This window comes from Hemiscyllium ocellatum, chromosome 5 (assembly GCF_020745735.1).
Source record: "Hemiscyllium ocellatum isolate sHemOce1 chromosome 5, sHemOce1.pat.X.cur, whole genome shotgun sequence".
NCBI lineage: Eukaryota > Metazoa > Chordata > Chondrichthyes > Orectolobiformes > Hemiscylliidae > Hemiscyllium > Hemiscyllium ocellatum.
The window spans coordinates 26924012-26996100 of NC_083405.1; the positions used below are offsets into that span (position 1 = coordinate 26924012).

General features: G+C 38.5%; 1 protein-coding gene across 2 annotated transcripts; it reads left to right on the top strand.

The window, feature by feature from the left end:
- The first annotated feature begins 5995 nt into the window (after positions 1 to 5995).
- Positions 5996 to 58541, top strand: snx10b (sorting nexin 10b). Of its 2 annotated transcripts, none has more exons than XM_060824608.1 (7): positions 5996 to 6086; positions 31932 to 31977; positions 37555 to 37641; positions 39535 to 39635; positions 41544 to 41642; positions 54107 to 54316; positions 54703 to 58541. In XM_060824608.1, the coding sequence occupies exons 2-6, from the start codon at positions 31948 to 31950 to the stop codon at positions 54279 to 54281; spliced, it is 492 nt and encodes a 163-aa protein (XP_060680591.1). In that variant the 5' UTR covers positions 5996 to 6086; positions 31932 to 31947; the 3' UTR covers positions 54282 to 54316; positions 54703 to 58541. The 2 variants fall into 2 exon arrangements, with proteins under 2 accessions (XP_060680591.1, XP_060680590.1); XM_060824607.1 differs by lacking the exon at positions 5996 to 6086 and adding an exon at positions 6917 to 7029.
- The last annotated feature ends 13548 nt before the right edge of the window (positions 58542 to 72089 follow it).

Consider the following 72089-nt stretch of genomic DNA (forward strand, 5'->3'; position numbering starts at 1 on the left):
TCTTTATGACGTTCACTTTATTTCACTTTTGCTTTGGACTGTAGAGGGTATAGAAGGTTAACCATGCTTCCCGTATATTCAGATTTCCTCTTCCAAACAAATGATTTGCATAACTCTCTTCTTACGTCTCTTTACAGCCTTATCTCCTTATCAGTGTACAGGTTTGTTTAAAATGGCCTTTTGATCAACAAGATGCTTTTTAGGCTTCACGCTTTGTGTATCAGCACCCATCCTCACCTTGCCTTGCTTTTACTTCGCTATTATTGTTTGGTTAAGGAAACTAACCCTCACATTTGGAGCATGTTTAACCATTAAAATTTAAGGTCAGCAATCTACTGTAAGATCCAGGATCTAGAATTGGTTTATGTACAATCCATGTGGATTAAGGTAAGAAATAACAGGCAGAAAAACACACTGTTAGGAGTAGTGTATAAGACTCCTAAAAGCATCTACTGTGTGGAACAGAGAATAAGCCAGAAGATAAAAAGGGCATGTTAAAAAGGCAGGACATTAATCATGGATGACTTTAATCTTCACATACGTTGGGAAAATCAAATTAGTAGGGTAGCCACAAGGAACCAGGCTATTTTGGATCTAGTAATGTTTAATGTGTCAGAGTCAAAGATCCCTTAAGGATAATGATAGTAATATAGTGGAATTTAGCTTTCAGTTTGTGAATGAAAAACTTGAGTCAGAAACAGGTACACCAGAATTAAATAAGGGTAAGGGTACTTGATGAGGGATGAGGGCAGAGCTGGGTAGAGTGGACTGGGAAAGCGATTTAGCCAAAATAAAAGTTGAGGATATTTAAGGAAATAGTTGATTAGAAGATATATCCCAGTGAGAAACAATACTTAACCAAGAAAGTTAAGGATAGTATCAACTTGATGAAAAGAAAATGAAAATGTTAGTGGTAAACTGGATATTGGGACGTTTAAAAGCCAATAGAAGATGACTGAAGAAAAGCAAGGGAGAAAGTAAAGTGTGAAGACAAACTAGCAAGTAATTTATAAATGGACAGCAAGAGTTCTTTAAATATATGAAAAAGAAAAGAGAAGTCAATGTAAACATAGGCTCATTTAGAGAACCAGACCAGGGAAATAATAATGGGTAAACCAGGAAATGCATCAGTTCTCACAGTAAAGAACACTAATAGCATTCCAAGAATACTAAATAATCAAGGGGCTAAAGGAACAGGATATAAAGCAATAACTAACACTAGAGAAAAATCATTCGAGAAACTAATGGACAAAAGGCCAATATGTCCCTCGGACCTGATGGATTGCATCCTTGGATTTTAAAGGAAATAGCTACAAAGCAAGTGGATGCTATTGGTAGTAATCTTCAAAACATCCTGAGATTATTGAAACATGGAGTCATAGAGATATGTAGCATGGAAACAGACACATGCCAACAGTGTTCCTGAACTAATCTAGTCCCATTTGCCAATATTTGGCCCATATCCCTCTAAACTTTTCCTATACATATATCCATCCAGATGCCTTTTAAATGTTGTAATTATACAAGCCTCCAGCACTTCTTCTGATAGTTCATTCCATACATACACTACCCTGTGTGTGAAAACATTGCTCCTTATATTCTTTTTCAATCTTTTCCCTCTCAACTTAAACCAATGCCCGTTAGTTTTGGACTCCCCTACCCTGAGGAAAAGAACTTGTCTATTTACTGTTTCCATGCTCCTCATGATTTTATAAACCTCAACTTGTGATGCTCCATGGAAAATAGCCCAAGTCTATTCAACCTTTCCCTATACCTCAAACCCTCCAACTCTGGTGACATTCTGGTAAATCTTTTTTGAACCCTTTCAGGTTTCACAACATATTTCCTATAGCAGGGAGACCAGAATTGCATGCAGCATTCCAATAGTGGCTTAACCAATGTCCTGTACAGCCACAAAACAACCTCCCAACTCCTATACCCTTCACACCAAGATCTCTTTCAGCAAAAGCCCCCAGGATCTTACCATTAAGTGTATAAGTACTGCCCTGATCTGCCTTTCAAAATGCAGTACCTCAAAGTTGTCTAAATTAAACTCGATCTGCCACTCCTCAGCCCATTGGCCCATTTGATCAAGATCTTGTTATACTCTGAGGTAACCTTCTTTGCAGTCCACTACACCGCCAAACTTGGTGTCATCTGCAAACTTACTAACTATTCCTCCTTTGTTCACATCCAACTCATTTACATAAATGATGAAAAGCAGTGGACCCAGCACCGATCCTTCTGGCACACCCCTGGTCACAGGCCTCCAGTCTGAAAATCAACCCTCCACCAGCACGCTCTGTCTTCTACCTTTGAGCTAGTTCTGTATCTAAATGGTTAGTTCTCCCTGTATTACATGAGACCTAACCTTGCTGACCAGTCTACCATGAGGAACCTGGCCGAATGTCTTACTGAAGTCCATATACATCCCATCAATCATTCTGCCCTCGTCAATTGTTTTCATTACTTTTTCAAAAAACTTAATCAGGTAAGTGAGACATGATTTCCCACACACAAAGCCATGTTAATTATCCCTAATCAGTCCTGGCCTTTCCAAATGCATGTAAATCCTGTCCCTCAGGATTCCCTCCAACAATTTGCCCGCCATGATGTTGGCTCACCTGTCTATAGTTCTCTGGCTTTTCCTTATCATCTTTCTTCTGTATGGCACCATATTAGCCAACTTCCAGTGTTCCGGCACCTCACCTGTGACTATCGATGATACAAATAGCTCAGAAAGGCCCCAGCAATCGCTTCCTTCGCTTCCCACAGAGTTCTAGGGTACACCTGCTCAGGTCCTAGGATTTATCCATGTTTATACATTTTAAGATGTCCAGGACCTCCTCCTCTGGAATATGGACATTTTTCAAGATGTCACTATTTATTTCTCCACATTCTCTATCTTCCATATCCTTCTCCACAGTAGACACTGATGCAAAATACTCATTCCCTATCTTCTGTGGCTTCATACACAGGTGGCCTTGCTGATCTTTAAGGGACCATATTCTATCCCTACTTACCTTTTTGTCCTTACTGTAGTTGTAGAATCCCTTTGGATTCTCCTTAAACCTATAAGCCAAAGCTATCTCATGTCCACATATTTCTCTCCTGATTTCCCTCTTCAGTCTACTCCTACTACCTTTATACTCTTCTAGGGATTCACTTGATCTCTGCTTTTTATTCTTAACCAGAACCTAAATTTATTTTGTCATCCAGCATTCCCTACACCTACTAGCCTTTCCTTTCACCCTAACAGGAATATACTGGTTATGGACTCTGCTTATCTCATTTTTGAAGACTTCTCATTTTCCAGCTGTACCTTTACCTGTGAACATCTACCCCCAATCAATGTTTGATAGTATTTGCCTAATACTGTCATAATTGGCCTTCCTCCAGTTTAGAACTTGGACTTTTAGATCCAATCTATCTTTTTCCATCACTAATTTAAAATTAATAGAATTATAGTCACCAGCCCCAAAGTGCTCTCCCACACTGACACCTCAGTCACCTGCCCTGCCTTATTTCCCAATGGTAGGTCAAATTTTGCACCTTCTCTAGTACATACATCCACATCAGAATTTTTTTCTTGTACACACTTAACAAATTCCTCTTCATCTAAGCTCTTAACACTATGGCAGTCCCAGTCTATGTTTGGAAAGTTAAAATCCCTGACTATAACCATTATACTATTCTTACAGATAACTGAGATCTCCTTACAAATTTGTTTCTCAATTTTGTAATATCTACTGGGGTGTCTTTAGTACAATCCCAATAAGGTGATCATCATTTTCTTATTTCTCAGATCCACCCAAACAACTTTCCTGGACATAATCCCAGGAATATCCTCCCTAAGTTCAGCCATAACATTATCACTAATCAAAAATACCACTCCCCATCTTCTCTTGCCCCTTTTCTATCCTTCCTATAGCATCTATACCCTGGAACATTAAGTTGCCAGTTCTGTCCATCCCTGATTAATGTTCCAGAGAATGCAAAAACTGCCAATGGGAGGAACACATAAAACAAGCAAGAGGAGGCCAGTTAGTTTAACCTCTGTAAGTAGGAAAATATTAGAACAAAGCTCTGTCAAGGTCATGCTGTTGGGTAAAGTCAAGGGTGAAATAGATAGATTTTTAGTCAGTGAGGGAAGAAAGGATTATGAATATAAGGCAGGAAAGTGGAGTTGAGGATGATCAGATCAGCCATAGTCCCACTGAGAAGCAAACTGTGATGGATTGAATGTTCTCCTTCTACTCTTACATTTTATACTTCTTTGCCTACAGCAGCATTTTGACAAGAGGTGCAGTGTACTCCAAAGTGCAGCAATGCAGCACAGAGCCTTATTGTAAGTGGATCAGATGCAGTAAGGCTGGTACATGTCCTATGCCAACATCCATAGATGGGAAATGTATGCAGCCATTGTCTATTGAGTATGCCTTGAGATGTTGGGACTGGTGTCCAAGTTGGAGGCTTGGAGGAGCAAGTAGCAAGCTGGACCCATCAGGTACCTGCTCTGACTTGCATGTCAGTAATTACTGTCACCTAGTTTCTAACTGGCAGTTTAGGAGACTGTGAAACTGTATTTAACGAGGTGAGATTAACCAATAATGAGATGCTACAAATGGATATAAATAGGCCTCTTGCTGCTCAATTCATGTCTCACTGGTTAATATTTAATTGGAAAATGTTTTGCTGTCATTGTCAGGCATCTCCTTACTGCCAATCTTATCCTATTTTCGCAACTTTCTCACCATGGCCATCCCAGGGATGTATAGACTATGCGGAGTAGCCATGATAAATGTGGAGTTACAGGGACCAGTGGTGTACTCTTTGGAGAGTTGGTGCAGACTCAATGGGCCGAATGGCCTCTATCTACACTGAAGTTATCTTATGATGTTCAGTGGCTGGGAAGTTTCCAGCCGGTGTTGTCAGCTCAACAAACCCACCTATTGTTTCTGATCTGACTTTGAGTTAACTTCTTAAATCAACATGATTCCAACTATTCAAGTGACACATGAACTATGAACTAGATATTTGCAACATTACACGTTATGTATTTTATTACGTCTGCATAAAACGATGGGCAAATTCTCATTTTTATTTTCAAACCTTTCCATGGGCCATCTAATATATCTCCTTAAACCTGTTTTATTTTAAATCATTACTGGAAAAGCACAGCAGGTCAGGCAGCATCCAAGGAGCATGAGCCCTTCTTCAGGAATGAGAAAGAGCTTATGCCCGAAACGTCGACTCTCCTGCTCCTTGGATGCTGCCTGACCTGCTGTGCTTTTCCAGCAACACATTTTCAGCTCTGATCTCCAGCATCTGCAGTCCTCACTTTCTCCTCGATTATTTTAAATCATTCCCCGTCTTATTGTTTCACCGCTGTTGACTCACCTTCAAAGCCCTATACCTTGATGTTGCCTCAATAAACTTTCTCTATCTCCGTCTTTTAAGACACTTTTAAAATCTTAGCACAATGTCTATGCTTTGGTCTAATTTTGCCTCTTCTGGCTCAGTGACAAATCTGTATTGCTCCTTTAAACCACGCTATAGCTGCTATACAAAATGCAAGTTATTGAAGTTGTGCCATAATAAGCAGTTTTCTTTGACGTGGACGTAATTATTTCCCTTTTCCTCAAATCGTAACTGGATTGTTGGTTCGATTATTTTACTCTGCATGTAACTAAATGCTGCTGTTCAAACCAATTAGGAAATTTGGTGTTTTGCGAGAAACGGCAAATAAAGAAGTTTTATTCTTAGTATTTCTGAGAGAAGACTGCCAACTGTGCAGCTAATTGTGCCACCAAACAATTGCACATTGAAGAACCGGGATTTCCATTTCGGGGGAAGGTAACTTTTTAAAAACATCTTGTGCCCCGGTAGTGCCCCTTTAAGTGTTTGGCTCTGTCAGAGTCAGAGGCGGAAGCAGCAGCACTGGGCTGACAAGTTGGTCATTGTCACATGACTGGGATAATCCAGTCCAGGCACGAAATCGAAAGAAGCTAGTGCTGGTTTCAGTCAGTGGCTTGGTGCAGTGGGAAGGGTGTGAGACACTCGGGGGGGTTTGGTGCAGTGGACAGGTGAGTGAAAGCCGGCTGCTGGGAGCCGGGTTGACTGAAATCGATAGCTGACTGTAGTTGTGGCTGTATCAGTTTCGCGCCAGGGACACAAGTTGCAGCATGCGAACCTCACCCCGGACAGTGGTAGAGTCATACAGCGTGGAAACAGACCCTTCGGTCCAACTGACGCGAAACATCCATTTAGTATCTCTTCCATCGCCTGAGGGGAACCCCGCCAACAGTTTGGTGGAGAGAGGGGTGGGGAAGAAGCTGACATGTGAATTTTTAAAAAAAATGCAGCAGCTTCATAGATTTAAAATACACAAGCTATCTGTGCCGCTGCGAGTGATGACCGAGATTGCTAAACTAGCATTACCCTCACTATTGTACCAACCGGAAAGAAATCTGTTTCCTAAGCTAAACTAGTCGCACTTGTCTGCGTTTGGCCCATATCCCTCCAAATCTTTCCTCTTAGTAGATGTTTGTCAAAAACCTTTTGGAGAAGCGGTACTTACCATCAGTTAGATTTGTAGCATTTGACATGTCTGTTTTCTTACCCTTTTTAAAATAATACCTGCACTGTCAAACCGACTGCTTCCTCATTTTCATTTTCCCTTTGATTGTGGCTCTTGGTCTTTTCCTTTCATTTCTAGCTGGCAGCTGTGTATTGATTTTTTTTTTGTAAGTGAAGCTACCCAGCGCTGTACTAAAGCCCTATGGAAAACGGAAAAAAAATGTTAGAAATACTCGGTCATCGAGACATCCAATGGGCAAGTGTTTATGTTAGGGTCGCCAGGTCCTGCCTTTCGGTTTTACCGTTTCCTCAATGAAAAAAGAACAAAACTGAAGTGAATGTAGAAGTTGACTGGAAGTGCCCGGATTCAGAATCACTTGTATATGCGGCAGTTTGGATACAATATTGAGACACAACCATTATGAGAAGAATGTGACTCATGCCAAAAGCGTAAGCAAGGATAATTTGATCATGTTTGTGCAACACGTTCAGGAAATATATTTCTTTTCCGGTTTGTAGAATGGTGAGGATAATACCTGGCAACCTCGGTCATCAGTCAGAGTGGCACAGAGTTATAAAACACAAGCTATGAAGCTGCTGTATATTTAAAAGTCACCTTTTAGGTAACTTTTTTTGAGGTTTATAAAAATTTGAGGGGCATGGATAGGGTAAATAGAATGTCTTTTCCCTGGGGTGTCTTCTAGTTCTAGACTAGAAGACATAGGTTTAAGATGGGAGGGGAAAGATAAAAGGACCTACGGGGCAACTTTTTCACACACCAAGTGGTATGTGTATGGAAGGAGCTGAAAATGTGTTGCTGGTTAAAGCACAGCAGGTTAGGCAGCATCCAAGGAACAGGAAATTCAACGTTTCGGGCCAGAGCCCTTCATCTGGCCCGAAACGTCGAATTTCCTGTTCCTTGGATGCTGCCTAACCTGCTGTGCTTTAACCAGCAACACATTTTCAGCTCTGATCTCCAGCATCTGCAGACCTCACTTTTTACTACTATATGGAAGGAGCTGCCAGAGGAAGTGGTGGAGGCTGTTAAAATTGCAACATTTAAAGGGCATCTGGGTGGGTATATGAATAGGAAGAGTTTGGAGGGATATGGGCCAAACACTGGCAAATTAGGTTTGGATATCTGGTTGGCATGGATGAGTTGGACCAAAGGGTCTCTTTTTGCACTTTACATTCTCTATGACTCTATTTCATATTATTCACCACACTCCCAAATGGCTGGTGAGGTTTTTCCTTCTGCACAGTTCCAATGACACCCAAACAAGTTTTACTCATGGATGATAAGTTTTAATAACAACAACTACTTGTTTTTGTGTAGTGTCATTTCATGTACTTTGAGTCCCCATGAGTGCCAAGTGATGGAGTGACTAAAATCAGGTATGCTTATGATGGCAATATTGTAGTTTGGAAGTTTGGTTGGTTGAAAGGGATTACAAAGATTGGAAATGGCAAGGACATGGAGAGAATTGGAAATAAGGATGATGGTGTTGTTTAACCAGGAGTCAGTGAGGTCCTAGCTGATGAACAAGTGGAGTTTGGTGTATGTTACATTACGGATGCTTCTATTTCGAGGAGCTGAAGTCTGAGGATGGAACATGAGAGTTTGGTCAGGGGGCATAGAATTAATCAAGACTTTGATTATTGCTGCTGTACTAGCTGATTGTAACTTTCCTCTGCAAAATCGATTTAGCCTGCTCAGATGTTGTCACTTATCTCAAGAGGGTTGGAATATAAAAGCACCGTTGTGCTACTGAGACTTTATAAAGCTCTGGTTGGGCCCCATTTGGAGTACTGTGTCCAGTTTTGGTCCCCACACCTCAGGAAGGACATACTGGCACTGGAACGTGTCCAGCGGAGATTCACACGGGTGATCCCTGGAATGGTAGGTCTAACATACGAGGAACGGCTGAGGATCCTGGGATTGTATTCATTGGAGTTTAGAAGATTAAGGGGAGACTTAATAGAAACTTATACGATAATACATGGCTTGGAAAGGGTGGACCCTAGGAAATTGTTTCCGTTAGGCGAGGAGACTAGGACCTGTGGACACAGCCTTAAAATTAGAGGGGGGGGGGGTCAATTCAGAACAGAAATGCGGAGACATTTCTTCAGCCAGAGTGTGGTGGGCCTGTGGAATTCATTGCCGTGGAGTGCAGTGGAGGCCGGGACGCTAAATGTCTTCAAGGCAGAGATTGATAGGTTTTTGATGTCTCAAGGTATTAAGGGCTATGGGGAGAATGCGGGTAAGTGGAGTTGAAATGCCCATCAGCCATGATTGAATGGCAGAGTGGACTCGATGGGCCGAATGGCCTTACTTCCACTCCTATGTCTTATGGTCTTATGGCCAACATACCATAATTTGGTTGAGACTGCATTGTTCAAAAGGGGAAAAAACATGCAGAATGGGTCTGCAGTCTATAGCGAGTGGTTTGCTGTTGAACCAACTCCTTGCTATCTTTGCCATTTCAAGCTCACCATTGGTCTGTTTTGACTTCCCTACTGCCCCATTCAAGAATTTTGGTTTACGTTTCTTTAGGTGTCACACACTTTGAATTTCTCTCTCTGTTGCTCTCTGGCTTTCACCCGGAGCACTGCTAGCCATTTTCCTTGGGTATAAACTTTCTCCCTGGCCCCTGAACCCCAGCATTACACCTTGCTGATGCCCAACCTGTTCATTTACACTCTGAAAGCCATAATGGTGGTCACAGCCAATAACCAACCACCATCTCCCTTCCCAATTTATTCCAAGTTCCAGTCATTCGAACTGAGATTCCCTATTGCCATCCTTGTCCCATATCTATGAATGTCTCTGCTTCCAGCCCCCACTAAAGCTTTGATTCCCCACTCCTTCTAGCATTGATTTCCCCCATTCAACAGATCCAATGCTCTTAAGTCTTTGGAAATCTCGACAGATGGACACCCTTGATCTGTAACTGGCTCTGGCAGTCAGTCCATTGACATGAGTGACCAGACCTTGACTCCCTGACTGACAATATGCAGCTCCCCTGACTGTTTGTTTGTGTTGGGCTGACTGCGGAAAATTCCCTGGACTGCACTGGGGCAGATCCCTGTGCTTTGAGTGTTCCAAATGGACTACTGACTTTGTGATGGAATGTTTGTACTGTGTCTGCTACTTTCCAAGTCTATATTAGGATAATTCAACTTCCTCATTATCACTGCTCTTGCATTTCCGTATAATCAGTCTGCTGCCGTGTGCCCCTACCTCCTGACTATTTGACGAACTTCAAGATACAGCGATTGACAAACTCTTCTATTTTCCTTTAATGCTAACCAAATTATGTATTTGACGACTCAATGACATCATCTGACTTTAGTACTATTGTAGTATCATTTTGTTTTGCTCCTTCCCTCCTTTTCTTGAACACTTTTTTTTGGCTATCTTAAGTTTCCAGTTGCTTCCCTTGAGCGAGGTTTCTGTTGTTGCTTGTAAAATCTAATTCTATGTGATGACCTGCAACTTGCCAACCTTAGTTACTCTGCATGTGGATAAGCACACACTGTACTGAATACTATCTCATTATGCCTTGAATTTCCCCTTATTTGATGCTTTTCTTTCTTTTTATGAACTCTATTTCACTCCGAGAGTGATTTCTCTCTTTTATCCAATGTCTCATTCTGGTTTAACCATCAATTTACCAAATCAATGTAAATCTCCCTAATGTATTAATAACTAACTCTTTAAAGTATTGTGAAGGTTTGGAGCTGGTTGTGTTCGTTGGTCTGTTTGTCAAGTTGATAGGTTTATTGGCAGACATTTTGTCCCTTTCTAAGTGACATCGTAAGTGCTGTGTTGTCTCTTATGAATCTTCTCTTTAATAACAATGAATCCAGTTCTGTTGAAGTATAATCCCCAACTTTAACTAGTTCCTGCTGCCCTAGGAATCTAAAGAACACTGTCCCATACCATTTCCCCATATATGATGGTTTACAGTTTCACTGTATACGTTAACTTAGTTACTTTCCCAAACACGTTGGATCGTACATATTTTTAACTTGCGTGTTCAGTCACGTTATGACATGTTGCTGGGTCCAGTGTGATTTGAACTCTGACCTTCTGGCTCAGGAATAGAGAAGCTATCACTGTGCAACAATGTCCCATTTACCTACACAAAATAGCCTTTTGCAGGAATTACATCACAACCATTGAGAAGATAAACAAAGTCACAAGGAAGTGGAGTCATCAATACACTGCAGGTCATCACATAGAATTAGCAGATAAATCTTATAGTAATCCCATTGCCATGGTGAGAAAAGTTCAAGAAATGTAAAACAGAGCAAAAGGTGAAAAGTGAATGCTTAGTTAATGAAATTCTCAATGAGTGGCAGTTAGTGGTAACTACACAATCATCATTGTATTCGAGGAAGAGGGTAAGTGAATGATACTTTTAAACAACCTGTTAAAACATGTTATGACACACCTTGGGTGCTTGTGGGACATAAACCAAGTCTGACCCAGAGTCAGAGACACAAACAACTGCACCACAAAGGCCCCCAGAGGATTTGAGGAGCATTGGAACAATATATTTCACACAGCTGAGACCGATGCAGGTTGTTATTGTGTTGTCTTTTGTGAGGGAATGAGAGAGTGTGTTCAGGAGTAGAACAAATTCAGTGATGGCGAATGGTTTCTGGGTGTCACTTTGGTTCAGAACTTCCAGTTCTTAATTATTCTGGAGAAAGTGCAAATATGAAGTCATTTATATCAATGGTAAAAGGCGAACTGGAGCCAGGAAATCTTTCATGTGCTTTCATCTGTAGTTACCACCAACAGTTACCACCACAATGTTTACAGTACTAAACATTGCTCCATTCTAAACAGGAGCTTGCAGTATTACTTTTACATTGAGACAATGGTTTTGCTTATGCTTTAATATGAATGTAGCTGAATAAGTGAAGAATTTGAATGTTTGTCAATATGTACACATTCAGGCGATTAGATGTGCAACTACATCCAGTCGCAGAAATCTATCCTGACAAACAGTAATTCCAGCACCTTTTTAATATTGCAGATGTCCAGAAGTATTTCAGAGAATAAAATATATTGCGTATTAACAGGAGAACTTAGGAAGATGACTATGATTTAGGAGACTTTTTCATCTTTGGAGAGAGAAGTAACAAGATATGGTTTAGGAAAGCATTGGAATGCCTTATTGAAAAGGAGGGAGAGGAAGAAGGGCACAGGAGACTAAACTCTTGGCACCAAATCTCTGTTTTGGAACACTGGTTAGAAATGTTTGTAGAGATGAGGTGGGGTGAGCCTATGGAGGAATCTGTGAAAAATGACATTGAATTAAATTAAACATTGAATACAGTTGATGAAAAACTAATTGTTGTGTGTACTTAGAATGTGAAGAGATTTGGGGGAAACATGATTGTCATTCAAGAGAGTATATGGAATAAATTCCACATTTTTCTGACTTTTATACTTAAAACCTGTTTTATGACTATGCTGATTTTAAGATGATGTTGCAATGAGATTGGCAGGGAATTGAGGTGCAAATTGAGACAAATGGTTAAAAATCTCACAACACCAGGTTTAATAGGTTTAATTAGAAGCACACTAGCTTCCACTAGACAAATGGGTGTAATTTCCTGATCCCATTCCCCTTCATACCAGGAAATTCTACTCTGTGGAATGCTTTGATGATATCTAACTTATCTATCCCTGATGTTATAATTGTTTGTTTATTTCCTGAAAATATAATTTTCTGAATAGCAGCTATTCCCTGTGTAATAGCAGGATTTTTCTAGCTTTCCCAAGTTTCCATGAACCTATTATGAACCTTAACAGTAAGGTAGGATTATGTGGGAGCCAGGACTAGAGGGGAATTTCAATATGATTTTTTCTTCACTTGTATTGTTCTTGAAATCTAACTTTTTATGCCAATGCTTCTATTTTCAAAAGGACCGCTGAATAGAGTTGTTTCTATCTGAATATTCAGCATCACTTTATACTGTAAGAGTTGCTCATGCAAATTGCATAACTACAAACCATAACATACATAGTTTAGTTAATAGGCACAATTTAACAATTATGTTGATGACTATGCTGTAACTTTGGAATTATATACAAAATTTGTTTATGCTGAGTAGTTACTATTTTGGTCATTTGTTTGTGTTTTCTAGTTGTATTCTTATAGTTGGAAATATTCCTGGATGCTAAACGCTCTTGCATACATCCATAAAAATCTGTCAGGTCCATCCTTTACAAAGTGACAGTCTAAGTGTCTCTAGTTTTACCTGATAATCCTGAGTAAAAGGACATATTTGCCTACATTCAGCTACATCTTTTTCTGGAGGCATGAATCCAACTGAATATGCAGCAGTGTTTGCTACCAGTCTCAGTCCAGCATTAATTCTCTATTTTATGTAGAGGATATCATTAATGTGTACTAATAACATGCCTTTATGGATCTTAATTTCTGATAATTTCCTGCTGCACCACTGTAAAATGTTTCAAAGTCTGTCCCAGGCAATTTTGTGGTCTGAGTGAAGCAATTAATTTGGTGCTTTTTGAGCTGTGTGCAGAGCCAGCTGACAGTGGAAGTTGTTATCCAACTAATCTGGATTGATTTTTAATTCCAAGAAACTGCCTTGGAAAAGTAATACATTTAATGTGCTTTTACCCAACCTCTCCATTTGTTATGCTTTGGAGATGTTGGCGTTGTACACCCCAGTCCAAAGTTAAAAATCTCACAACACCAAGTTATAGTCCAACACTAGCCTTCGGAGCGCTGCTCCTTCATCAGGTGATTGTGCAGCAGTGTTGTCCCACAATCACCTGATGAAGGAGCAGCGCTCCGAAAGCTAGTGTGCTTCCAGTTAAACCTGTTGGACTATAATCTGGTGTTGTGATTTTTAACTTTCTCCATTTGTTGTAATTCTAAGGACCTTTCAAAACTTTCTAAAATGTTTGTATTTATCACAAAGTCATGCATAGCGGAGTGAATGAACATTGCCTTCAGGTTACAGAATCATAAGTTGGTTACAGCATGGACTGAGACCTTTTTTCTTGGTCTGTCTGTACTCTCTGTCTGACAAGCACAGCATGCCTAGTCCCAATTCGCTGGCTTTTTCCTGTAGTCCTAAAATTTTTTTGAGGTTTCAAAAGGGAACTGAATAATTACCTATCATTGAACTTACTTTCATCACATTGTCAGGAGGCGCATTCTAGATCCGAACCACTTGTTTGGATTTTTTTTTGATGGGTAAAGCTTTTTATTTCATATTGTCTCTGGTTTTTGTGCCAATAAGTTTCAATTGTTCTTCTCTGGTCTTCGATTCTCCTGCCAGCAGAAGGATTCTCCCTTTTCTTTTATTTTGTCTGGTTCCTTCATTATTTCAACCACCTATATCAAATCTCCTCTTATCTCTCCACAAAACTAATGTTCTTCTTGGAATTCTCAATATTTGTGAAGTTATACTTTCTGTAAATGTCTAGACAAAGCTGTTCACTGTGCCTCAGGTCACATGACAATAAATTCAATTCAGTTCAACAAATGTGAGCTGTTCAGTTGACTGGGTTTCTAGGTTTTGGCTTCTGTGTTAATTGTTGGAATTTTTAAAATGCAAGAGGTGGCAACTAAATGCTAACAACAACCCCGTTACTTTCTTCCACTGCTTCCTTTATCCTAATTTCTTTTTCTTCTAATCTACTGAAGATACTGATTCCTACTGAGGTCCAGTTCCATTAATTCAGATAATTCTCTACAAATATTTCTGATCAATCTGTTCAGAGATGTTATGATACACCTATGGAAGAGATGGAACTTTTTTGATTTTAAAGTTGGACCTCCTTCCCAAGAAGTAGGGACACTTGCTGTACCATAGGAATTCCAGGCAGCTCCTTAACTCCTACATAACAGACCTTTCTTCCATGTGCTTTAACTTGGGTGAGAAGCAATCAGATATTTCAGTCAAATAGCCTGCTAGCAGATACATGTCTGGCTGTCCAGTCTTAGACATTTGACATTGCACAAAATTAGATTTATTGGGTAGAAACTGGGACTATTACTCCCCCTTTCACCCCCCCCTTCACACTCCCCCCTCCCTTTCACACCCCCCCCTTTCACCCCCTCTGTCCTCCGTCCTCCTCCTCACTCCTGCCCCCCTCCGGTCCTCCTTGAAATATATGCTTGCACTGAAACTAGTTTGGAGATGGTTACTAGGCTGGTTCAGGGCTGACAGGGTTAGTTTATGAAGAAAGATTGAAGCTATACACATTGAAAGGTCTGAGATTTTGGGAGGATTTGACAGGGTTGGTGGTAACAGGATGGGGACATTGACCAATCAGGAAGTGGTTTAAAAATGAAACCAATATTTTTCAAGTGCTGTTTTTTGAATTTTAATGGTGCTACTTTATTTGGTTTCTGTTTTTCTCATTCATTTCCCTAATTTGGCACATGTACCATGATGGTCCTACTTATGTTTCACCCAGTTTAATGGCTGCATCTTCACTTTGTCACCTTCTTCCTCCATCTGCCATCACCATCAGTTTAGAGGCACCTGGACACTAATTTACACTTTGTTCCACCATAATGGGAGATAATTTGTATTCCTGATTCCATGAGTTGGCAATTCAAAGTATTATGTGCTTTTAAATATCTTTTTAATTTAGCAATAGAAAGTGTTCAAGATTTATAATATCCAATCCTCTCTTTTCTTCCTGTCTTGAAAGAGCTTCACCTTTTTGAAATTATTGCACAGTAATAATTGCACAGTGGGGCCATATTTCAAGCGAATGACCCAGATATGTTGTTTAAAAATGTATTTTGAATGATCAACTGTTCCATTCAGTCTTATACTGAATTGTCAATGCAAATGCAATTAGAGGTATGTTGAACGTGGGATAAGCTATTTTGAAGGATTGCAAACAATGGTTTATCGGTTAGTGACTTCTGGTCATGAAGCGATATCTAGCCTCTTGAAGTTGACAAATTTACTGGACCTTAGCCAAAAAAGGCCAATATTTATACTGTGGGAAACACAGTGGTATGTTGATAAAGGTGGGTGAGGGGGTGTAGTTTGAATCAAATCTGCTTCTATACTGATTTTTTTTAACAACCTGATTTTTAGCTTCCACGTAAATCAATGGTGAGCAATAATGAATGTTTTACCCAATCCCAAAAGGTTCCTAATATGTGGTTACGTTAAAAATGCCCCATAACTTTCTATATTTTCTCTAATTTCCCAGGTGGGAAAGCAGATGCATTACGTCTTACTTTTACAACCGTATGTGATCAGACCTAAATTCTCCCCGATACCTTTTGTAGGATGTTTTATTGACCATAAAATAAAAAAATTGAAACTAAACCAATATCTTGATCAATTTGTTCCAGTAAACTTAAAAGGGTACATAATCTTAGCACATGGTGATATGATCCAGATCAAAGGAGTTTTTAATTGTTGCACTGTGCTTGACTATTGTCCTTTGCCAGCAGTAACATGAAAGTTGTCGACTTTTTTAAATTTAAAAACAAGACTATAAACCACTCGAGTGATTGACCCTTGTGCGTTCTTGTGAAACATGAGTTAATGTTATACACATTGACTTTTCAATGTGTTGCATCGCTTTTTAATATCTTTGGCAATCTTAAAAACTTCCTAATTCTCAATTCCTTTATTACTCACCTACTTCCTCTTCTTTCATTGTGTCTGCATTTTATAATATTTGTAATGTTCATTTAATCAATAATCCCTGGTTATCTTCTGTCTCCCAAATGTGTTTCATACACGTTCATGTTTACTAGCATTAATCTTACACAGCGTATCTTGTATTTCTCCTATTGGGATGGATGCTCAATTGTAATGGTGTTCTTTCTTAACTGGGTACTCTGTGACTTTGTTCATTTGTTCACTTTATTTCGTGTTTGTTTTCATTATTAGGGAACTTCACAGCTGAATCTGATTTTGGTCCATGATAAATCCTGACAAATGAAACTTTCAACTAAGCAGAGGTTTTTGGATAGCTGCTTCAATTTTGTCCACTTGTTGCAACCCTGGCATGGGCAGAATAGGACTGAACAAACAGCTGGTTCAAACTTTGCATGCTTCAACTAGTTTGTAAGACTAGTTATTCATTTGAATGAGCTTGCACAAGTGCAAGTGGAGAATGGTGGCAACTTTAGTTACAACTAGCTTTGGAGTATATTAGCTCTTTGTTTTAATTGCCACTTGTCATGTCCTTGTTGAAAGTTTTTTTTTGTTAGTGGTTTAAATTGTTGGGGTTACTTGAGCTCAAAGTATTGCAGAAGTTGGACTGGATTGTTCCCTATTTGTTTAATAATTCACAGACCACAAATAAGTGTTCAATCTGGGTTTGTTTGAGCTTTTGAAATCATCTGTAATCATCACGTCTGACTGCAAGTGACTCTTGACCTATGGAACTGTTGTGTTATACTATAATGATGGAATAAATTTAAAATATCCTTTGTATATTCTTTCCAATAAAAGTAAAAACTCCTGCAGTGAACATCTCTCAAGACCATCAGATATCCCAAAGGGCTTTACTGTCAGTGAAGTCACTGCTTTCATGTAGGAAGCCCAGCAGCCAATTTGTACAAGGCAAAGTCCAGAAGGATCCACTTCATAACCAGTGAATTTGTTTTTGTGTTGCTGATGAAAGAATAAATGTTGGCCAAGACGCAGGATAGTTTTTCCAATCGGGTAACCTTGGTTTGAATCTCACCTAGTGTTGAGATTGTGGAACTTTTTCCGATGAATTTGATCTGGTTTCTATTTTCTGGATGTGAACATCTTTTTAAATGTATTAAAGTTACAGCCAAAATCAGGAAGTGGAATCGTGAGTTGAAGGAGAGACACAAATTGGCAGCTTGTTTGACATTACATGCACTCTATTCTATTCCATTGACTTCACTTAATGGATGCTTTAATGGTGTTTTTGTTTTACTGAAAATCTGACATTGTCATGATTACTTTATAAAAACTAATACCAGCTTTGTAATTTCAAAAAATAGCTGTAGTCTTTTGGATTATTGGCCTTGAATACATTGGAATGTTTTTATTATGTATTTTAAGGCATGTAAATACTGTAAATGAGTTTTTGAATTTGTTTTAATATCATGAGTATTGCAATAGATAACATGTTGTTTTATAGGACTTATTGCCCCCATGTCTGTATTGGTCCTGAGATCTGTGTTGAGTATGAGCATGGGTTGGCATTAGTTGCACTTGAGTTGGCATAAGGGCTATAAATGGCTGTGGGGACAGCTACAGGGGCATAACCTCTTTTCATGTTTGGTTGGGGCTAAATAAATGTTCAACCCACCAATACGAATAAATTCAAACCCAAGACTAGAGGATAATATTCTAAAACACTGCTCTTATTTTCTGCAGATTTTTAAAATCTAATTTAATATCATTTGAAAAGGGGAACTATATTTATGTTTTAATATTGCTTGGGTTTTGTAAACAACATCTTTAGAGTTATAGAGATGTACAGCATGATATCCCAACCCAATCTAGTCCCACCTGCCAGCACCCGGCCCATATCCCTCCAAAAGTGGACAGCGAAGAGGGTTACCTTGGATTACAACAGTATCTTGACCAGATGAAAAAACGCAGCAGGTCAGGCAGCATCCAAGGAACAGGAAATTCAACGTTTTGGGCATAAGCCCTTCATCAGGAATTACTGATGAAGGGCTTATGCCCGAAACGTCAAATTTCCTGTTCCTTGGATGCTGCCTGACCTGCTGCGCTTTTCCAGCAACACCTTTTCAGCTCTGATCTCCAGCATCTGCAGACCTCACTCTCTCCTCTTGACCAGATGGGCCAATGGGCTGAGAAGTGGCAGACTGAGTTTAAGTCCGATAAATGCGAGGTGCTGCATTTTGGGAAAGCAAATCTCAGCAGGACTCATACACTTAATGGTAAGGTCCTAGAGAGTGTTGCTGAACAAAGAGACCTTGGAGTGCAGGTTCATAGCTCCTTGAAAGTGGAGTCGCAGGTAGATAGAATAGTGAAGATGACGTTGGTATGCTTTCCTTTATTGGTCAGAGTATTGAGTTGGGATGTCATTTGCGGCTGTACAGGACATTGGTTAGGACACTGTTGGAATATTGCATGCAATTCTGGTCTCCTTCCTATCGGAAAGATGTTGTGAAACTTGAAAGGGTTCAGAAAAGATCTATAAAGATGTTGCCAGGGTTGGAGGATTTGAGCTTTAGGGTTAAAAATCACACAACACCAGGTTACTGTTCAACAAGTTTAATTGGAAGCACTAGCTTTCGGAGCACCACTCCTTCATCAGGTGGTTGTGGAGGACACAATTGTAAGACACAGAATTTATAGCAAAAGTTTACAGTGTGATGTAACTGAAATTATACATTGAAAAATACCTTGATTGTCTGTTGAGTCTTTCATCTGTTCGAATACCATGATACTTTCACTACTTTCATGTGTAAATGACAAAACTTTTTTTTAAAAGTTGCATTCTCAGGTTAACTGAAACAATTGGCGTTAGCTAGACAATACGTTGAAAGTGTTAGCCCCCTGTGTTCTGTCTGTGCCATGATGTTTAGATTGATTCTAATCTAAAAAATGAGAAGAGTTTTACATGAATTCATGCAGTTTTTGAGCAAAGTACAATGTAACTCTGCAAGAACAAATTCCCCCCCCCCACAAAATATGTGCTTGTGGGTCCGTCTGGATTGAGGTGGTTATTGGTGTGAGTGTGTATGTGAGTGTAGAGTGTCTTAAGTCTGTGAGGGGTGCATGTGTGGGTGTGTGTCTGGGGTGAGTGGATTGTGAGTGTCTGTGAGAGACCACTCTACATGCACACACACATGCACTCTCTAAGTTTCTGAGAGGATGCGTGTGGGAGTGTCTGTGTATAGTGCAATGGTGGTCACCTTTAGTGTGACATGAACCCAAGGTTCCAGTTGAGGCCCTCCCTAAGGGTATGGAACTTAGCTATCAGCCTCTGCTCGGCCACTTTTCGCTGCTGCCTGTCCCGAAGTCCGCCTTGGAGGTTAGTCACCCGAAGGTCCAAGGTCGAATGTCCTGAACCGCTGAAGTGTTCCCCAACTGGGAGGGAACACTCCTGTCTGTTGTGCGGTGCCCATTCATCTGTTGCTGTAGCCGTTGCTCGGTTTCCCCAATGTACCATGCCTCAGGGCATCCTTGCCTGCAACATACAAGATAGACAACATTGGCTGAGTCACATGAGTACCTGCCACGTACATGGTGGGAGGTGTCTCCCCACTTGTAATGGTGGTGTCCATGTCCACACTCTGACACGTCTTGCAGGGCTCTGCCGTGACAGGGTTTTATGGAGTTGTTCTGAAAGCTGGGCAGCTTGCTACGAATGATTTGCTTGAGACTTGGCGGTTGTTTAAAGGCAAGCAGTGGAGGTGTGGGCAAGGTCTTGGTGAGGTGCTAATCCTCATTGATAATGTGTTGCAGGTCACAAAGAACATGGCGTAGTTTTTCAATTCCTGGGAAGTACTGAACAACGAAGGGTACCCTGTAGGTTGCAGCATGTGTCTGTCTCCTGAGGTCATTACGGTTCCTTTCTGTAGCTCGTCAGAACTGGCAGTCAATGAGTTGAGCATCGTACCCCGTTCTTGTGAGGGCATCCCTGAGTACTTCCAGGTGTCCATCACGTTCCTCAGCTGAGCAGATGAGTAGGGCTTGTCCATAGAGATGGCTGTTTTAATATGTTTTAGGTGGAAGCTGGAGAAGTGCAGCATTGTGAAGTTGTCTGTGGGTTTACGGTAGAGTGTGGTGCTGAGGTATCCATCCTTGATGGAGATGCATGTGTCCAAGACTGAGACAGATAGTCGAGAGTAGTTGAGCTGTAGGGAAAAGCTGAACAGGCTGGGCTGTTTTCACTGGAGCGTCAGAGACTGCGGGGTGACCTTTATTGAGGTTTACAAAATTGAGGGGCATGAATAGGATAAATAGACAAAATCTTTTCCTATGAAGGAGTTCAGAACTAGAGGGCATAGACTTAGGGTGAGAGGGGAAAGATATAAAAGAGACCTATGGGGCAACTTTTTCAGAGGGTGGTACGTTTGTGGAATGAGCTGCCAGAGGAAGAGGTGGAGGCTGGTACAATTACACTATTTAAAAAGGCATTGGATGGGTATATGAATCTTAATATGAAAATGTGCAAAATTGGCTGTGGGTTACAAGGAAACTGATTTTGTACAAATTAATTGAGCATTGAAATTAGTACAATATATTCTGTATCTGGAAGGAACGAATAGGATTGAATATTTTTGCCATTAAAATTTTGAAACAAATGGTAACATTGGCTTTTAGAAAATTCATATTCTCTTCTGTCAAGTAGAAGATACAGAAGCTTTAACACAGTACCAACAGATTTAAAAACAGTTCCTTCCCTGCTGCTGTTAGATTTCTGAATGGATATCAAATTTTAAATTTACCGTTCATCTTTGTGCGCCTTCACTGCAGCTGTAACCATGTATTCCTCATTCAGTGCATTAGGTATTAGAACATTCATATGGTATGATCTGCCTGAACTGCACACACAACCTAACTTTTCACTGTAGTTAGGTACATGTGACAACTTTTGAATTGTTTTATTATGTAAAACCTTAACTGATGTGAAAATCTAATACAAAAGGATTTATTTTTACTCATTCCTGGAATGTAAGCATTTCTGGTGATTAAGAGTTGAACACATGGGGTGTGGAGTCACATATAGGCTGGATCAGATGGCAGATTTCCTTCCCGAAGTGGTGTTAGTGAACCTCGTGTTTTTTTTTAAATGGTAGCATTAGGTCAGCATTTAATTCTAGCTTTTACTTCTAGCATGATTATACTAAATGTTGGAGCAAGCTTAAGGAGCAGAATTGCCTTCTCGTGCTACTCATTCCTACATTACTGAATTCAAACTCCCCCATCTGTCATGGCAGCATTCAAATTCATGTCCCCAGGAGTTTAGCTTGAGGTTTTAGATTAGTAGTACAGTGACAATACTGTCACCACAGTCTTCAGCCATTTGATGATATCTGTTTGCTTCTGAATTTATTCTGTATAAATTTATGCCGGACTGTTTTTAAAAAAAAATCACTTCAGGGATATGGGCATTTCTGGCTATGCCCAGAGGGCAGTTAAGAGTCCGTCACATTGCTATGGATCTGGAGTCACACGTAGGCTAAAACAGGTAAGGATGACAGATTTCCTTCCCCTTAGTGAACCAGCCAGTTTTTTTTCTGACAATAGCCCCTTAATTCCAGCTTTTTTTTCTATTGAATTCAAATTCCACAATCCACCATGGTGTGATTTGAACCCAGGTCCCCAGAACATTAGCTGAATTTCTGGATTAATAGTCTAGTGATAATAGCATTTGGCCACTGCCTCTTCTGGTAAAGGTTATCGTAGTCCTTCCTTCCTTCAGTGTGTTAGTGAATGCAGGCGAACATCAGGTCTCCTTTACATTCATATTACACACTGTCTAACTTTTGTGATCTGATCAGAGGACCTGTATGTTATGTATGTTAGTAAAAGTCAACTTCATGGGCTAGATTTGTAGATGAGTGGTTGTTCATACTTCGGGTGGCTTTATACTGAGAAATATTATTTGAAATATTAAATGAAATGAATGGATTTAGTTTGATTACTGACTTAATAGATGGCTTATTTCAACCAGACTCTGTCTTTGTGTAGCATCCGAAAGTAATTTGTTCAATATGGTGACCCAGGAAGAAATTGAGTGGCAGAAATTCAAATAAATTCAAAGTTTTAGCTTGAATTGATTCCCACCCCTACCTTGTGACCTCTTTGCCTTTGTCTCTGTTCTGTGCATTGTACTGGAGAATGCTAGGAAACTCCCCACATGTTGGAATACAGCATTCCAGGATTTGTAGGCAAACGAGTGAGGCAGCAATTTTCTGAAATTATGACCTAAGACTTCCTGCTGGCTAGAAGACGGAGCTATGCAATCCCAGTGCCAACTAATTAAAATAATGCTTTACAGCCACATAATATCTAGTTGCAAATTCTGGAAATTGGACAGTAAACACACCCATCTCAACCAGGCAGAGCAGGCTAATGCAAAGCAAGAGACGGATATGGAATGTATGCAAATGTGCCTTCTACCAACATAACCAAACTGGTCAGATCACCAACTTGGCATTTGACATCTCATTGGCACTGATAAGACATCAACCCAGGCCTCCTGGCTCAGAAGTGGGAACACTGCCACCACACCACCACTAGACCGATCTGGCCAGTTTTTAAAAATTTAACCTGTTTTTCTACTCCAGCTGTTCAGAGATGTTATTACACATCACTGGAGCAGGTAAGACATAAACCTAGACCTCCCAGCTTGGGGTAGGGACTCTACGACTGTGCCACCAGAGGGCACCCCGATCAACTTGGTTCACTCCACATGTCAATGAGAAGCAGCTGAGTATGTCAGGTACTGATCGCTGAAGATTTTGTGTACCTGAACTCAGTTGTCCTGCTACCAATGTGTTTCCACGATACTGTATCTGTATTTAGTGTGAGAAAATTACCCAGGTACAGTTACTCTAATCAACTGTTCAGACATGTTGTGACCACACATCCAGGACAAGTAAGACTTGAACCTTGGCTTGGTCTGATCCTACCTGCTGCCCTAGGTAGAAGGACAATACTATTGCACCAGAAGAGCCTGTTTTTAAAATTGACTTTGTTCAGAGATATGTATATATCATACATCTGGAGCAAGTGGGATTTCAAGACATGCCTCCTGGCTCAGAGATGGGGACACCACTGCTATATCCCAACAGCCCTTGGCCCCAAGGTAGGGACACCAATCCATTCCATTCTTAAATAGCCTCCTCCCAAACACTTACAAAGTGACAGAAGTAAGCATAACACTGATAACCAGTTAACAGTAATCAGTTGAGATTCTGTCAGAAAAATATGGCTCCTTATCTCATTTTAAGATTTTACTCAAGATCTGAACAACTGACCCGAGGTAACCTTTAACCAAGTCTACCAAGGCCTTGAGGATTCTTGTGGTGCACGAGAAAGTGTCCTTACCTATGAACCAGGAGACCTGGATTCAAGTTCCTCCTGTACCATAGGTGAGCAGTAATATCTCTGTATGGTTTGATTTTTAAAACAAAAGTGCTATAGCGCTCAACCAAAGAAATGGTGGAGGGAGTTTTCTGGTTACCAGGTCCGATATATGCCACGTATGTGAAAAAACTAATTGTTATCAGAGACTAATCATTGCACCAAAGGATTTTTAGGGCCTGGTGCGGCTACTTCAGTAATCTTCTCTGTTACAACATCAGGAGTGGACGTGGTCACTGACCATGGGTTCAGTGCTAAGCACTGCTATGCACAGCAGGATTTAAACATGATCTTGGCTTAAATAAAATAAGAACTGTGGATTTTGGAAATCTGAAACAGAAATTGCTGGAGAAAGTCAGCAGGTCTGCAGAGAGAGAGAGAGAGTTCATATTTCTAGTCGACTGATCCTCCTTCAGCGATTAGGCTGATGAGTAAGAATGACACAGCTGTGTAGGATGAAGGCTAACCAAAGGCCCATCGTGGAAGGCTGGGTTTATCAAATTCAAACAAGTTGATTTTAAAAAACAACAACTTAACACCTAACTCCACCCCACATGCTATCTTAGAATCCACTATTGGCATCCTGCAGATTGGTATTGGCATACCATCATGAGATTCTTTTTACCGAGTATATTTATGCTTGTTCGAATACAAGTGTATAATTGACCTCTGTTTTGACAGTGCACTTGTTTGTGTTCCAGTTTTTGTTTGCTTAGTCATGGGACTAACCCTATTTCCACATACACTTTACAAGATTGAACTTTAATGTTAACTTCTAACAATGGAATTTGGATTAGGTTGCGAAGATGCTAAGTTTTCTGAAAAAAAACTTAATTCCTGGAGCTAGCTAGCTGGAATCTGCTCGCTTCCAGGTTTAATGGATGGCAGGTAAGCAATTGGCAGCTTCCAATAGGCACGTCACTACTTTACATTACTAAAATGGCTGGCTTGAATTTTATTTGCTTTTTGGTTCAAGTTGGGGAAACTTTACAGTCCCTTGCTGGAAGAAGTGATGCTCCTCTCTCACTATCGTTGAACTAGGAGGAGCTGCGCCTCCACTTCTCCTCCCCGTCTGTCTCTCCCCATGGCTCCCACCAACTCTATCTTTCTCTTCTCAACCACCCTGTCTCTTTCTGTCCCTTGCCCTTTCCACCATCTCACCAGATTTTCTTACCCGAGCAACAGGAAGCCCTGGATTGAAGCCTCTGTAGGAATGTTGCCAGCTCAGTAGGAATTGTGACATTTTTAGCTAACATCTGGACAAGGATCATAATTTATGCATAGTTCTCTCAAATCAAACATTGTGTTTGCAGCATTATGCTCCTCCCCTCCCCATCCTACCCCCCACTCAAGCACAAGAAATATCTGGGCCCATGTGATCAAACATTTCTGCAATAGAGATGATCTTATTTGCAGAAAGGACTAACCAAGTACCAATCTTTGAGGCTCGAGACAACTGTACTTGTCAGTTCACAATTAATAGAATCTTAAACACTCTTGGGCTTTTGGAGGTGCTACTTTCTTATGTCTGCCTTCGATAATGTACTTGTAACATTATTTGAACCATTAAAATTCCGACATTCTCACTCTTTTTATTATTTGCCTGACTACTGCTGCCAAACTGGTATTCTTCTATAGTTTTTTGTTTTTTGATCTTTTAAAAGTGCTTTCTATCGTTCTTATCCCGTTCTTCACAAAGTTATTGTGAAAGGAGGCTGAACCATTTCCTTGTTGTGTGTAAGGTAGAACATGTGCTTTTATCCATAAACACTCCATTGTTTTGCTTCTATGCATCTCAAGTCTTTAAAGGCACGGTTTGCATCTCTCACTTTTTAACTTCTATTTTACAGAATGGCATCAATTCTTCTGATATGTTCCAACTGATGACTTAATTTTAAAAACAGGCTCCACTTGTTTCATAATTTTAAATGAAAGACTTTCTAGTTACAGATCACTTTTCCCGACTTGATTTGGCAAGTACATCACTAAATTTTCATTAGACTTGTTCAGTAGTATATTTGGCATCTTGTAAATAAACTGTGGTACAGTAATTCAATCAACACGTGACTCGTTTAAAGGTACTTATTTTTATAATGAGTAACATCGCAGTTTTGAACAGTATGAGTCTTCCAGTTATGTTGCTTTCTGTACAATTTTCTTTTACTTACTAATATGGTTCTGACTATTGTCTTGTCTAAAGTTTTGCCTTTAGTGAAACTGCTAGTCTCAGTTGTAATTTTTACATTATATTTTATGCATTCCATTAGCATGTAACCTTTTAACTCAAGATCTATACCTCAAATTCCATTTTTAACAACGATTGCATACACTTCAAACACTGCTCCTACATTTCCTTCAGACTTTCTATGACTTCTGTGTTGTAAAGCCTCCTATCATAGCCCAGGCCTGAGACTACTGTAAAATTGTGCATTTATCTGGTACACAGAGCCATTTCTTGTTAGTTTGTGAATGATATTCTGCTGATGCAATGCACTATGTAAGAGATGATTATGAAGGTCACTCAGGTCATAACTCTTGCACAATTGAGCAATATATGTTTCCAACTTGCCTTGGCTGATTACTTTGGGCTTCAAAGGCTTAATAATAATTTATTTTTAAAAGTATACACTCAACTCTCCCATGTTGAGTGCTGAGAGGTTGGTTGATGGTGCCAATCAACACACATGAGCAATTCTGTGTTTATACTAACGAGGTGTTTTAACCTGCTGGCAAATATTTGAACCTTTTTTATTCATTTATGGGATGTGGGTATTGATGGCAGGCTAACACTTATTGCCCGTTCCTAGTGCTGTACAGTTCATCATGGTATAAATATATCTGTATGTATTTGGGGTCAATGGCATTATTCTTTTTAAAAAACATTTAAATACTCTTTTAAAGACTTCATTTTATTTTTGTTTCCAATCTGAATATGTTTATTTCAGCATACATGAGCTATCTTTATGCCACTGCTGTACACTTTGCCATTGACTTGAGCATTTCAATGTTTTTATCATTCCTATGTTAGTACCCTGGGCCCTAATTTGTGGTGGAACGACCTCCAGTGGTATATTTTTCTGGACGTGCCCTTGTACTTTGAGGTGTTTTTAAATGTTTGTCTGGCAAAGTCCTGAAAGCATGAGCTGATAATTTGACAGTAAGAGAAACTGACCATCTGAGTGCATATGGCAAGCAGCTGTGTAGTTCTGTAAGCAAAGTGATTGAAAGATTGCAAAATAATCAGTATTCGGCTTGGCGATGGTATAAGTTGGAGTGGACGAACTTAGGTACAGAAGGGAAGAAGTACTGGGTTATAAGAGACCAAGGAAATTGTTTTGTTTTCAATTTCCGACAATGCATAACCTGAAACAATGAACCTCCACTCCAATAATCAGTGCCAGAGTTGTTTGACTGTAAATGAAACTTTATGACCAATGGAAATGCATTTTTTAAAGACTCAATTTATCAGGCTGGGCTGTGATGTGTTTGGTTCGTACCTACCAGGTATTTCATACCACACCATGTATTTCAAATATGAGGCAGATAGAAATCCTAGAGATGTGCAACATGGAAACAGACCCTTTGGCCCAACACGTCCATGCAGACCAGCAATTTTAAATTAATTTAGTCCTGTTTGCCAGCGTTTGGCCCATATTCCTCTAAACCCATCCTATTCATATATCCATCCAGATACCTTTTTAAATGTTGCAATTGTACCAGCCTCCCCCACTTCCTCTGGCAGCTCATTCCATACACGTACCACCCTCTGCTTGAAAAGGCTGCCCTTTCCCTTTTAAATCTTTCCCTTCTCATCTTCAAATGGTGCCCTCTAGTTCCGGACTCCCCTGCTCTGGGGAAAAGACCTTGGCTGTGCTACTTTTTCCTTTTGTTTATGATGGAGAACCGAAATGGAAGCAGCAATTGTTTGGATTTTGTTTAAACATGGTTTTTTCAGTCCATTTAAGTAACAGTTAGGGTTGCTATTTTGACAGCAGATTATGGGCTGTTGGAACCCTGTGCATTCCAAGAGTAGAACTTGCTTCTAAATTTTTTTTGTTTTTAAAGTGTCAGTGTCATCCTGGCAAAATCTACAGCAAAACCTGTGGCTAATAGAGAACTTTGACAGCCGTGGAATATTGCCTCATAAAGAGAAGCGTACCACTACGTTATGAATAGATATTTTAGTTTGAAGCCTGCTGTTAATTAACAGCATGATTTTTGGAATTCTTCATAATGTGGAAGAATAGAATGAAAGTACTGACAAATATGCAGTAAACCTAACACTTGGGAAAATCATAGAATTTTAAAGAATTTATCTGTATTTCAGTAAGACCTGAGATGCCCTTTGGATACTATTTGTTCTGGTTAGAAATTAAAAGTTGGTAATTTCACATCATAATAAAAAAGATGTTTGCTATAAGGCTGAGAACTAATTGTTCCTTTGACTCCAAGACAATGGAAAGTTGATCTTTTGGAGTTTTTGGCAGTTACCTAATATAGACAGTTGATAGTTTTAATGAGTTTAAAAAGCAGCCGTTTTGATACGATGCATTCTTTAGTTAGATAAAGCAGGTGTACAACAGTGGCAACTGAGGATGGTTCACTCCTATCACAGGACAAACAGGCTATCAGGGTGGAATGTGCTGGTTTCATTGAAGTGATGGGGATAGCATCCAGCTCTCTTGTTGAGGTATTGGGGAATTCTTTCCAGGATCCTCCTCCACTTCTCTGGCCCATCCTTCATCTGCCTAATAGAAACTGCTCTCTGAGGACTATGAATGTGAACTGTTGCTTACAAATTCTGTGTGACTGAAGAACTCTCCTCTACCCTAACTGATTTGGCTTCCCTAACTATTTTAGCCTCCGTATGATTATTCCAGTGCGGAATTGGCTTAGTCCCTGCGAGTTTTCTCGGATGTTCCTGTCCTGAGTCTAGCACTTTTGTAGTTAAATCATTTCTAGGGGTAGGTATCCTATTGTCTGAACACTTTTGGCTAATGGCTATGGGACTGCTACTTACTGAATTAGATGTTCATTATCCTCTAGCTCACCTTCATGTGGCTCATCTTTTTATTCTTAGTTCTTTCTGAGAGTAAATACTTATTTTTGAAAACTACCTACGTTTGGTACCAGAAATTACTGATGCTAGTTCAATAGGTATTGTGACACATGTGTTTCTCGAAATTCTTCCTTTTTGTTTCCATGTGCTAGAACTTTGGAAGTTAAGCAATTCTGTAATCGCTTTTAAATGAAGTCTCACACTATGCACGAAACACTATGAAAATTCTGTTGTTAAGGGACTTCAACATTCAACAGAAATATTAAACGCAACCTGTTTACAATATTCTTTTGATTTGGAAAGATAATTATATGAGCTGGCAGCCAATTTTGGGCAAATCCTTTGCAAGCTGGTGTCTTTGATTTCTGATCAAATCCAACTGTGTCTCAGAGACAAAGGGGAGTTTGATGGGATCTAGGGTCTCTGCAGCCAATCCAGCGGATGTAGCCAACCATCATAACCTAAGGGAATGTGGTTTAATTATAAAGACTGTGACAATAATTACTAAAGCAAACAACCCTCTTAAAATGATAAATCCTCAACGTATAATGAAATGTTCAGAAAATTTGCACAGGATATCATATTGAGAAATGCTAGTAATGAGCCATCAAGGAAATGTATTGCCTTGGACAGAACCAGAATATCCTGAAATGCAATCCAATGAAAGAATGCTTCCTTGTCTTTCCTTTATCAGCAGAATCAATAGCGAGACGCTACTTGCGCTGTTCAACACAGTTCCAGATAAGATCACTCAAATGCAAAAGAACTGATTTAACAGATATGATTTGACTGTTCGAACAGTTCTGATTTCTGTCCTACCAGTTGTAAATTTCCCGTTTGAGCAATGGGATTCATATTCTCGAGAAATAACCCAGTAGAAGTGATCTTCAATAATACTGACTTCTAATAATGCCAGAGGATTATTCAAGTTCACAGACAAATGGAATATTGACATGCTACCAATTGGGATATAGACACACTAGAAAAGATACAAAAAAGATTCATTAAAGCGATAACAAAACGGAGGAAAATCTGGCCAGGAGTCATTAACAGGCTCCAGTTATGTTCCCAAGGGAGACCGAAAACTGTTAGCGTTGCATTATAATCTTCTAAGATTGTTAAAGGATTCAAAAGGGTTAACAGATAACACATTTCCTCTTGGGGATGGTAATAAATATGGGCTTTAAGTATAGGATAACCATTAATAAATCTAATGGGGAATTCAGGAGAACCTTGTTTACTCAGTGGTTACAATGTGGAACTTACTACCATCCGTTGTTGAGGCAACTAACACTAATGCATTTTGGGTGTAGTCAGACACACCCAAGAGAGGCGACTGAGAAGGAAATAGAAATAGCGGTATGTAAGGAGGGATGGGAGAACGTTTGTTTGAATTGTAAACATCAGCATGGGTCAGTTAGGCTGAATGGTCTCTTCCTATGCTGTAAATATTGTCAAAAATTAAATGGGGTACAGGAAAACAATTAGGAAAGGTAGCGCCAATGAGTAAAATAGTGGGAGTGGTTTATGGGCTGTAACATTTTACTGAAGGGCATCTTTCTTGAATCGAACCATTATCATGATCCTTGCTAAGAAAAGTGGGGTAAAGTATCATGACTGACATGTTCTACCTTCATTGGTACAAAACAAACTCATTCCAAGCAATCAAAATTATAATTAGCCTTGGGGAGGGTTTTGGCTAGACTAATTTTACCTACATCTTGCATTCTGAAATGCAGCATCACGCTCAGTCACTTGCTGACATGTTTACACTTTAACCAAATGGTCATGATATGGTCAATTCTAATCAAAGGTTCTTCAATTTGTTAAATCTATTAGTTTTTTAAATCTAATCTGTTATAGGTTTTAGTTTTAGGCTGAGCTAGTGTAAAGGCATGGTACTTCAGTAAGAAGACCAAAGGTGGAGGGAGTCTTTGTTCAATCTTACCATTGTTTCACTTTTAACATTAAGTATTGAGTGTTGCCAATGTTTTGAATGTTGTTGACTGCAGTACTCTACCTGCCCAATTTAGCTCAATGAGGCTGCTCCCAGCTGTTTAAGTTGTGGCACCTCCTCACACTGACAGCTCAGGCCTATACCAGGCTTCAGACTGCTGCCCACTCCAGAGGATATTGCAAGCCTCTACTGCTCAAAGCACCTTCCCGGATGGGACCGAGCTGGCCCTCCTGGTGTGTGCAGGACACTGGCTACTGTTGGGTTCAGAAGCAGTCTTCTCCCCCCAACCCCCCCCCCCCCCCCCCCCCCAAACTTGGCTGAACAGCTTGATCCATGTGTGCACCACCCTTCCAAAAAAAACAAACTTAAGCCAAGGGGGTGCCAGAATAGTCTGTTCAGCAACCCCCTTATGTAGCACCTCTCCACTACCACCACACCACCTCCCCAAAACCCTCATGCCAATGTAGGGATTAAAGCGATTAAAGTACATCTACTAATGTAGTAGATATAGATAGATAGAATTTTTTTTAATTTGCTTAGGAAGGCCCTAAGGAGCATGTAAAAAATGAGGTCTGCAGATGCTGGAGATCACAGCTGCAAATGTGTTGCTGGTCAAAGCACAGCAGGCCAGGCAGCATCTCAGGAATAGAGAATTCGACGTTTCAAGCATAAGCCCCTAAGGAGCATGTCTCCAGTTTCAACGTTGAATCCTATAAGAATCGATGCTTCACTCAGTCATGATTTTTAAGAACCTGTGTAATGACCTCCCCCCTGTAGTGGAAAAGCTGCTGTAATGTAGTCTAGATGAATATTGAAACGTTGGGTTATTTTTTAAAAGAAAAAAAATTGTTGTGTTACATAGTCATAGTCAAACAACACGGCAACACACCTTTTGGTCGAACTTGACCATGCTAACCAAGTTTCCCAAACTAAACTAGTCCCATTTGCCTGTGTTTGACCCACAAACCTCAACCCTTCCAATTAATGTACCTATCCAAATATTTTTAAAATGCTATAACGAACTATATCTGCACCTACCATTTCCTCTGATAGTTCATTCCACATAAGATCCACCCTCTATGTGGAAAAAAAAAGTTGCCCCTCTTGTCCTTTTAAATCACTCTCCTCTCAACTTAAAACTATGCCCCCTAGTTTGAAGACCCCACCTGAGAGAAAAGGCCTTTGCTATTCACCTTATCCATGATACCTGCAATTAAATTTTAGTTTTGTGTATTTCTCGTCTAGATTTCCCACCAGAGGAATGGATAAAACAATAAAGGATAAAAAAAAGGTAAGTAATGTTACCAAATTTCTTTATTTTAATGGTCTTGAAACCCTGGCAGGTTTGTGAATTCCTTGTGAACCTTCAATTGTTACACTATTGCATATATTGATATGAATTAACAGTAATCTCAATGACCATCTTGTGATCCCCAACTTAATTTGTTGTGATGGGATCTGGGTATTGCTGGCTAGACAGGCAATTATTGCCTGTCCAGAAATGCCCTCGAAGGTAGTGGTGGTGGTGAGCTGTCATCTTGATCCTCTCCTGTCCATGGTGGTAGGTACGCCCACAATGTTCGAGAAGTCCAGCATTTTGATCCAGAGACAGTGAAGGAACCATGGTCTGGTTTCAAATCAGGACAGGGTGGGCCTTGGAAATGAACTTGCTCATGTTGGTGTTCATGTATATCTGGTGAAAATGTGTTGCTGGTTAAAGCACAGCAGGTCAGGCAGCATCCAAGGAACAGGAAATTCGACATTTCGGGCCAGAGCCCTTCATCAGGAATTCCTGATGAAGGGCTCTGGCCCGAAACGTCGAATTTCCTGTTCCTTGGATGCTGCCTGACCTGCTGTGCTTTAACCAGCAACACATTTTCAGCTCTGATCTCCAGCATCTGCAGACTTCACTTTTTACGTGTATATCTGGTGCCCTATTCCTTTTTTAGATGGCAAAAGTTGTGGATTTGGAAGGTACTGATCTAGATCTTGGTGTGCAGTAGATAATTTCAAGGTTTACAGGTGGTGTAAAGCTTGGAAGAATTGCCAACTATGGAGAATGATGTAGAATTCCAAAAGGACACAGACCAGTTGGTGGAGTGGGGCAAGCGAGTGGTAGGTGGGGCTCAATGCAGTGAAATGGTGAGGTGCTGCAGTTTGGTGGGAAGAACATTGAAAGATATGGGATGCAGAATAACTTGGAGGCAGTGGCGGGGGTATGTGTGCATACATGGAGATCATTACATATGGACAAAGCAGTTAATAAAACATGCAGTACCTCTTATTAGAAAAGTAATAAGGCAGAAGATGAAATTTGAGAATAAGGTAGTATAGCATAAGAGAAGATTACAAGAATTTTTTCAGGTATTTAATAAGCGAAAGGCTTGAGTGGACATGGGTCTGCTGGAAGCTTGAGGCTGAGTTAGTTGTAATGGGCAACAAAGAAATGGTGAAGCAACTAAATAAGTACTTTGTACCAGTTTTCCCAGTGGAAGGCACCAACAGCAGACCAGAACTTCAAGAGGGTCAGAGGGATTAATTTAGGATATCTGGTCGGCGTGGTTTGTTGGACCAGTGGGTCTGTTTCCATGCTGTACATGTCTCTGACTCTATGGCAGAGATGAGTGTAGTGGCCATAAGTAGGGAGATGGTGCTGGGGTAAATGGACCAGAAAGGCTACATCCCAGAGTTGTGAAGGTGGTAGCTAAGGAGAATGCAGAGGCATTGGTGATTTTTCAGGAATTGCTGCAATCAGAGAGGGTCCAAGAGGTTTAGAAAATGGCTTATGTAACGTTCTGTTTAAGAAGGGAGCCAGGCAGAAGACAGGAACCTATAGGCTGGTTAACTAGCCTGCCCTCAGTTGATAAGATTTTAGAGTCCATTATTAAGTGTGAGATTGTGAAGAACTTGGAAGCACATGGTTAAATAGGGCAGAGTCAGCATGGCTTTGTCATGGGGAGGTCATGCTTGACAAATCTGGTAGAATTCTTTGAGGAGGTAATGAGCAGGTTGGACAAAGGAGAGCCAGTTGATGTGATCTCTTCAGATTTCCAGAAGGCCTTTGACAAGATGCTGCATAGGAAGCTGCCAAATAAAATAAGGTACCATAGTGTTGGGGCAAGGTGCTGGCATAGATGGAGAATTGGCTGACTGGAACGCAGACAGTAGGGATAAGGGGGTCTCTGTCAGGATGGCAGCTGGTGACTAGTGGATTTCCACAAGGGTTTGTGTTGGGTCCACAAATATTAATGTTATACGGTAATGATCTGGACGAAGGAACTGAGGGCATTGATTGCAGTTGACTCAAAGTTAGGTGGACAAGCAGGTAGTGTTGAGGACATGGAGAGGCTGCAGAAAGACTTGGATAGGCTGGGAGAATGGGCAAAGAAGTGGCAGATGGAATACAATGTGAAATTATGCACTTTTTTTGTAGAAAGAATAGAAGCACAGGCTATTTTCCAAATGGGGAAAGGCATAAAGGGACTCTGGAGTCCTAGTTTATGATTCTCTCAAGGTTAATGTGTAGGTTCAGCTGGCAGTTAGGAAGGAACATGCAATGTTTGCAATCCTTTCAAGAAGGCTAGAATACAAGGACAGGGATCTACTGGTAAGGCTGTATAAGGTGTTGTAAAATCAGACTGCATTTGGAAAATTGTGAGCAGTTCTGGGCCCCATATCCTAAGGAAGGATATGCTGGTGTCGGAGGGAATCCAGAGGAGGATTACAAGAATGATCCTGGACATGATTGTCCTATGAGGAGCGACTGACTTCTCTAGGTCTGTACTCAGAGTTTTGAAGAATGAGAGGGGTATCCAATTGAAACTTATGGAACACTGAGAGGTATGGATTGAGTAGACGTGGAGAAGATGTTTCCACTAGTCAGGTGACTGGAACCCAAGGGCACAGCTGCAGAGTGAAGGGACGACTCTTGAGAATTGAGATGGGGTGGGGGGGAATCTCTTCTGCCCGATGATGGTGAATCTGTGAAACTCATTGCCACAGAAAGTTGTGAAGGCCAAGTCATTAAGTGTATTTCAGTCAGAGATTGATAGGTTCTTATTTGGTAAGGGAATCAAGGGTTACAGCAAGAAGGCATGAGGCTGAGTTTGAGAAAAATATGATCGAATAGTGGTGAACTCTTGTTGGGCCGAATGGCGTAATTTTCTTCCTATCTCCTTATGGTCTTGTGGTTTTTGGGTAACGTACCAGGAAGGTATTTTGGATACTGTACAAAATTTGTTGAATTTTCTTGTCAATTTATCAATATAGTGACAATACTGTCACTTCAATACTTTGTCCTGGGTCTCTTTCAAGAGGTTTTAAAGGCAGAGGTGCCAAAGTGGTCACTGGAGCCGGACTGAGTCAATAATTTGGGAGGCCTTTAGGTTTTTAAAAACAGTTGTAACAATGGAAGGAGCAAGGTTAGTTCTCGCCAATCAGGCTTTCTAGATTTTCTTTTAGCTGTACTGGTCAGGAGCTGTTTGGGTCCCAGAGAGTTGCAGCTTCAGTAAATTCATTCCTAACTGCAACTTGCTCAGAAATGTCTCTTGAAGTTGTTTCCTCCTGGATTGAAAATGGCGATCAAGAACGCGTCTGAATTTATATTTTTGCCAACGGGTGTGTTTATGACCTGTTACTATATTAGAATAGTTAATTAGTAATATCTATTATTCAGTTAAGTTTTTCAGTGGTTACATCATTCTGAATTTGACTTTCTTTTACTTTGTATTTTAACTGTAGTGTTTAACTAAATTGTGTTTTGTTTAATGTTGAGCAGTTTGACCAGTCACGTCACATCTGGGACGTGGCACTTCACATCTTCCTTTTTAAAATAAGAAAAAGTTAAGGTCTAAGCTACTTTAATTCTTAAAACATTTTGAGGTCTGGTCTGGTCCATAGCGTTATATTTGGGATTCATTGGATTATGCTTTTACTGTGTTCACAAATATTTGATTTTGTGTTGTAGGTTGATGGTTTGGTTCATTTTATTTTCATTTCTATTATTAAAAGGTTTGTTTTGGTGTTGAAGCAAAGTTTGCAACATTATTTCAGCAAGAGACCACTTCATTAAAACCAAAACAAAATGATTGAGCTAAGTGTCTGTTTGGGATATGACTTGTCCAATAATGACAACAACATAAGGAAAGCTGTAAAACTCAAGTATACGAATTCACTATTTTTACGTTGGTAATTATCCAAAAAACTGAATAGATTGTGTACCCGAATGATGATAACTCGAGGTATTTGTAAACAAGTGGAAGCCAACATAGTTTTGGAAGAAACAAATTTTGCTCACTGAAGTCCTTGAATTGTTTTTGATAAAATCTTAAAGCAAGTGTATGTTGTAAAATCCTGCTGGGTTATTGACCTTGGGGAGATAAAGCTTTGTGTGAAAAGGCTATTGCACAAATTTAGACAGTTAAAAATCACACAAGACCAGGTTATAATCCAACAGATTATAGTCAACCACCTGACGAAGGAGCAGCTAGAGCTTTCAAATAAACCTGTTGGACTATAACCTGGTGTTGTGATTTTCTAACTTTGCCCACCCCAGTCTAATACTGGCACCTCCACATTATGGCACAAATGTAGGACTGGGCCATCATATACAAAACTTGTAGATGGATAACGAATTACGTAAAATCGAGGAAGCAACAGTTGCTGGTTAACTAATGTTTTCAGTGTTCACCTTGGAAACTGCTAGCTTGTTTTGATTAAAATTACATAAATATAATTGAAGACCTTGGGTCCTCTTGTCATCTGTCCTCTTCCTAACACTCCCTGAAGGGATAAAATAAACTAACAAACTAAATAATTCTACATATCAGTAGAAATCTAGTTTTGAGACTTTCAAGGCTCTTTGATTGCTCTTTAGCTTAGCTTGACTTGTGCGTAATTCAAGAAGTGGAAGTGATGATTTCACAAGCATGTTCATCAGATAATTGCCTAACCCCTACTGGAAATCCTTGCGTTGTTTTGAAGCAGTATTGAAATTAGTGGCAATGGATTGTTTGGGAAATACTCTTGATTGTTAGTTAAGTTCAGTCTTTTAGACCAGGTACTAGATTGCCAGTTGAGCTATACTCTACCATGAAGGTGAAGAAGAGGGAGGAATGACAGACCAGTTGTCTTTTTTTTAAAAAACCTTATTCTGAACATTATGCACTGAGCATTTTCCGTCCACGCACAGTTTTACAACATGGGAACAAACCATTCAGTCCAACTCTTTCATGCCAACTAAGTTTCTCAAACTAAACTAGTCCCACTCCCTGTGTTTGGTCTATGTTCCTCTAAGCCCTTTCTATTCACATCCCTCCTTACCTTTTCTTGAACATTTTCATTTCAATTAACCTACCAGCCAAACTATAAACTTGCTTTCAAATTTAGCCACCTTGATTTTTGGGTGACACTGGCAAAATAGCATTTTTTTTGTCCATTTCTAGTAACCATGAGAGCATTGAGGGATGAGGATGACAGGTCTTTTCTTTAAAGACAACAGTGCACTAACAAACCCTTTGGCCATTTTTGTGGTGCCAACCCTTAAAGTACTAATCAGAAAATGAATTAATCTGGGATTTAAACTCATTTCAGAATCATAACCATTAGTTCACTGTATCCTGCTCCACTTCACAAACTGAACAATGTGCCATTATTCCGTTGCCTCAAAGCTAAAACTAAAGATTACAAATGTTCTGGGAATCTGCTGACTATGATGTTGAAAGGAATTTCCGTTATGACTCAAGACATGTAATTTCTGGGATGTTGCCATATGTTCTACATTGTATGAAAGCGTTGCATACCACTATAGCTTTCATTTTACCTTGGTGTGAAGGGACCATTTCTAATTTTCTTTATTATGCCAAATCAGGAGTTCATCAGTGTGTGGGTGAGAGATCCCAGAGTCCAGAAAGAAGATTCATGGCACTCTTACGTAGATTATGAAATTTGTGTTCATGTAAGTACATTACTTATAAGTGTACATTTCTGGAAATAACACATTTTAGGAAGAGTTTGGCTAAAACATAAATGTCAATTCAAAAATTTAACTCGTGGTTAAATATTATGATTGCTGCAACTTGCTATTTCTGTCTAAGAGTGCATTTACTTAAGGTCGAAGCGTGGCAATTTAAAATTGCTATTCTGACCTCCAAACACATCAAAACGACATTTGAGACCACAACTGTGAATTTGCTAATTTATGTTTTTTTTAATATAAAAATGTCTCAAATTATCCATTTGGCCTGCTTGAATGTTTTAGAGATTTGTTTTTCAATTATTTTGGATCTTGAGATAATGAATGGGCCTGCCCCTTTTTGTACCTTCTGAAACATTAGCTACTTAGGAAGGTCTTCGTCCGTACATTTAGTCTCTCAGATCCTTCTTGAGTCTGTGCGCTAATGACATTAAAATAGCGCTTTCCGAGCAACTAATGTTAATTTCTTGAATGTTGTCACAATATACTTCATTTTTTCACTTGGTTTACATTTTAAACACTTCCTTAGCTTTCTGTATGAACCCATTTCCAAAATAATCTGCCTCAATATGTGTCATTAATCTTCTTCATGTCATTGTATGCTTAGTAATATTCACTTTGAAATCAGAAACATTTATCTTTAGTCGAGAAAGAGCAGTTCGACAAGGTGCATTTCATAATGCACTTTACACATTAGCAGTTTATTCTTGGGATCTCCACTTGTTTAATGTGCTGTGTATTTATATTTTAGTTTTTATGTTGACTGCAAAGGAAATGTATGCAAAGGCTTGAGCTTTTCAGAAAAGCAAGAGTTCAAAACCTTTATTATTAATTTGAAGTTTGTGCCCACTCTTTTTTTTTTCTGTGGCTTCTGATGCTACACTGCATTTCCAGTACTTTACAAACTGGTCAAGGAGAAGGGAAAAAAAAACTCTCTTCAGGCTTAGACTTCAAAACACACTTATTAATCATTGATATTAGTATTAATCATTGACAAATCAGGCTCTGACTTATACTTTTATTAGGTAAAAACTAATCAATCTTTGTGTGTTCATGTCCATATTGTTGTCATACATACCTGGTGCAGAATTCCAGATTTGAGAACTTTTTTTTTCTCTTGCTGTGCCCACGCTATCCATTTCTACTCTGTGATGTAGCTCCTTGTCATCATCACAAGGTTGCTGTCACGTCTCAACACCCTTGGACAACATCCATAAGCAATGTTCTCCTCTTTTAAGGTAAATTAAATTGTTTTCTCTTGGTGTCAGGTATATATTATTTCTAAACCAATATATCATACATAATATTATTAGGCATGTATAAACCTAGTGGTATAAAATTATTCTGTTTCAATGATCAAGATACCAATCCTGTCAATATTTCAACTAATGGATGAATTGCCCAAGGAGTGATGGTCACAGTCATGCAGTGGGTGTTTGGGCTATAATTGGAGGAGTGTTGTCACTGTGTTTGTTTGGCTGTCAGTTTCAAAGCAATAGATTTTGATCCCTCTAACTTTTTTTCCTGGGTGACTATTTAGCTAAGTAAATTGGAACCTTCCAAAGTCTCTGGTTCTGGTTCTACTTCAAAGTTAGGCATTGTGAACTTTTTTTGGAAAACTTCAGTTGCAGGGCAATCGTCCATTGGAAGGTGAAATTTTCTGAACAATTATTGCATAGTCAGTGTGTCAAGACCTTTTAACAGGTCCAATAGTGTCCAATTTTCAGGGCATGTCAAGTCTCTGATTATCTGGAGACCAGAAGGTCTCAATCTTCCACAATTTTTCTGTCTTTTATATTGTGGAAAATCTTAGTGAAAGTGGAAAACTTAACTTCACTGCTTGATGTAACTGGCTTCAAATTTTGTTTCTTACAGACTAATAGTATGTGTTTTACAAAGAAGACTTCCTGCGTTCGAAGACGCTACAGAGAATTTGCTTGGCTTAGGCAGCGACTTCAAGACAATGCTGTATTGATGTAAGATTTTGGTTTTGTTTTTATTTTTAAAAACCAGCCTGTTTTCGACCTCTGGGCAGAAGAAAGCTTGTCAACATTTCAGTACCACCTTTAGTTGAATATTCCATTGTAACTTGCATATTTTCTCTCTCTTGAAAAATGTCTAGTTATTGATGAACCTTTGGCATTTTGACTGTTACTAGAAACGTGCAGGGTAAAACACGAGAATGTTTTGCAGTGTGTGTAATACAGAAACAAGTCATTTGGTTTATGTTGCAAATGATCCTCATTCCATTTTGTTTCAGTGAATGCTTGGTTTCTTTCTCCCTTGTCTTTATCCCATTTCCTGCTATTTCAACTCCTCCATAGTGAAGTCCACACTTCTGACTATCTGCGTAAAATGGTTTTTCCTGCATTTGCCATTGGATTGATCAGCGACTACTTATTTATGGCTTTTTACTGCACCTACTAAAAGTTAAGATTGCCAAGCTAGTTACGAATACCTTTTATTTAATGATGGAAAATCTTAAGGACTTTTAGTCACATTTTCATCTTGGTCAATTACTCAATGTTAATTTTACACTGTTTCATATTGTTAGCTTGGTTAACTTGCACTGTAATGAAATTAAATCTTGCATTGCTGGAATAGAAATATTTTGTTTGAACCCAGAGAAGGAGAAAGCAAAAGTAGCTGGGATGCTCTTGCTATACTTAACAGAGAAAGTGAACAATTTTCAAAGATATTTCTGAAACTCCGTGTGTGTCCTCGGGCATATCAAATGCAAAGATTGCCCAGGTTTGGAAATAAGTTGTGAGCAGTCTCCTAACCTGAGTAATTTCAGCATTTTTTTTTTGTTTCAGATTTCTACAGTATTTACCTGTTTTAGTGATAGGAAAAAATTAAGAATGCCACACACTGTGGGGTGTACTAAGATTTTCTTGACTTGTGTTCAAATGCATCAGCACTTTCAAATGAACCCTGTAGGGTAAGTCTGCTGTGATGCATGAGTGATTCAAAACTGCTTAATATTTGTAGTACTAGGATTTAAAGTCACCACCTTTGTTTGCTGCTTTGGAAAAAGGTGACGTGTGGTTAGCACTGAGGCTTCACAGTGCCAGGAACCATCTTTGATTCCAGCCTTGAGTGACTCTGTGTGGAGTTTGCACCACCACCTTATCTGTATGGGTTTCCTCCCACAGTTCAAAGATGTGCAGGTTAGGTGGAATGGTGTGCTAAATTGCCCCACGACATTCAGGGATGTGTAGGTTGGGTGGATTAAGTGTGAGGTTTACAGGGATAGGGTGGGGGATTGGGGTGGAATGCTCTTTGGAGGGGTGGTGTGGCCTTCAGGAGCTGGTTGGTCTCTTTCCACACTAGGTATTGTGTGACTCAAAACGCCAAATGCAAGTCTGTCACCATCATGTATACATACATAGCAGATGTGGATGCTTGATGGATATTAGATTTCATCTATTTTTTTCCATTTTACTCTGCATGCCTGAACTAGCAAGACCAGTTCCCAATGTTGTACTGCAGATATTGATGGATGCGAGGGAGGGTTCTGAGTTTTACTCAGTGCACTGCACCTTGCACATATCCACTGAGCCATCAGGCATAATTATTGGGGTTAGCGCTGCTAATGCATGAGACATGTGTGCTGCAATATCAATTTTTATTGTAATGTTTCAGTTGGTTGATTAAATAGTGTAAGATATTTTTGTCATCAGTTCTGATAGCTGTGCCCTGGTTGCATAACAGGGCTTTGTTCATTCGGCGGCTTTTACGGGAAGTTTGCTAATTCATTTGAGACTCACGGACATAATGTGCCCAGATTATTATTGTTGTTCTGCAATTATTGAAACATTTTGCAACTAAATGTGGATGGCCAGCTGATCTGGTTCAGAGTTTGTTGTTATTCTCTTTTGCAGAAGTCTGCCAGAGTTGCCTCCAAAGAGCCCTTTCTTCAGTGCCAGTAATGTCCAACATGTTGAGCAACGCTGTCAAGGCCTTCAAGAATTTTTAGAGAAGTAAGTATCGGCTACACTAACTTTTGTTCATAGTTTAGCATTGCACTGAGTTTAATTGTTTCTCATACATGGCATGAACAGAAACTTTTTGAGGTAATCCGTTTTTATATAGTATTTCCATTTGGAGAGAACTGAAACACTTACCTTTGTCAGCATGTCAGGTAAACTTTCAGTATTATTACAATTCTTTTGTGGGAATGTACATTGCTGGGAAAGTTAGCATTTATTACCCACCCCATTTTGCCCTTGAGAAAGTGGTGAGCGGCTTTCTCGCACTGCTGCAGAGTATGAGGTTAGGTACATGCACCAATGTATTGCGTAAGGAGTTCCAGGATTCGAAGTCTGGTATATTGTTCAAAGTCAGAACAGTGCGTGCCACGATGGGGAAGTTGTAGTGATTGCAGCTGTGACGGATTCACAATAATATTTGTCAACGTTGGTATGAATGACACACCAGACAAAGATGTGGTTATTCAACCAAAACTAAGGTAGAAAATGAACAAGAATGGCCTCAAATACTAATCTCTAGATTACACTTAGTACAATATGCAAGTGAGCATAGGTACAGGAGGATAAAACGGATGAATGTGCGGCTAGAAAGCTCGGACTGGATGACAAAAGAGCTAGAGAGTAGGATGTAGAATAAATGGTCGGCTGTAATCAGAATATAGAAGGATTAGAGGAGAAGTGAAAAAGTAAATACAAAATGCAAAGAAGGCATGAAAAAGAGATACCAGCTAATGTAAGAGGAATGCTCAAAGTCTTCTGTTTGGCACATAGTTATTAAAAGGGTGGTAAAAAGAGGAATTGGGCCAAAAAGGGAGATTTACATATGGAGACAGAGGGTACAGCTGAGCTGCTGTGTGAATACTTTGTACCTTTACTACCAAGGTCCAGGCTGTCACTAGGCTGTAGTGAAATGGGAAGTAATTCAGACAATAAAGTGATTTATAACTTATCAGAAAGGGAGTATTGAATAGACTGTAAATTAGGTCTTAAATATAGACACTATGATCAGGTTTGACTGAAAATATATATGAATAAATAAATATTTAAAAAATCATTATGCTTGTAATATTGAAAAGTCAACATGAAGTGTTACGTATGCTGAATGAGCTGCCTGAGGAAGTGGTGGAGGCTGGCACAATTGCCACATTTAAAAGGCATCTGGATGGGTATATGAATAGGAAGGGCTTGGAGGGATATGGGCCAAGTTCTAGCAGGTGGGACTAGGTTGGGTTGGGATATCTGGTCGGCATGGACAAATTGGTCAGAAGGATCTGTTTCCATGTTGTACATCTGTGACTCTATGACCAGGTACCAGGCTGGATGTAATGCATTAAAGGACAATCTGAGAAATGAGTGGAAATTGCAGAAACACTAGTCACAGGTTTTTGGTCTTCCTTAGGATCGGACGGTGGTGCCAGAGGACTGCAGAGTTGAGAAATTGTTCAAAAAGGACTGTAAAAACAAGCTCAGCAACTATAGGCTGATCAGTTTTTAATTTCAGTGGTGAGGAAACTTCTAGACACAATAATTTAGGGCAAAAATCACTAGTCTCATGGACAAATGTGAGTTGAGTAAAGAAAGCCAGCATGGATTTATTCAGGAAAGTAATGTTTAAACTAACGTTTTTAGAGGAAAATTAGAGAGTTGATGAGAGAAATACTGTTTATGTAGTGTATATGGACTTCCAAAAAGCATTTCATACAGTGACACACAATAGACTTAGAAGAAACATTATAGCTCATGGAATAAATGGATGAATAGTAGCATAGATATGGAATTAGCGGAGTTACAGGAAGTGGCATGATAGGTAATGTACTTCAGGCTGGAAGAGTATTTGTGGTAGACATCCAGTAAGGGTCAGTATTGGACCTTGGTTTTTCCTGATGTATATTAATAATCCAGACCTTTGTGCACGGGGCACAATTTCAAAGTTTTCAGACAATACAGAATTTGGAAGCATTGTGACTTGTCACGAAGGTAGTGTGGAACCTCAAAAGAACAAAGGCAATTTGGCAGAACGGTGGATAGGTGGTAGATGGAGTTCAATGTAAAGAAGTGTCAACTTTTTTGGTAGAAAGAAGATGGAGAGACAATAAAAACTGATGGTGGCATGGTGGCTCAGTGGTTAGCACTGCTGCCTCACAGCGTCAGGGACCTAGGTTCGATTCCAGCCTTGGGCGACTGTCTGTGTGGAGTTTACACATTCTCCCTGTGTCTGTGTGGGTTTCCTCCCACAATCCAAAGATGTGCAAGTCAGGTGAATTGGCCATGTTATATTGCCCATAGTGATAGGTGCATTAGTCCGAAGGAAATGGGTCTGGGTGGGTTACTCTTTGGAGGGTCGGTGTGGACTTGTTGGGCTGAAGGCCCTGTTTCCACACTGTAGGGAATGTAATTTAATCTAGTCTGGAAGGTACAATTCTAAAGGAGTGATAGTGGTACAGGTGCAGAAAGACATGGGTGTATACGTATGTAAGCCATTCAAAGTGGCAAGACTGGTTTAATGTGCAACTAATATAGCATACACTATCCTAAACTTTAATGGGGGAATACAGTACAAGAGCAGGTGGTTATGTTGAAACTTAAACACTTCCTTGGTCTCAGCTGAAGTCTGGATGTTGCACTTTGGGAAAGATGGAAAAAGAATTGGAGAATTACAGGAAATCATGCATGGGAATAAAAAACTTCACTGATCTATTTTCATAACTGAAGTTAGGACTCCCTCCTTTTTGAAAAAGCGAAGGTCTGATAGAGGTATTCAAATCATGAGTAAATTGGATAGAGTAGATATGGAAAAACTGAAAATTCTTCTGATAAATGGGCTGTTCAGCCTGCTTGATGAGATCATTGTTAGTAAACTTGAAGATCCTCTTTAGCTGTCACTGGATTGAAATGAAGCCTGAAATAGGGTCACCGAAGTCGGGAGGCTTTTCTGAGGACCTCGCATCACCATCAATGGCGAACGCTGTCACTTTGGTTCTAACTGGGGAATCCTGAAATAAAGACGACAGAAATTAAAACCAATATTTTAAAGGAGTAATCTTAAAAATGTAAGCCTGACACACGTTGAGAGAGTCGATAGTTAGTCTTTTGCATTTGCCTTCGGTATGTTCAGCACTTATAGTGAGCTATATTTAAAACAAATAGTTCTGAATGTCCTGAGACAATTACACTGGACACTGTCTCAAAGCCTGTGTCTTTTATTTAATGGCTACTGCCATCTTGTGGTTACAGTTCTGTACTGCAGCAAATTTGTAGATGTAGCTCCGGCTTACTGCTAAGAATTGTTTAGGCTAGTAATTCCTTCAGAATAAATTGCCCCATCCCCCCTGCTTTCTACAATAGAGGAGATGGGGTAAGTGTAAAACCTTCAAACATTTGATTCATGCATGTGGTAACTTCCAAGTTTTTTGACTGTAACCTTAATGTTACGATGTGGATCGTTCTTGTTTTATGAATGCAAGGTCACATTTCATTTCTTTTTTTGCCTGCTAGCAGATCCTTGCTAATATTGTATGGTAAATGTCTTCCAATAAGACTAAAAGCAAACACTGGCCGTTATAGTTTGAATGTTCAGCTAACGGCACACCAAATCCCAAGTGCCAGATACTGCTGATGGAAGCTTTTTTTTCTTTTTTTTTTGGTCTGAGCTTCAAGTTGAAAATTTTTCATTCCCACTACCTTTGTCAAAAGGTATTTCCTTGGTGTTCACAGGACGTGAGCATTGCTAAGTACACTAGCACATTTTGCTTATCCCTAATTGGCCTTCAGAAGGCAGTGAGGAGCTGCTGCTTTAAACTGGTTTAGACTCCAGGAAAATGATACACCATTGTGCTGTTGAGAAGAAAGTTCCAGGATTTTCACCTAGTCACAATGACAGGTGGTGATACAAAGAACAGGGAGTGAAAGCATAAATAAAAAAAAAATACTATTCTAAATAGTGTGCAAGCACAGAGGGACCTGGATGTATATCCATGTAAGTCATTAGTGGTGACAGGACAGGTAAAGCATGCAGCACTTGAGATTTCATAAATAGAATACAAGACCAGGGAAGTCACAATGGACTTGTATAAGACATTTGACTACATTTCATTTGGAGGAATGTGTACTGTTCTGAACACCACACTGTGGAGATAGTGTGAATGCTTGAGTGAGCATGTAAAAGCTTTTATTGAATGGTGTTCCGGGTGAGACACCTTTTTTGGTTATGAAAAATCAAAAGTTACAAGTTTTGATTAGATTAGAGTAGATTACTTACAGTGTGGAAACAGGCCCTTCGGCCCAACAAGTCCACACCGACCCGCCGAAGCGCAACCCACCCATACCCCTACATTTACCCCTTACCTAACACTATGGGCAATTTAGCATGGCCAATTCACCTGACCCGCACATCTTTGGACTGTGGGAGGAAACCGGAGCACCCGGAGGAAACCCACGCAGACACGGGGAGAATGTGCAAACTCCTTGCTTTTGCTTGGAGAGAAGATTCAGAGGGGATTTCGTTGAAGCTTTCATAATTGAGGGATCTGGACAGAGTGGAATGGATTGAGAACCAGAAAGCGCAGTTTTAAAGTGATTTGCAAAAGATGTTAACGTGAGATGAGAAAACAAACTTCAATCAGAGGAGTTGTGGTATGGAATGCACTGCTTGGAAGTATGATCAGGACAGGTTGAATTGAGGTCTTCAAGAGACCATTAGGTGCTCTTTTCTGTAGATAATGTGTAGGTTTATGAGGGAAAGGCAGGAGATTGGCCTTTTGTAACAGATACAGTGGGCTGAATGGCCTCCTTTTTCATTGTGACAATTTTGTGAAGTTAGAATAGTGTGTACCTTGAAGGAGAGCTTAAGGGGATGGTACTCCCACTCACCAGTGTAGGGCTATTTTAGAATAAAATAGAATCCCCACAGTGTGGAAACTGGCCATTTGGCCCAATGAGTCCATGCTAAACCTCCAAAGATTATCCCACCCAGACCCCATCTCCCTACCGTATCCCTGTAACTCTGCATTTCCCATGGCTAATGTACCTAACCTACACATCCCTGAACACTATGGGTAATTTAGCATAGTCCATCCACCTAACTTGCATATCTGACCAAAAGATTTGTCTCAAATTTACACTCAAATTGTCAGTGGTACTTTTTATGACAGCAACCACGTTGTGCCTTTTTTTTTCCTTAATGGTCTTGTGGTGGAGTGGGGGTCTCTTAATCTAATAAACAACAAATGCACAATCTAAAAATAGATGTATGATGAAGGTAATGCAATCCTTGGTTCTCACATGCAGTGGTAATAATGCATGTGATTGGAACTTCACACCACTACAATGTGTTAATTTTAATAGTGATTTCTTTCAAGTCAGTTAAAGTCTTGGTTTACAAAAGGGTAGAAAATTTGAGCAATAAAATTAAGTAACATTTCAATTTGCAAAGCCTGATTTTATGTCCGTAGAATCTAATTCAGAATGTGTTTTTGGCGAATTGTCATTGCTAACTGGTTTGTTTGACACTTAATGTAACTGATCTTGATTCTTAAATTTATACAGATTTAGCCTTGCATGATTGTCTGTCTGATTTTAAACATTTTGCTGTTCGTAGTATGGCTCACACATTATAAAAACTATAATTCCATCTCCAGTATGAACAAACAGTAGCAAACAGGGCTCATTGTGAATTGGATTTGAGTCAGTCAGGCTTTGGACGACACCCAAGCAGTGGTGACATCTCCATATTTTTTCTTAATATAATTTTGATTTTGCGCATGGAAAATGCAGTCCATGTTAATTAAAGCAGTACTACTATCATTGTGTGGCAGTCACTGCCCTAGGTTTGAGACTGGCTGAGCTAGCGTGGAATTGAATGTATGCTAGACCTATCCAGAATGATGGGTATATTTCAAACATAGTGGGTGTCAATGATAAACATTCATTTGTAAACATTTGTCAAGCTTTGTGCAATTGTTCAAAAGCTGCTTTTTAAAAATAAAATAAATACCTGTGCCCTATTGTTTGGCAAGTGATTCTTGCTAGTGCCATGTTTGTCAAGGAGTGTAGTGTGTTATGCCTGACTGCACACACTGTCTGTCTTTGACTTGAATGAAAGTACTGCAGCACCAATAAGATATAGATCTCTCCATCTCCAGATGGTGCACTGAATAGATTATAGCTAGAAAATCTCCTGGCTGGTATTTCAAAACAAATTGCAGCCTCTTAGTTTGAATAATGATTCAATATTGGATCTCATTCCTGGAAGTTACAAGAGCAACCTTTTCACTGGATGATTCAATTTAGTTTCTGGTTTATTCCTCATTTTATTGGACTGCATTTTAGATCTTTTGTATTCATTTCAGCTGAGTTTTCTTAACTGTAGATTTCTCAAGGTAAATAATGTTGAGATGCAAATCAAATGAGATTAGTGCTAAACATTCAGCTGACAGTTTGGGACAGTTACTAATCAATTTACATCCTGTTATCAAGTAATCGTATTCGCTATGATGACTGACACTGTTCTACAATTTTGTTGGTTAATGATACTGAGGTGCGCAAGCAGTGAGGAGGTTTTCAATTTGTTTCCAAGAGGTGAAATTTTTTTCTTCTTGAAAGGAAGTATTGGCTAATCACTTTTAAATATAAAATGGAAAGGTACACCTCCTCCTCATTCTCATTCCACCTCTAATATCCTTCCTTCAGATTTTAAGTAACACATCAGACATAATAATGAATTCTTCTTCACCCCATCTCACCCCACCCACGACATCCAAGTATCTGATATACATGCTGCATGCTTTTGACTGCTTTGCGTTCATGTTAAAAATGGAGTACCACAAACATCACAATTTTAATGAGAGTTTAGACATGACCGCACAAAACCTTTTCTTGTTTTTCTGTAGTGCTAGTTACCTTATTTAGAGTACTGCAATTAATGTGTTGCAGGAAATTGTACATTTCATCATTGCACAAGATGCATTTCTTGTTTGCTCTTAATTAACACCTCAAAATATACCATGAGTACCTAACTGAAGCTAGTACTTCGCCATAACTTTTAGCTCTGTATAGCCATGGACAATCTGGAAGGTTATAGATTTCATCCAATGCACAGTATGAATTTTTTACCTCGCTACTGCATTTCACTTGTTATCCCACCTACACCTCCGCTGAGTTAAAAATGCCATTATACAGCGCTAAACTTCTAGTGAATTTACTAGTTTATCTAAGAGCATGCAATTCTTTTTCAAAATTTGTCCTTGCTACCAGATTCATGGGAATGGAAACACTTGAGACAGAAATTAACTTCAAAATGGTAGTTACATAATACTAGCATTGAGGAAACGGCACCTGATTGAGGAAATTAACTAATTTCCAGTCAAAATACAGATAATATCTAATCATTTTTTAAACAATGCTTTTATTTAGTAGCTATATTCAATGCTGATTTAAAATAGAAATTGCTGGAGGAACTCAGCAGGTCTGGTAGCATCTGTGGGAAGAAAGCAGAATTAGCATTTTTAGTCATCAGACTAAAAACGTTAACTGTTTTTTCCCCACAGAATCTGCCAGATCTGCTGAGTTTCTCCAGAAATTTGTTTTTATTTGATTTCCATCAACTGCAGTTCTTTATTTTATTAAATACTTCAATATTATGTTTAATGGTCGGAAAACAAAGATCTATAATAGGCTATTTGTCTAAATATATTATGAGGTAAGAACTGTGGTTTCCATTTGCAAACTTGCTCTTCTTTGATATTGGTAATGTAGCTGCAGACTTCATTCAATTTCTCTGTATTGATACATGGACATATGTTTAAACAGGAACATTTCTGTCCATGTACTAAGTATATCATTCCACACTCAATTAGTAGGGAATTCAGTGATGTTATATAAAGCAAAATTAATTTTCAACCAATTTTTCATGACTATTTAATCTGTACAAAGGAGGGAAAAAAAATTTTTTGGCACAGTGTGCACATTCCCCATTTAATAGCATTCTCGAAAGCATTCCAGAAATTTATAGTAGGGGAGGTTAATACCACTGACCTTTTGATTTGAAATCATTTTTAAGTGAATGCTCAAAAAGCAACAAATTTAAGTTAACATTATTTGGATCATAACCAGTATTAAGGCTGAAATTCACCATGAATATTTTGGGAAAGGCAATAGTTGTTCCAATGTTTGTTTTGCAATGAATCCTGAAGATTATTGTCCAAACTCTGTTTCTTCAGCAGTGAGTTGTCACCATTTAACCTCTAAGGGGCGCCATTTAACAGCTGAGCAATATCTATTCAGTCCTCCTAATTCAGCCAACTTCTAAAACGTGTACCTTATTGCAACCTGAATGGTATCTTAATGTTACTACTGTATTCAATAACCATAAAAGAATATCACCAAGCCCCTCAAATCTGATCCATGGCCATGAGATTATGGTTGATCTGATTCATAGTGTGATCTATCTGACTTGGATTCTATCAATTTTGGTTCACAAGTATCAATATTTTCTGATTTTAAAATGAATCAAGCTAGTATCTGCTTGCTGTGCAAGAGAGCACACTCTTTGCATTTTGAACTAATTGTTAGATTCTCTCCTGAATGACCTGACACTTATTTTGAAGTTATGTTGCCTTATCCAAGACTTCTCCATGAGTGGAAAATAATTCTCCATATGTCCTATCAGTTTAATTCAAAATCCTTTTTTTTTCTTAAAAAAATTAACTAATTCTCTTTCCTTTTCAACTAACCATATACCAGGGAATAGGAACCTAGTTGATCAATCCCTCATGATCTAACCCTTGGCACGGTGGCTCAGTGATTAGCACTGCTGCATCACAGCACCAGGGTTCCTGGTTTGATTCCAGCCTTGGGCAACTGTCGGTGTGGAGTTTGTACATTCTCCCCGTGTCTGCGTGGGTTTCCTCTGGGTGCTCCAGTTTCCTCCCACAGTCCAAAATTGTGCAGGTCAGGTGGATTGGCCATGCTAAGTTGCCCATAGTGTCAGGTGCACTAGTCAGAGAGAAATGGGTCTGGGAGGGTTATTCTTCAGAGTGTCTGTGTGGACTGGTTGGGCCGAAGGGCCTGTTTCCACACTGTAGGGAATCTACTCTAACTTTCTACACTCCCTTTAAGACTTTTACTAAAGTTCCACATTTTTTTTAAAAGGTGCAAGCCCAAAAGTGTACACTGTAATCCAGGTGAGAGCAAACTAGGACTTTGTATTGCTCCCTTTCCACTCTAGCCCACGAGTTATAGGACCTAACCTTCCATTAACCATATAATTTCAGTAACCTGCATACAGGAACTCTCAAGCAGCAACAATAGATTATTAAAGACGTTTCTTATTAAAGAAATTACTAAGTACTGGAGCATGTTAATAGAAATGAGTCCCAGAGTTACTTGCAGTAGAATATTTGCAACTGAGTAATTTTAGCCTGAAGGATTCTGGTTTATTAATAGTTGTTAAAAGTCTTGCCACAAATTTCGAAGGACATGGTAAAATGCTGAAGGAAATAGGAATTTTTCTAGATTTCATTTTTTTTGTTTGTGCTACGAAGATTCTATTCAAAACCTGGCATAAAACATGGTATTATTCCTGACAATTAATGTTAGTAAGCTGAGTGCCATACTGCTTTGGGATAATCATTCATAGTATACGGTATTGCCATTTTCCTACAGTTGTTTAACTGGCAAACAAAAGGCTGTATCCATCAGCACAACTAAATGACACAAACTATCTTTACTATTTGGCAAAAATTTAAGGGATGAATATTTTCATATGCATTTTGAGGGTTTAATTTCAAAGCTTTTGAAAGGATTTTACATTTGTAGAATCATTACAATGTATCAAACAGAAAACTGCCATTGAGCCTGTAGCCTCTATACTATGGATTTGTACAGCTCACACTTGCCTGTGAAACTTACATTTATCAGGAAAGTACTTTCTCATAAGTGCATTTTTGAAAAATTGTTTCTTCTCTTTTATTTCATACTTATTGTATAGTTTATGAAATGTTTTCAAATTTATCCAAGAACTCTCTCTTTCCTATCTGATCTCCTCTATCCCCACAACACTCCAAGATCTCTTGACAATCCATGACTTTAATTACTACACCCTAGGTTCATCTTGTTTCCTAAACTCTAGAGTCGGCTACCACTCCTATCCCTACCAAAAATAATTCACTGCATCTCTATCTCGGTTAATTCCTCAAAAACATTCCTTAAGAACCTATCTTTTTGACTGTGTTTTTCATCTGCCCTAATATCGCCTTGTATGGCACGATGTCTACTTTTGTTCTTGCAAAAGTGCCTTAAGATGTTTTCTTTCTTTGAACATGATATATCGATTATAAGTTTATTACCTTCAGAACATTCTATGCATGTAAATTATCCTGTGTAAAATCAGAAGCTTGTAATTCATTTGAAAATTATCCAATCTCAATTTGAGTTAGACCATGGACATACCAAAAGTAGGCCATACAGCCCATCTAGTAGTGAAGGGCTCTGGCCCGAAACGTCGAATTTCCTGTTCCTTGGATGCTGCCTGACCTGCTGTGCTTTAACCAGCAACACATTTTCAGTGCATACAGCCCATCTACCATGACATAATGGTTGATCAGCCTTTTTTCCCCATAACCCTGGATTCCCTGAGTTAAAAATCTATCTCAACTTGGAGCATATATAATGACCCAGTTTCTACAGCCCTCTACGATCAAGAATTCCACATTCACAAATTTCTGAAAGAAAATATTCCTCCTCAAACCCACTGGACTGGCATCCTATCTACCAACTTCAGCTTTCATTTCTTCACGAGTACATATTGGCAGCAGCACGTACCATCTATAAGATGCACTGCAGTAACTCCTCAAGGTTCCTTCAAGAGATCTTGCAAGCCCATGAAGAACAGGAGCAGTAGATAAATAGAACACCACCACCTTAAAAATACCCCTCTAAGTGCACATCATCTTGACTTGGAACAATGTTGCCATTCCTTCACAGTCGTTGAGTGAAATGTTTGCAACTCCCTTCCTAACAGCACTGGCTGTCCTACACCCCAAGTGACTGAAGAAAGCAGTACACCATAACCTTCTCAAGGGCAATGAATTGGGCAGTAAATACTGATCCAATACTCCATATTCATGTTCCATGAGCGAATTTAAAAAAAAACCTGAATCAAAAACCTTCCTGAACTTGAGATGATGTTGAGAGTTCCCGACTGCTGTAAATGTCAACTGATACCTACAGCTGAAGTAAGCATTTAATACCCACGCTAATCACTTCTCTTAAACAACATTGTGATTTTAAGAAGATAAATGTTTGTTCATTCAATTTTAAAGGGACGATAAACTTGTATATCTGTGATATGATTTCAATCCATGTTTGTGACTATGCCAAAGCTGCTATTATGCAATAAGGAATAAACTTGCACATCTATGGTATGTTTTGTCCTATGAGTAAAGGATCCATGTATCTTTACGGAAAACCTTTCTATATTCTCAATGACCACAGATACAGATGAGTTGCGTTAAAATCACTTGTCCTTAGAATTATGAAACGGTTACATTTGGAGATACATCACCCTTTTGGGAAGAAAGAAGTAGAGGATTGTACCTGATGTGAATAATTTGCTTCTGTCACAACAGTACTGATATTTTTCAAACTGAGTATATTTTAATTGCCAAGTCACTACTTCTACTTGAGAAATTACCGTTTGATGGCAAAGTAAATTTCTTTATACATCTTCAACTTTTTAATGTAGCTTGTTTTATATTTCTCCATTTATGCTTGGCTACAGATTTGTTGCTGTGTATTAACTGCTTTGATCAAGTTTCTTTTTTGTTTTGAAACTTTAGAGCAAAAGGTTTGGGGTTCAGTAACATACAAATTCTACGTTAACCAATGAATCAAAGATTTATTGGTTTTTGACTGCATTGGTATCTCTCTCTACTCTATCCCATCCCTCCCCTCTTCCCACCTCCCAAAAAAAGCTATTATTCAACATTTCTGAGTCCAGAGTGAGTATTTGGAAGGACGTGCATTTGTAGAGGTCATCATGTAGAGAACACCACCACCAAATCCTGATTATTGCTCACTTAGCTTTGTAAAAATGCATTAATGGATGTGCAGATGCATTCCTAATTTGGGCTGCTACATTCAGGAATTGGAAGTATAACTTTTTTCAAACACTAACCCAAGGTTCCACCCCTGCACGCCCAGCATTGTCACAATTATGTTTTTTGCTTTGCTTGAAGTCATCTTAACATGGCATAAGCAGAATATTGAACCTACTCCCTGGCTCATTTACTGACTGAGCTACTGATGCAGTTCAGATGTTTTTAATACTCTACTTAAAATAAGAAAAGCCTTACAAAACGGCACAAAACTAGGGATCTTCCTTAACTTCTAGCTGAACTCCAACGTACTGGTTTATCTTTTCTTTACAGCAAGCTTTCAAGGTTTTCTTTGTGTTGCAGAGTATTGAAGATCAACATACTCCTTTCAGACAGTAGATTACACCTCTTCTTGCAGACACAGTTAAACACTACAGAGATTGAGGCCTGTGTCTCGGGTCAGACTGACTACACCGTTGAGGATGCAGTTCACAGACATGCCACTTCTAACCGAAGATTCCCTGTAGAGGAAGCATAGCCAGTAAAGATTGGTTTAGACTTAAACTGCAAAAGGTATTTCATATTGATGCCTTACTTTGTGTTTTTGGTCCAATGTGGACATCTTTATTTTTAAAAAACATTGTTAATTGACCAAATTTTTATAGAGCTGTGACAGCTAATCATAGAAAGCTGCTCACACCTACACACCGAGTTAATGAATGCTGTGGAAATTCAATTATCTGCATTCTGATTATCTCAATTTCATTTTGTTGGACTTGGGTTATTTCCTTTTAAATTATCTAGCAAAAAAAAATCAGACCCTACTCCAAACACCTAATTAAAAGACCAAATTTCCTGTCTCTCTCTGTGACTGGAGATAATTAAGGTTCTCCTCTGTTACTCAGGCTTTAACTGTGTTGTAGAAACCAATTTCCTCTTTATTATTTTATTTTCATCAGCACTTCATCCTCGGGGCTTGGAAGTGGCAGCAATGACAACAACGCAAAGTCATAAAAGATGAACATTGCGAGAATCTGTTTTGTGCCCCATTCTGCTTTGGGCATGTGTTCAGAATCTACAATCCAGACGGCTGATTTATCCAAATCTACCTCCAAACTGACCTCAATCACAAAAGAAATCTGTGAAAGCCCAGTACAATGCAGTGTTTTGCTTCACAGACAGAAAAATCATGTTTATTTGTGGCTACAGTGAAAATATTCAGTTACCTTTTTGACTGAGATGTTCTATTTTCACTTGCAACTAGCAGGGTAAAGGGTAGGGGGAAAAAAATTGCCTTTTTTTGGTAGGACATTTCGCAATTGCAATATGTATCCGAATTAATGATCAAAATTACATTTTAATAATTATTATAGTGAAATACATTATTTTCTAAACTGCATTCCTAAATAGTATAAAATTTGGATCTTCTGACTGAAGGATAAATGTTTATAGGATGTGAGGAAGCAATATTCATTCTGAACACAGTAATTCCAAAGTTGCAAATGTCATTTTTTTTCATGGGTTGCTGTTTCTTGGAAGAAACAGACTCTGTGTTGCACGTGGAAATGTTATCCAATTATTTGTTAATCACTCCTAAGCCAATTTTATGCTAATTACTCAAGCTTATTTAATTCAGTGATGTGCTTCCCAAAGAAAGCTTGGATTTCAGTCTGTACACTTAGCTGATGGGCAATTCACAAATCAATTTAAAACAGCTTTTGTTTGAAATCTAAACTCCATGTTTAACATGTACAGTTTTACACTTGTGAACTGTAATAACGTACTGCAGGCCACTCTGTTTACTACATTCAAAGCTGAGTTACATCATGGAAATGACACTTGAGAACAATACAAGTTTAGAGAATCATTCGTTTGATTAAGTTATTGGAAACATTGTTTTATTGTATAGAAGAAATTTTGGTTGTATTAACATTGACTCTGTTAAGAAAATTTATATGTGCCCTTTACAAAATCATTTTTAGTCTTCATGTTACTCTAGAACCACATTAGCTGATCGTAATTTCAACCCCTCTAAAACAGGAAGTTAGCAAGGAAGCTTCCTGGTTTTGGCTGAGATGGAGTACCACAATTAGCTGAAGCAACCCTGGGGATTGCTTAATCCCTGCCCACCACTGTCAGCAAGCAATTGTTACAAGAGTGCAGTGGGTAAGGACAAAAATCAGGCTCTGTTCATCAACCATTCAACCAATTCTAAGCTGTCTCATTAAAATGGCCATTGGATGGAGGTCGACCAATGTTTGTGGAATTTTGACGATTTAGAGAGCTAACCTCTTTGTGGAAGGGAGAATATTCGTTTTAGTGAGTGTTGGAAATCACTTTTTAATACAAGTATAAAGCCACCAACATTCATCATTACCATTTTGATGACAGTGAATTAATATGCAACCTTAACATTCTACCCAAAAATATAAACTAATTTTAATAAATATTTTTTGTGCTTTTCATTCTCTTGAATAAGCATTTGGGAGCATGATGGCTTTGGCCTAATTATTCTGAAAAGTGTATTTTTTTCCTGTGGTCTTGTTGCTGTAAATCTATATTGGTCCTTGTGAAATTTTTTATAGCTTCAATTTGTTATTTGTTTACCTTTGGCCGTGCTGATGATGTCTGAGGGAGAGTTAGCAAATAAACTTGGAAATCTGAATTTAATTCTCTTTTTTAAAAAAAAGTATACCTTGAAAAAAAGTTGGAATTTCTCTAGATGGTTCATGGCATGTTCTACTTCAATTGATTTGTCCACTATAGACTCTTCAAATGTAAGTGTTTACAGATTTGTGTACTACTGTACCTTATTACTTTATTAAATTTGGCAAAAATGTATGATTTGTGAACTGTTCTGATTTACAACACTCTCTGTAGGGCGAATCATTGATAATTTAATATATGAAGTGAATCAATGGTCTAGTAAGCTGCAGGAATGCTTACTATTCTTCAGTGAAGTGATGGAATGCTTTGTGAAGCAAAATAGGTGCAAAAGCTTTAAAAAGATAACAAGCGTGCATATTATTAGCAGGAAACCCAAATCTGAAATTTTTGAGAGCTGTGTACACATACCCTTTCTAACTTTCTCAGCACTGCTGTAGGCCATTAGCGCCCAGTTTGTCAAGAGGTCTGTTCTCCCTGACCATATGGCATTAGGTGGTTATGAAAGTCGTTCTGTCTTGTCTAGACCAATTAACAGACTCTGGGAGTACTGCACCATACATTGCTTGACAGCTTAGTGGACTTCAGATTGCAATCTAAATGCTGTTGTGCACTTAGGCATAATTTGACTATAAATTTCCTCCACCTGTTTTAAAATTCAAATCTTTTTTTTTGCTGAAATGACATGAAGCAGAATTAAAAATACTGTACCCATTTCTTTTATCTTGTAATGATTTTAATTTCACTTCATGCTGCCAGTACATCTGTAAAATATTGTACTGTGTAACAACGAAGACTGACGTTCAGATAGGGTACAAAAATTATTTCTAAACCTTTCATTTATTTTCAAGAATTGTCAATGTGATTAAACTTTTTTTGATTTTGTCAAAGTTTGCAAATGTTTGCTTGTATGAGTGCAGAAAATTGCAGTAAGAGGTTCAGACATTTATTTTTAATGAGCACAGCGATGAAAGAATTTAATTTTTCTGATGTCTTCTGTGACATTAATTCCTCTGTCACAGGATTTAATTGTATTTTTCAATAAATCAAGTAGAATTTGGCCTTTACCTTTCACAATGGATCACTTTGTACATGTGTAGGTATTCACTGTGATACGATTTGAGAACTTTTTCTGTCATTTTGTTTATATCCTCTTTATGTAGTGCTGTTGTATAGTTATTTATTTTGATTGCTTATGCTTTGAGATGACTTGGAGGACTTTGGAAACTGTGGGTAACATCTCCAGCTAAACCAGTGAAAAGCATTGAGAAATCTCCAGTGTAGTTAACACCCAGCACTTGCTCAGAGTTCAAATTAATCATTGACTTTCTTCTGATTGTGATTGCACTCCTATGAGGAGGCACTTTACTTTGTCTTTTATTTAGACACAATGACACTAATAGATACCTTTAAAAAGTTCTTATGTACTTTAAATTTATTCATGTGTAGATCAATGAAGCAATTAATAACTTTGGTAAAGATTTAAAGACAATTTTAGATTTTAAAATAAAGTACTTACAAGTAATGGATTAGCCACTTAAGAAAATATTTTTGTTATAAACCCACTTTCAGTTGTATTAATAAAACTACCTGCACACTCATGCATTAAGCACTGTAAATGCAAGGGGATAAATAAAATTCTAATACACTGCCTGATTGGAAAATTTTACACTTGTGACTATGGAAATAAGGTGGAACAGATACTTGAACCACCGCTTCTAAAAAATATGTTATTGTGGTTTCTGTCCACTTTATGTAAAGTGTAAACTCTCTATCCTAATCTTTACCTATTCACTTTGTTTATGATTAAGATACAGCACTTCCATTTCCTAAAGCAAATAACATTTTCAATGCAAAAACAAAAACTGAAGCTGTTTCAAATTTTCGAGCTTTTCCATTTTCATGTATTTTGAATATATTTTGTAGGTTATGTTCTACATTTTAATTATATAACCCAGTTTTGCTGCTTGCTTCACTGCATTGGACAACTCACTTTCATTGTTCAATTCTACCAAGCTCTGTTCTCTCCCTGTACAGTTCAGTATTGTACAATTCAATTGTATATCTCTTGCATGCTTTTCAATCTGTTATGCTTTAATAATAAAGCCAATGATCTGTTGAGTTGCATAATCAATTTGAATCCTTATGCTAATAATTTGAAATCTCTGATGTTACATCCCTACCTAATTTCTAACAATGAAAATGTGTTAATTGATTATTTATTTTCAGCTTCCAGATCATTTTACGTGGGTTGTTTCCAATGGATATCCAGGAAATACTGCATACTAAATCAGGCTGACAAACAATAATTTTTAAAAAAATCTTCTGTTCAAAGGTTTGTCACAGTTGATGTATAAACTGCAGTGTAACAGTCAAAGATGGCTCTTTCTGAAAAAAAACAGCTGTAATCCAGACTCTATAATCAGACATTTTTGTAAATTAAGTGGAATAAGTTTTAAAAATTGTAACATCTGATTCAAATAGTGTCCACACTTAATGTTGAACATAAAGTTATAGCTTAAACAAGCAAGATGTGTAACATGATTGGAAAAAATAGTTTTTCTTCCTGTTACTATTTGAAGGGCAAATAAATTTGTTCTGTGTCTCATTAAACTTTATGAATTTAGTTTATTTTAGTGTCACCAAACACCCTGGTGTATAGTTCCACGATTATACAAGACCATAAGTTGCTATACATTTTTATTAGATTTTAGAGCCATATCCTTGTTTACATAAAACCTTTTGACATGAGTGACAAGAAAACACAGTAGTTACAGCGTACATGAATGCTATTTTGAAAAGAAAACTTGCCTATTTACTTGTAGTTTTGATCCTCTAGTTAAATTCCCATGGCTATGCTAATTTAGTACTAATGTGCTAAATATTTAGTATGTTAAGTTTAGTTATTAATAATTATGGACACCTCTTTCACTCCTCCCTTCTATATCTTCCCTACCTGTCTCGAAACAAAAGTTTCCCTTCGACTATCTGAACACAGAAGCAAATAATATGTGCATTCAATAACTATCATATGTGATAAATAGCCAGGCATAACTTTTGTATCTTTTCTAAGCAATGGTGGATTTCTGCTTTCAAATGTAGGTTCTGTCATGACTAAAGTTAAAAATATCCATAGATGAGGAAAACCTAAAGCGATGGGAAAACTAAGCAATTTATAGGAAATTTTTCTCCTTCCTCTACTCTGGTCTCAGAACAAAGAATATTTAAGTGTGTGTCCAATACATTTGGATGTCTCTGTTTATGTGACAGTTGATTTGATCAGGGATATCTTTGAACACATTTGCCAAGTTTATTGCTAGAGGGTCAATTGTTAATTTACCTCCCGGTTGACTGTCACAACACTTAGTTTTAAATGGAATATTTTTGCTGTTTTGATTTTTGGAGTTCATTTTTTCTCACATTGAGGAAAACCTGACATGAGTGAAAATAGATGCTGATGGAGTGTAATCATGGTCATCTAATTTTGGCAAATGGATTGATTTCTCTTCACTCAAATTTTTTAAGGGAACCACATTTCTGGAATTTATGACAAGACAATTTCTTAGAATCAGCTTTTACACTAGTCAGGTATAATTTCCAGGCTGGATTTTTTCAGTAGTTGGGATAGAGCATTATTTGCTTCCCATTGCAGGTTAGTTGCAACTTAGTTGATCTTTGGTTATCTGATTAACCTTAACTTGGTTTAAATGTCAAAGCAATCCATTATCCATTTTCTGCATGAAAAGTGAGAAATGAAACAATAGCTGTTGTATTTAGTGCAAAATACAATGCTACAACAGTTATGAGCACTGAAAAGAGAACATGAACAGAAAGTGAATAAGCCTACAATGTTGAGTTTTCTGTGTGGCCATGGTTTTGAAGTTCTCCAGTTTTACAGGTCTCCAGTGCAATCAGCCAGATTCTAAATTTGCCACCAGAAATGATTTGCCATTGCTTTTAAAAATAAATGTTTTAACTCCAGGGTAATGCATCAAGGTGAGGAAGTCTAGAATTCAGTCCGGAGTTTTCTCTCTCTAGTATCTAATTCTGGTTTTAAAATATTCATTTTAAATTACTTACTGGAATATATGTTCTCAGATAAAACCTGTACTTATTTGGATTTTTCAGAGCCTTTTTTACACGACCACGTGTGTCCCATCCGGTTCACAGCCCAATTATTGTTTTAATGTTGTAAAACTGTTGATTTCGAGTTGGCAGTGCCATTTGGGGGTTTCACTGAAGTTCATTCACTGCAGGGCCACTAATTCTAGAAAGTGATAAATGGCAAAAGATTTGGGATTCGGCTATACATAATTTACGATTGGAATTACAAATGGGTTGTTAATCGCTAAGGAAACGAATGTATAATGGGGAATAACGCTAAAAAGATTAGTTACACCAACATTCAGTCTGGAAATGGAGTATTTTTGTCTTCCAGTAAACTTTAAGAGCACTGACTTGTCAATTTATGATAAGAATGCGGTAAGTTTTCATTGTTACCCACTCTGTATTTTTGGAGATAATTGCCTGTTCATTGTTAAAGACAGAGACCATTTTAATTATGTACCTGCTGGGTATTGAACCCGACGGTTTTAAATTCGATTAGTTTTCTTTTTTGGATTATGTACAGTATCAACACAACCTACTGAAGAACAGACTGCGACAGAAAAATTCATATCAAAATAAAACCGGTCAACAATTGTAGACTACTAAAGCTAGTTAGTCATCAGACACAGCATGCACTAACCTAGGCATGAGTTGAAGTTTCAAATGAATTTGATCATTGGACTTGGCAAAGATTTAACTATTCATCACTTTTACAGCAACCTATTTTATGACGAAATGCTGCAACAATTATAATTTCACCCTTAGTGATTTTCCCCCCAGTTCCGCTACCAGCCATTTGAATTGCATTTACTTTGTTAAAGAGCCAGAAACTCAAAACAGATAATCGTCTTAAATTGGAGTAAGATATCTTTTTAAAAATGCCTATCCAAGTTTAGAACTGAACTCATTTTAAGTGAATTATACCAATGGTCTGTAGCAAATATCAGAAATACTTATAGTAGTTATTGTATGACTGTAAATGATTTATGAGCCACGTTTTCTATTTCAGCTACTTTTTCAATGTGGTCCAAAGAGACCCAGCCTTTCCTTAGAAACAAACAAAAAAGATTTTTTTTTTCGCGACAGTTACATTAAAATGAAACTTTTATAATTGTGATCATAGCAATACATTACCAAACAAACACAACCGGAATACACCAGTGGAACAAAGTACCTGTCTATAAAATCCCAGAAACTTCTCAGTTCAGCCAAGGCCTGGTCACTTGAGCTTTTAATGAACAAAAGTTCCGACTTGTCTCAGACATTCTCAGATTTTTTTTGGGGGGGAAAAAAGCGAATGCTTTTTTTTTGCAGCAATGCTTTTCTCTAGCAGTTTATTCCTAACTGCTGTTTGCCGATGCCGGTGGTATTTCTGTGCCAGTATCTTTTAGTGACAGGTAGCGGTAACCCGGCGCCGGTAACCCATGGCAACCGTGGAAGAGCCAGCCAGAGGCAGCAGTCAGCATTGCTGCAGCCAGACACAACAAGCAGGCGGCGGTGGGGGCAGGGACTGGGGCACAAGACATAACAACCCCTCCTCTGCAATAACTTCCAACCACTTACTTTTATAGTATATATATTTAAAAAAATAAACTAGGCTTCACTGCGACTATTTGTTTTTATTCCAACACCATACCCTAATCAGTCGTCTGGGCGTCTGCAAATTCGAAACCTGCTTGTATTAATACATTATCCATCAAGAAGTAGCGAAAAAAAAGCCATTTGCAGATTTTTAGCTAGGATGGAATCGTATGCAATTTCAAGTAACATCGGTTTTTAAATAGCGGCTCTGTTCGTCATGTTTTAATAATCAAATATATTTACAATCCTTGATTTTTTAAAAAAAATTGCTTTTACCGTTAGACAAATGAAACTCTGAAGTGTTGCACGAAGTGGGGAGGGGGAACCTTTTCTAAATTACAGCAGAATACTCTGCTTTCTTTAAAAAATCGTTATTTAATTGTAGCCGTTCTTTTCAATAATCAAAGTGACAGAGCAGATGGGAAAGTAACTGGGGATATATGAAAGGGGCGAGTTCTCTGCATTAATATAATCAACCTATTTATTGAGGCAAGACAAACCACTTTCTATTAGTCTTTATTGTATCTTTATTATATGTTGTGAATAGTATCCATTGATTGCAGGATAAAGCTGTAGGCCACCCTCGTTTTCTATATTATCTAGTATAACGGCCATTCTATTATATTCTATTATCATCTCCTGTTATAATTAGGTAGATCTTGGGTTTCAAAGGAGGAAATACACACACGCTCTCTATTCAATTGTCTTTGAAACTACAAATCAGTCTCCTTTGTTAAAGCGTTCCTGCAGCCAGGCACGAGCAATAATCTAAGCAGAATTAAAGGGCAAACCTCAAATAAGTAAGGCGTTCTTTTGTTTAAAATAAATCGACCTAATTTAAGAGCCCCGATCCACTTAAAAAGAAAAGTGAATGAAACTTATTGTGTTACAATATGATTTTTAATGTAGATTTTGGGCGTTTTTTTATTTTGCAGGTGAATGAGAAACAAAATGTTACATCTACGCGTGCTATTATTTTCTTTGAATTATTTTTTTCAGGAAGAAGGTAATTGTTCTTCAGAATTGTTCCTTAACCAACACCGGCGTCTTAGGTTGAGATGAGGTTTTACATTCAAATGCACAGTCAGCATCGGGCAATAAGACTAAACGCGTTACCAGTGATGGCGTAGTAGGTGCCAACTACTATACGCGGGGAAAGGTCAGCATTAAACAGTATTGCGTGCACGTCCCGTACGTTTACTGTATGTCCCAGCGAGGAGCAATCTGTGCCTGTGTCAGCTTCAAAAGATGTATTTTTTAATAAGGCAAACAACTTTCTGTTTGCTGATACAGATATCTTAGGATTCCCATGACATAATCTGCTTTGTAAAATACTCTGCAAGGCAATCGCTGGTTCCATGTCATAGTCTCGGATAATATCTGACCTGCACCTCTGAATGCAATTGTTTACTCAATCTCCCTTTGTACCGCTGACAAATAAACATATGTGGCTATAATTTCTATTACTGTGATATCATCTTAATTCAATTGACACCAGCTTACTTTCCTTTTGAAGGTTTGTCGCATTTTAAAGGAATGATTGTTTTGCTTTCATTTTTATATATTGCGGATTACTAAGGGGTTACACGGAAGGCTAGAAAAATGGTATTTTATGTTCTACATGTCTGCAAAATAACCGTACACACGTATGCAACATAATTGTGCGGAAATCAAAGGGATATAACATTTAATTCATTGAGGAAATCAGACATGCTGCTTGTACATTACTGTTTCGACATAAATCTTTATCGGTCCACGTACATGTATGATGCGCGACAAATAATCTGGAGTTTTCCGTTGTATATTTTATATTTGGTACTGTTGTGTAGAATGCAGCGTTTATGAAGACTGCAATGTTCTCTGAAAACAACCTTTTTTTAATTCTATTTGTACACTATCTGAATCATGAAACAGATCAGGCATTTGTTACTTTGGAATAATTGATTATTTTGCGAGGATCTAATACTGAGATAATCCCCCCATTCACTGACTGAATCATCCCTAGAGGTGTCTCACGTTAGGGAGAAAAATGTTATTTTTAAAAAAAACGCGATTCCGCCGATTCAGAATCACTACCTTTCGACAGAAAAAACTGAACCATTTATAGAGCATTAATCTTAGGCTGTATATAATAATAGCTTAAATGTTTGTCTCTAAGGCTTTTTTTTAAATAGCTACACGTTGATTTCTAAAGGATTTGATATAAAAGTTGCTTTATAAAAGACTGCAGCAATAATGCGTTTTTTTGGGGTGAGTTGAGATTGTGTTTAATATTTCTGTTAATTTCTATTGTTAATGCATACTATAAATTTAACTCCTTGTTGTATAAAATACATGTTAAGAGGATCACAACTTGCAGGGGATGTCACGGCGAATTCGCGGTTTAACAAAACATAAATTGCTCGCGTCTTCTGCCTGTACCTAACGTTCCCCAGTTGGAGGCGCTGGTTCAGTGAAAGACACCAGAACTACTGTCTCTCATTTAAGTTTCCGTAAAGTAACATCATTGATCCTTTGTGTTTGGGAGAGAAAAAGAAATAGGTTTTACACCGCTGTTGAGGTGTTCATTCCCAAGAAAAAAAATAATCTTTTTAATATAAGCTCTCAATTTTCATTTTCCTTTAGCCTTTCAAATAATATTAAAATGCAGGGCTTTCTTGCACTACTTCAGAAGTTTTAACCATAGCAGGTATTGATTTTCTTAAATTATTGTTATTGCATTAGCACTTAATACATGTTTTTAATAATTGATTTTACATTTTTATAGCTGCAATCGTATGAATCACGATTTGTATTAGAGCCCCATATATTAGAAGAAGATTTCTCTGAGGGGATCACGTTGTGCATGCCGAGCTTTTTGGTTCATGTAAATCATGTGGTGGAAATCGGTTTTACTCATGAAGGATATGAGCTGATTTAATTTAATTTCTTACGTGTAGGATAACATTACGCGCAGTTTTATTTCTTATCTCTTCCGAACATTGTTGCTTCATAAATTCGAGTCCATTAGGGTTAACATGCACAGAGACGACACAATTACCGAAATCAGGGCCAGGGAAAACAAGAATACGCCTAAAACTGTGGTGCCTTTTCAGATATGCCCCGCGAAAATGTACCACTGCCTGTGTGAATTTGTGCCCTTAACTTTACATTTACAGCATTTTGAGTGTTTAAACTAATTTAAATTGGTCAATTAAATCAGTTGAAAATGAGCCTATTGAAATTGATGTAGGCATGTAAACTGGCTTTGAGGCACTACCTCCCTAATGAAACACTAATGAAAACAACCAGCTGTTCATAGTGCACTTTTCTCTTTATTGATCCTTTGAGGACCATGGCAGCATTTTGCCATATTTTTAAAAAAGATGTTTTAAAATTTAAACACTCTTCTCCCATCTTATGGATAGTTTAAGTTTATTTTACTTTACATTAAATTTAGCAAGTGCCATATCCTCAGATGTTGCCTGTTTAAATTTAAAGAACTGTGCCTTTTTGAGACACAAAGCAAATTATCCAGTTTCTCCTGGTACGCCAAGCAGATCCACATCCATTAAGCAGCTTGCACTGCTGGCTTGAGATTTGGGTGCAGATTATAGCAATAGTGGTGGTACACCTGGCCTAAGATAGCTTCTTAATTGGTGCTTTATATTGTCACTCAGTCACTTGAGTTTGACCAATGACTATCAACTCCTGGTGATGCAGAACAGATTTACACTGTACTCTGAAGCTACCTGTAGGATAACTTCAGCCAACTTAGGCCTGTGTTCTTTCCCATAGTACACTTCTCAATGCCAGAGAAAAAGAACATGAATAATATATGAATTTGGTCAAATACCGTACCATACATACCAACTGCTGAACACAATACATGTCAAACCTAAATGACTGACTATATAATGAACCACGGCAGAAGCATGATTAGATAGCACTGCTCACTCTTTGCACTCTAACCTGGAGATCAGTAAGTTGAAAAATGTGTTGCTGGAAAAGCGCAGCAGGTCAGGCAGCATCCAAGGAGCAGGAAAATTGACGTTTCAGGCATAAGCCCTTCTTCAGTAAGTTGGGCTGACTAATGAATCTATTTGGTATGTCAGATAAAATTGGCCCATTTAAAAATTAGGAGATTAGTCTCACGTTTAATTGACATTATCCTTTTTTGGCTGGTTAGTGCAAGTTATTTCATCTGATTCATCCAAAAAGGTGTTTGCATGCTTCCTCTGTATGCGACTTAACACCTTTCCTCAGTGATTGAAGAAACTTTAAAAGTTAACAGCATAAAGTAATATATCAGGCTACAATCAGTTTTATTTTGGCACAAGAAAAGCATTTTGTAACAGGAAAGTATAAGATTAAATACTGATAATGCATCCCTGTTGAAGAAAATGTGTGGATTTAAGTTTGTAACAGTTTCAAAATTGAAAGTTGGCAGCTTTAAAATAAATTATGAAGCAGTTTATTTGTGACAATGAATGGTGTAGTCATTAAATCAATAACTTTTGAAAAATGAACCTCTAGCACTTTCTAACCTAAAGAATTATCACTATTTCATTTGTTCGAGTGCTGTAAAGGTTAATATCTGAGGTATGTTATGATAGAAAAAGGCAACATTCTTTACTGACATTTACCATTTGCTGCAGCAGATGGTCTTTCCTTAAGTGGTGCTTTTTGTGCAATAACAAAAGCCAAAAGGCCTCATTGAAACACTGTGTCATGAAGTAATGGAATATGTAGGGTCTAGGCTGGAAATACACAATGAATCGAGAAGGTTTTATGTAATTAATTGACCAGTCTTAAATAGTTACTGTGATGTAAGGAATTTGGAACTCATTAATTTGGGTCCTGACAGTTTTCATATTAGGACTGGCAAAAATGGATTGGAACGCTCATTCTTTGTAACAGCTAGAATTTTACATGACAGTGAGGTTTAGCAGAAAAAGACCCTGTGTCAGAGTATAGCTGCCTGGGCTGTAATCATCAGCACTGCCGGGTAATAAAAGGTAATGAAAAAGACAGAAAATAATAACAGAATTCCTTGATGTTAAAAATAAAGGGAAGCAGACCAGCAGAGGGCAGCTGCCACTTTTTCTCTTGATTGTATTTTTGTAGACTGTGATGCTATAAACGCGAATATTAAAATGAATAGAATTAAGTAATGAAGTGTTGATCTGGCTCTAAACCCTATTCCTGACAGGCTAATCACAACATTACTCAAGGCAATCAGCAGGGTCGTACCAACTCTGGTCAACCAGGCCTTTCTAATTAGAAAAGAATAGACACAACCTACCAATGCTGAAACTGAGGTCAATTTTCTGTTTTTCTTCCTTTCTTATTTCTAGTTAGCAACCCTTTGCTGCTACTTACATTATTCTATAATGAAGTGCATGAGTTTTGAAGATGCAGTAACTGCCGTATACAAATATATCCATTTTGCTTGAAATGGATAACGTACGATCTAAAGCAGGAACTGCACACCGTTCTGTGATAGTCACGATTCTTTTGGGTCATTGTACTATTGAGGGTACATTGCTCAGATTTATTTTAAATAATAATCACTTATTGCAGAATTACTCTACTATATCAAGAAAACCTTACCAAACAAAACAAATGTTTAACACTGAATACTTCAAACAACACACCAAAAGCCTGTCTAAAGTTAGAGGAAGAAAGATAAGCATGCTCCTTTCTTGATATTATTTGAATGTAAATAGTCACAGCTGCATGTTGTTTCCCAACTTTGTGCAAATTGTGTTGTTATGGTCCAGTATTAGCAGGTACTCAGTATAAAATGTTCCCTCATAAAACAGAATTACTCTTGTATCGTCCCATTGCTGGGGAGATTTATATCGTTTTGTTACATTCATTTCAATCCATGGCTTTTGTGCATGGACTCTGATTGGAATATATTTTTCTGGTGTTTTCTCTGGGTTAAATCAGATAGGTCTACTAAACAGGAAACAGTTTTGTGCATGGATTCTGTCAAGACTTTATATTAAAATTTGCTAGTCTATTAAAAATTACTATGAAAAAATCTTTTACTGTGTCTGAAATTTCAATGATGTAAAATATTACAAGTAAAACAAAAAGACCAGCAGCTAATATGGATACACCGTGATTGAAGCATTTTGTAGAATAATGTATTGACCCACAAAATGTAAGTTCATGTAATTATTGTGCAGCCAAATGATAGATTGTTGGAAGCTAATTAGTTGAGGATGGTGGTGTCCATGGAAGCTAGAGCCTGTGATGTGTATGACTAATTTTTTAAACTGATCATTGATACATGCAGAAGTACTTTTTCATGGTACTTAAAATCAAAGCCTCATATGCCTTCTCAGATGAATATAATATTATTTAGATTACTTACAGTGTGGAAACAGGCCCTTCGGCCCAACAAGTCCACACCGACCCACCAAAGTGCAACCCACCCCCCTACACCTAACACTACGGGCAATTTAGCACGGCCAATTCATCAAATCTGCACATTTTGGATTGTGGGAGGAAACCAGAGCACACCCATGCAGACACAGGGAGAATGTGCAAACTCTATACAGACAGTCACCTGAGGCAGGAATTGAACCCAGGTCTCTGGCTTTGTGAGGCAGCAGTGCTATTCACTGTGCCACCTATAATATCCCATTGTTTTACTCAGAGAAGAACTGTTGAGTTTTATCAATAACTTGGCCAACTTTGATCCATCTACTAATGTCACTAAGCCCTTTATTTAAACATGATGTTGTGTGGAACCTTGAGGTGCATGAATTATTTGTCACATATTTTTACACCAATGATCACTCTTCAAAAGAAATACATTGACTCTGAAATGCTTTGAGATAGCATGAGGTTGTTTAAAGAATCTCAAAAGTGCAAGTTCTTTATTTTCAAAGATTTTTGTTTCGGTACTTCAATAGTCTTTGAAGTGTCAGATTTCTAATGTGTTTCAAACATAATCATGGCTCTAAATTATAGTAAATAATGTATGTGTTTGTTTAATGCATTTATCTGAAATTTCTGGGCATGCTTTCAGAAACAAAAAGTGTTATTTGGCTCCATTTGGATTAGGATGATGTTTCTGGTAAGACAATAAAGAGCAATTTGGAATAGTCAGGTAGGTATAAGTTGGTGGATTCTGCTTTTCAGAAATATCCCAGACTTGTTGGTGTGTACAGCTGAACTCAGCTGGGATGATGGTGAGGGCATTACAACTTCCCTAGCATAGGAAGAAGAAAGATCAGCCAAGGCAGGAGCCTGTGATTTTTATCCAGTGATCCTTGCTGGAGCGTGTGCCTGTGAAACTAGAATAAGCATTGATTTGGACTTAGCTATGATCAGACCCAGCCATTGCATGGTTGATCACTCCTCTGAGACTCACGGAAAATGTTTTATGGATGAACAGTGGCCTCTTGAGGGAGAATTACTACCGCCTATGCATCCACATATCAGTATGATTCACCTTCGGAGATAAGAAAAAGGAGTTGAAGGAAATTCATTTTTAACCACATAACTCTTTAGAAAACAAACTTACTTAACTAAAATAATTTAATGCATGCACTTGTTGCAAGCACATAGTAGACTTCAGTATTTATGCCATGCTTGATTTGCTTCAGGTTGTTATTCTAAAGATCTGTTGGACAGTGTTTGTGGAGCCTGGGATTCTGAGTCAGCTTTACATGGAGAAAGAGGAAAATTGCTGAGCACATTGCTATTAGCAATGGCACATCATCAACATGAGGGCTAATGACTATTATAAATTAAACTTTATTTGGACAGCTTTTGGCAGAAACAAATATTTACTTCTAGTTAACATGCGAATGATTGCAAACTGTTGAATGAGAAAAGTGGCTGTGAGCTTGGCTTGTTGTTTCTGAATCAGAGAGTTTCTGCTGCAGATCATACGCAATTGGAGAAAAGGATTCTTGGGTCATTTGTAAATTAACAATTGATAAATTATATTGGATTAATTAATATTTCAAAGTTATTCATGGGGGTTGCTGACTGACAATTTCTTATAGTGTGTGGAGATAGCACAAGGCTTGTGAAGGAGGTGGAGGGTATCTGAAGGGTTGTCAAATAAATCTTCAGAAATTTGAAGTGAACTCCCCAGATACAATACTGTGAACAGGTCAGCAGAAAATTCACAAGGACGGTAAAACACTGTAATGTTTTAAAAAAAAACTCTATGAACACTTGGATTGATTATAAAAATGTTGGAGATGGAGGAGAAACAGATTACATCAAGGTGAGTGTTGAGGTCATGTGGTGAATCTCTAGGAATACTCCTTGTGTTTGCAACCTGACATGATGGGAGGTGGGAAATGGGCTAGCCAGGTTGGTAGAGGAAAGGAACAGTGAAATAAGAAATGACAGAAGTTGATGTGGTATCAGGAAATAACCATTCTCTTTCTATAACTTTTATCTGTCTAACAGCAGAGAGGTGAAGTTTCTCAGTGATCTTGCATCAGGTTGCCAGCTAGGTAAACAAATATAATGTAGCTGCATGGTAACCTCTTCTCTTGGTGTTAGCTAGAATCCTGTGGTACTGCCACTCGCTGGAAAGGTCACCAGACAGTGAAATGTTAGAGCAAAGTCATTGAATCTTCTTCCAATCAGACCATCTGGAGGGCAACAGGATGCTTTTCTCCGAAAGCAAGTCCCAGGGAGTGGAAATCCCATCCAGTGAAAACAGCTGGTCCCTCAAAAGCTGGTAGCTGTCACATTTGGCAGTATCGAGTTGAGACTGCTGCTCCTCCTGCTGAGGGCACGTCCAACCTCTCGATAAGAGCTTTGATAAGGTGAACTTTCTTCCCATCCCCAACCCCAGAAAATGAAAGGGTGGTGGTGGTCCTCAGTGGCTACCTACCCCCAAGTCCTTTGAAAATTGATAAATCAGTGCAGAGCAAAGGGCCTCACCAACTCACTCTGCACTGGTTTTCCACTTGAAAGGGCCAACTCTTTTTTCCCTTCTGGAGATCATATATTTTTAATTGATCTGTTCAGACAGGTAAACCTCTGGAGGAAGTTGGACTTGTAGTGGTCAATGGTCCCATTGCAGCCCAAATAGGAGAACCCCTTATGTAATAGATGATTTAAGAGCCTCGGTTGGAGTTGGGAAGTAGGTTGAGCCTGAGCAGTCTGGCCAGAGGCTAACTTGAATAGTAGCAGAAAGTGGCAGAGTTCTGAGACACCCCCATCCTGCCTTCAGGCCTACCACCTCTGGCTCCGAGAGATTCTATCCATTGACACCGTTGCTTGAATGATTAATTGAGTTACCCACGCATGGACTCAGTGGCTATGGCACATGCACAGTTGAAGCAGAGAATAAGTAATAGTGTTTTGATGAATAACAGAACCAAATAATAATCAAGAGAGATTGTGTCTAGCATGATGCGGGCAAGCTGGAAGGATGCAGGCTTGGGAAGAATGCACACACAAGTAGTGGTTGCACAATTCTACAGAATAGAGAAGAGAAAGGGAGCTGATACTAACTGGGAGCTCACAACTAACTGGGGGAAATTTTAAAAAATCAATTTTAACAAGAATTTAATATGTTATTTAGAATGTTGTAAACATTGCAGGTTAAAATGTTAAATATGGATTTTAGAAATTTCTTCTTTGAAAATGCAAAGATGGTGGAGTCCTTTTAGATATTTGGAACAACTTGTTGAATTTGCTCAGATTGCATCCCTTTCAGCTTCTTTCTTTTATAAATTAGTGAATGGGGGAAGCAAAGAAATTTAGTTATGGTGTAACAAATTTTTGCTTGATCCAGTGAAGTTAAAATGTGGATACATTCATAAATGTGACTATGATTAAATGTGACTGAGAAGTATCACAGAGAAGTATGTGATATAGCCAGACTTTTAATGTATAATGGTAGATATCTACAAGACAGCATGGTTCAGTAGTGAAGTGTGAAGTTAAGTCATAGGTCAGGAGACACGATGTACAGCTTCATTCTGCTCCTAAAATTGAGCAGGAGAATGTACCTGCTATAAGC

Bases quoted from the DNA above. Each gene is read 5' to 3' on its own strand.
- snx10b (XM_060824607.1), top strand. The intron at 31,978-37,554 runs GTAAGTAATGTT...ATGCCAAATCAG, and splicing joins CAATAAAGGATAAAAAAAAG to GAGTTCATCAGTGTGTGGGT. The intron at 37,642-39,534 runs GTAAGTACATTA...TGTTTCTTACAG, and splicing joins ATTATGAAATTTGTGTTCAT to ACTAATAGTATGTGTTTTAC.